Here is a 72,089-nt window from a genome sequence, read left to right on the forward strand (position 1 = left end):
TCTTTCGGCGCAGGCTTGAGCCAAGAACAGTGTGTCACTTGCTCTGCCCTGGGGACTTGTTGACTCCAGCTCGGGGCTGGATTGTAGTTCATCATCTGCATCTACAGTGCGGTGAGGAGAGCAGATGAGAATGTATCATTTGCCTGCACTGCACCAAGAGTTGCTGGTTCTCCTATGCACATGCTGACTTTGCTGTTTGCCCAAAGAGCAGCGGATGGACTCAGGTTTCTGGTCTTTCTCCATGCTTTCCACCCGCCCCAGAGTAGGCAGCGATAGGGCACAAAGCTCCATTTTCTCATATAAAGTGCAAGATGCAGCTTGCCTGGTTAGACCTGCAAGATTTTTCTCCAAACACATAGTTCAAGTCTCAAACTGACCATGCATGGTCCTTTTGGCTATAGCTACTCTGCACTCTGGCCTGTTTTATTCAAGGAGGTTGCTACCTCCTTGTTAGCCTGTAATTCAGATCATTCCAAGTCCAGAATATAGTTATCCATTGCTGAACTAAACTGTACATATGTAATATATATTATCAATCCATTATAGTTGTAAATCCAATGTAAAGTTTATAGTGTTTATAGTGGAAAAAACCTTGCTTTTCTTTCCTTTCTTTCCTTTCCTTTTTTCTTTTTTTTTCTTTTCCCCAAACTGGAGATGCTTGTGTTATTTAAATGAACTCAGACAGCCCAAGTCAGTCCTTTGACAACCTAAGCCCTTCGGTAGTCGGGTCTGACTGGCACGCAGCCACTCACTTCTGCACTTGCCCATAATGAAATCCATTCAAACATATCAGCTCCCTGAGAATGATGTGCCTCAATCTAAGATTACCATGAAGGAACCTACAAAACAGGCAGCTACAAAGCGAGGACTATTTATATGCATCATTTTATTTGCATTGTAAAAGGCTTTTCCAACACACAATGAGATCCAAGTTGTCTGCGATAAGTTTCAGGCTGGCTACTGGAGTGCATTGTACATTTTGTATATGTATTTATATGTAGATATATGTGTATATACTGTTAGAAGGATATTAGCTCAGCAACTTCAGACTCATATCAGGCTATGCGAGGAAGTCAGTGTGTTTATACAGACACTGAGTAGTATGTTAAAGGGTTTGTTTTTTAGAAATAAAAGCTTAATTTCATTATCATAATGATGGTAACATACAGCTTTGAATGGTATTAGTTCCTGTTTACATTACTCATGGTGTTGGTCTAAGCTGCATTTGCCATCTAGACATAATTACTATTTTATTATTATTTTTTTCACAGTTAAGTGGAGCATTTTAGCACAGCTGAATTGCTGCAAGCCTTGGTGGAACAAATCTATTAGTGGTATGGCTTGAAACAATACACAAAAGAGCCCTGTGTGTGGTCTGCTCTACATGCTTTTCACTTCCTTATGTTAAACAATAAATCTCTGAGTCAGCTAGAACTCAGAGACTAACATCCAACGAGAGCCGCATTTTATCTTTTATTCATTGGCAGGAACATAGCTGTAGGAGGTATTCAAATCACACTTTTATTTAAACAAACACAGCTGGATCACAGCCTCTTAATATAGCAATTCTCTAATGAAAAATAACAACATAGTATTTATCTCTTTTCTTTTGTGCAGCTCTCAATTTGCTAAAATTAGGCAGACTTCAATCCCATACAAAATTGGCATGTTTTCATGACCAGAGCTCATAGCAACTAACTGCAAAATTATAATGGAAATGTAATTATAGTAGGGCATGTGAAATACACATCCTTTTGCTGCTGTAAGCTATATGGGGTTATACAATTATGCTGTAATAACATCATTTATCTTAAAGAAGTCAGACAGCTGATTTCATTTATTTAACTTGAGTTCTCCAGTTATATGCTGTGTCAGGTTAACATTAATGTATTGCACGAAGTAATACGGTGCAAGAAGTCAGGGCTTCCCCAAGATGCATTGTTCCCTTGTTTGCACAAGTTTATTTTCTTCTTTATCCCTGTGAGTGTTCGGAGACAACCAGCTTGAGTTTCTAGCTCTTTGGGAGCCTTGTAAAACATGTTTTTCTACCTTTGTGGCTGCGCTGCTTGTTTCTTTCTGTGGTTGTGATTTGGGGCCAACAATTTGTAATCAACTGCAGAAGGATGTAACTAAATAAAATAGCTGAATCACCTGGCCACATGCTGAGTGAGAGTTTGAAAATAATCACCTTACCATTTATGTGGTGTAATAATATTGGCCAAATTCTGCACTCACCTTAGGCAAAGCAATCGCATTGAAATCAACAGGACTTTTGTAAGTCAGTCCAATCTTTTATCTCCTCAGGATTAAGCAGAGTACCCAGAGTACCATATTTCTAGGAGAGATTCAGTATTTAGTGATCATTTTTAAGATTATTCCAGCCAGTTATAATACACTGAGAGTAGTGGCTTGGAGAGACTTGCTTTGCAGAAATGGGACAGGGACGTGTGACACGAGAAAGATACTAATAAATGGTCAGGGAGGGCTGCGAGGTGCTGTATTCCTGCTTGGATATCCTGGGAAGTTGTGTGACTCTCAGCACAGAAAGGATGTATGGGGTAGGGAGACTGTCATCTGGGAAAAGCCTCTTCTTTGGGAGACAGACTTTGATCGGATATCAGGTATTGCTGTTAGCTATTTGTGTTTTATTATAATAAGTAACTTTAGTAATTATTATTGCTGTTCAATGGGACAATGCAGGCACAAGCCATAATGAAGTTCACATCTCTGGAAGTATTTTACCGAGCACTGGGATGTGTATTCCTTTCAAGTCCTGTTCTGTAGCTTGGGACTGCAACACCATCCTAACACGATGTTTCCCTTTGCTTCTTCCTACTCAAGCATTTTTAATAGACAGGCCACACAGTGAAAACTTCTAATTTCAGTCTGAACTCTCCATGTTCTTAGTGTATTAAATATGCCTTTTGTGGCCTGACAAAATATGCTGTTATTGATGAAGGTAGCAAGTTTGGCTTTCCTCAGCAGCCACCAGTTCACTATATACATGTAACTCCTGATGTAGATGGGGCTAAACAAACTCTCTGTTCATTTCAGAAGGCTGGTGTTTAGCACACTTTCTATAATGGATTTTGAAAAGAGTTCAGCCAGTTTAAAACAACAGCCATATGGTTTTCAATAGTGGAGGGCTGGCCAGAATGTAAATGGACATGACACACGTTGTCAATAAAAAGTAATTTTACCACTAAACACACATCTGTAAATTTAAGGACAGTTTTGGGTCCAAGTTCACATTTGTTCAAATGTATGGGGCATGGATATCTCATGTGGGGCTGAATTTTGACATTGTTATGTTGGATTACAATCTCCATTTCCCAGTAAAAATATCAAGGGTTTTTTTGATCAAATTTGTATCAAACATCTTGGTTTTTTGAACAAGATCTTTAGTATTTGTACCTAACTTCTTGTGTTGCCTACCTTTATTTTTTGAGGTTTTCTTCTTCTGCCACTGTAGATATATCTATGATATAATACCTGAACTATGCTATCCTCCAGAAGTTATTGGTCAATCTTCATTAAGTCCTATGAGTGTGAGTGAGGACTGGAAGGCCAAAAAATCCCCCAAACACTGACTGGTCTCTAATTGCCAAACTGCAGCCCCAGAAAACAGAGTTTTACTAACAGGGACCTTTGCTTTTTACTTTTTGCCATGAAATGCACAGTGTGTTCACAGTGCAGTCAATGTTTCTACAACCTAATTTCCCTTAAATAAGTGTGGCTTTATAATATGCACTTTTCTTCTCTGTTTTGGAAATAGGTTGTTGGAGCTGAGGTTATTCATCATGGTGTTACTGAGAGCCAAAAATTTCGGTGTAAATGGTTCTTTAAGAAAGGCTTGTTTCCCAAGGAACAGTTGCAGCTGGCTATTATATGTCCATGAACACATCTTTGAACCTTGGAAGCTAAAGCAAAAATATAGTGAAGAGTTACTTACAAAAATACAGTGAAGAGTTCTTGAAACCTCAGGTGAGACAGAATTTGATCGTAGAACAGGCTATAAATTACAATATGGGACCTCAAGATTGTATCAAATAGAAAGCTTAGAAAGACCCTGAAAGATGAGGGGACCTCAGGAAATTTCACCAATACCTTGTGCAGACTCTCAAACAGCGAGCTCTCATCTCACATTACAAACGAAGCCATGGAGAAAGGCTAAATATTTTGCCTTTATCCCAGAGAGCAGTTCTTGAAGGGAGAGAAGACTTTCCTCTTCGGTCAATGTGTGATTCCGCTTTCCAAAGAAAATGAGGCTCTATTGTTTTTAGTGTTTAATTTTCTTTTTTGTTTCCCATCTCTACAGTTATCATGTGTCTCTAACATGGTGTCTACCATTTATTGGTATCTTTCTGGTGTCACACGTCACTGACATTTAGCTATCCCAGTTTTCACTATTACAAATCCTGGAAAATTCAGCCAGGAGCCACTTGAGCGGAGTGAAACCTTGAGAAAAACTGAGCTTATGAACGCAGCCTACGTTCCTGGAGACGTTTGGGAAGGTGTGGAATAGAAGAGCAGTCGGTAGGCAAATACTCCCAGGAACACATTTGGCAAACACTACTACTCTTCCAGGGACTGTCCACCCCCAACTGAAAGTGAAAAACAAATAAATTAACCTTGGCGTTGTCCTTGAGGAACGAAGCTCAGTCAAAATGATTTCTTTTTATGGATGCCTTGCAGATCATCGTAATGACAAGTAACTTGTCTGGGCACTGTGACAATTTGTGGATTTTGTCTCTGGATGTGAAGTTTCACTGAACACAGCACTCATGAATGCAGATAAATTCCTTTTGGATCTAATTCCACTATGGTCCACTCCACTATTAGAGATGGGTGTCAAACGTTAAGATGGGATAAAGCACTCAGCTGTTCCAGATATTTATTCAAACTCATTTGAATAAACTAAGCTGAGGTAGAGCAGCCTCAGGAGAACGAGCTCTCTCATGAGATGTTTGATACTTCCTGTTTCTGATTTTACAAAAAATAAATATTTCTAAATACTGTTTCAGCTTTTGTGCTTCTATTCCTGATTAAAACCAGGAAATGTGGCATTACACTGGGGAGGTAAATGAAAGCAAGGGAGGGAAATCAAGCCACTCCTTGATACTTCACAAGCATCCTGGTTCAGGTTCTTGGAGAAGTGAGTGGTTCTCTCATTCCCAATATGCAGAGCTGGAGAAAAAACACAGCACTACCAATTCACGGGTTTGGCAGCATAAGCCAGAGTGACAGAACCGAAAGAATATTCATTCCCCAAAATGAAGTGTGGGTATAGACTTATAAAGTCAGCATGACTGTGTATAGTGGCAGTATGTTAGTGGTTCTTTCATTATTCTGCATAAGGCACCAAAACAAGCAGGACTTCAAACGTAAATGTAAGCAAAATTAACAGGGAACCAGTGCTGGTTTCTAAGCACTGGCCTTCTGTGCAGCCGCTGCATTTTCAGCGATCATCAGGAATGCCAGCACTGGAGCCTGCTGATGTCATTTCACCAGTAAGGTGCAAAGCTCTGGATGTCCCTAGGAGAGAGACATTTTTGTCTGTGCTTATGAGAGAGTACACAGAGTTTGCACTAAATGCAGACTGGAAAAAGCACAACTTTGGCCATTTAGAAGCCTGTCCAAATGTGCATCCCGTGTATCCTTTCTTGTAGGGAGCTCTAGCCTGTCCATTCAGTTTTATGGTGAAATTAGGAAAGGGTGTCTTGCATGTTTTCCTTAATGACATGGTGCAGGGAGGCCTTTTCTTTGCTCTTATGGATGAACATAGAGTTCACCAGCCTGTACATCATCAGCAAACACAGCCTCACTCTGTCTGTGTTCCAGTTTGTCCAAATTCCATGTGGCTGTGTCAACACAGCACCAAGCCCAAGTTAATATATTCAGTCAGTGGCAGGGCTTTCCCATTCCGTCTTGGCATGATGTTAACCACAAGGCTTTGACCACCTTGGAAAGTGGACAGATTGAGCTTGTATCTGTTCACAGTATGTCATATGAGTCCCTGGAACCACTGGAGTACTGGGGCCACTTCTACATTGAACACCTTTTTCATATACTTACTTGCTAATTTTCTTAATGCATGGTATTCAGCTGTCTTCCCCCCTCCTTCCTTTTAGCAGCATCAGCACAAGGCTAATTTTGATATAAAGCCTGGGGCAACTTGTCAAAAAGTTTAAAATCAGATTTTTGATGTATTATATCATTATGCAGAAGACATCAAATAAATTTTATCAGATGCTTTTGCTGAATTGTTAAACTATTAGCTGTATTTTCCCTCCGAAACTGGGTGGAACAGACTACTTGTGTTAATGACTCATGTGAGTACCTACAACAACATGGTACTTTTGTTTATGGCTTACACTTCTATTGAGTAGTGGTACCTAAGGCAGGGAATATTGTAATGGTAGGCAAAGTTTTGAACATGGAGTGCCAAGCAAGTATCCCTTTAGAAGTAGCCACAGATCTGGTTCAAGGTGTAGATTAAGTGATCAGCCCTTTTACATGGTTGCAGAATGCCTGAGCTGGTTGCTCCTGAGCAGAGGTAGAAGGTTTTTTCTAGCCTCTGTTGATAATTTCTGCTCCACCTTTCGCTGTCAAAAGCAGTAGTTAGAGTACCTTGTCCTGTTCCCATCCTTTTTCCCACCTGGCTTTGTCCCTAACCCCACATTAGGAAGAGGAATGAAGAAAGGATCTGAGTTCTGGGAAGCGGTGAGTATGTAGGTTATGTATCCCTGGTTAGTTGCAGCCACAGTACAAATAGGAAAACTGAGTAAATACTAATTTAAAAAATACTTTTAGATGCTTCTGCTTTAAATCACTTAAATCTCACTTTTGAAGACTTCTCTCTATAACCTTATTCATCTTTCACAAACAGCAAAAGTCCATAAAGCCCCACGTGGGGCGGAGAGCTTTTTATTTTAATAAACCTTCTTGAATTGATTTCTCCTATGGGGCACGAGGCCAGGAGTGTGTGCAAAGCAAGGAGAGAAAAAGACAGCAAAGCAAGACATTGGTCAGCCAGACGCGCAGCACACACATACTGCTTAGTTCTCTCCCACAGTACAGCACGCAGGAGCCTTTGCCTGCAAACACATGTTGAGTGCTGCCCTATAGATCCAAACAGGCTGGAGCTCCATGGACTTCCCTTTGAGGGAAAGATATAAAGAAAAAGTGGGGAAAGGAGCTGCTTCTTTCCTTCCTTCCTGTTTATCCTAGACCTCATTTAGCAAAATAAAAATTAAACAAAGAGAACTATGGAGACAAAATACTTGCTTTGTTTTCCAAAGACTGCTAATCTTTACATTTTACCTTGGATAAAGGAAAATGTTTGTTCAGAATACTGCCTTTTCACCCAGCCACTTCACTGCCTCATTTACTGACAATAAATAAGATTAAGAATGTGTATTGTTTCTACTTTCCAGTTAGATGTGCCGAACTACACACCTATGGAAAAGGAGCTCGGGGTTCAATTCCAGAAGGCACTTCATTAACAAAAATGACATATAACCCCCACACACACTTGGCAGCAACCTGAAAAGGGTTAATGAAGGACCTATTTGCCTCCCCCATCTGTGAAAAAGTGCCAATCAAAAAACAGCTGCTATAAAAGGCTGCAGCCCAGCAGGAATAGGAGTAGTAGGTGGAGAGGTGTTGGAGAAGCAAGCTGTAGGAGGCTAGGCTGCCAAGGAGGGCTGATGGATGGAGCTGGGAGGGGTAGGAAGGCTTGGTCCTTTGCTTGTTCAATGCTGGCTTGGAAGCTGGAGGAGAAGGTGGGTGTGGGGTCCCTGGTTTCCAGTGGGAAGGGGACTGAACTTTCAGATTTGGGAGCCCTGTATGTTTGGCCTGATGCTGGATGTGTCATCTTCCAGGTTTTGGGGAGTGATTCTGATGTTGACTGCTATCACGTGGGGTGGGAAAGTTGAATGGGCTTGAAAGAGCTTTCCCAAATATCTTCCTGCCCTCGGTGAAAAGAAAACAGAATAAAAGCTGTTGAATACCACCCCCCCAGCATCAAAAGATAAGTTTCATTCACCCCCCCCCCATGTGATACTTGTATCACTCTATGCTCTTATCACAGAACTTGTACTTGCTTCTCAATAATCCTGTTTTCACTACTATATTTTGTGTATATTTGTGCTGTTGCTTGCTATGAATGTGCTGCAAATGACTTAGAAAAAAGAGGTGTTCACTGGTTTAGGTTTCAAGCTCAGTAACTTTCCCCTTCTGTCCACCCCCAGATGTGCCAGAGAGACAAAATACAAACAGGGAGCTAGAACTTGCTGGATGCTACTGGAGAGGAGAAAGGAGTGGGGTATACGTACAGTTTTATGCTTCCTGTAAGACTTCTTTCCTCTGCAAGATTCCTTAGTTACTTCAGCCTTTACAATCTGTCTAGGGGGGACTGTACTCCTGTGGGTGTTGGTAAGTACAGGTATAATCCTGGGATCTCATTAAATTTAAAAAGCAGGTCTAGGGGGAAAAAGGGTCATTTAAATTAATATTAGCACAAAAGTGTGCACTGGAGCTGGGAATGGAAAGGCTTAAGGGAGTTGGAAAATGCCTTCAGCAAAATAAGATGTGATAGAAACGATGTGTCAGCTATCAAAGACATTGACTAGGAGCTGAAAATGGCAGTAGGAATACATTAATAAAACTTGAAAACAACAGCTTAAGGTGCTTGGTAGCTTGTTCCCTTCGTATCTGTTGAAGAGATGGAAAGATGATATGAGAGAATAGGGAATATTCCCCAAACTTGCTCATGTCACTCTCCAACAAATCTGGTGTGGACTTTGTCAGTGATATGTTTCTCAAGTGCTTAATTTTGTACTCATTAGCTTTACCTGTAAAATAGAAAGTGCAAGAAAGAGCACGAGCCAAATGGCAGATCCCTAGATACGTTCATCAGTAAACTTCACTTGTGTAATTACAATTAAGCTTCCTGCATGTGACAGCAGTGGGCTGGCTATTGTAGCTGTCTGCTAACCCAGTAAAAACCAGGTAGCTCCCCTGCTTGTATGAAGGATGAACCTGTTGAGATTGGAATGGGGAAAGGGCTCCCTCGTGCTTCTTGCTGTTGTCCAAAGCCTTTTTCTACTGGGAGTTGTGCTTGTTATATTTGAGATGGGACTACTAGAAATGTTATTGTTGGTGTAGAGTCTTTAATTTCATCTGTCCTGCATTGTTTTGATGTCTCTTTGGTATTGTGAAGTGAGTCTGCTGCCTTGTGTGGGGCCCTTGTCTGCGACAACCATCCCCGTGCCAGGCTTGCCTGAGGTACTTGGTGGGCTCCAAGGTCTGTGCTCAGCATCTTGGAGTGCCAGCAACCTGCCTTTGTTAGTGTGCCTCTGTGGGAAGAGAAACTTGCTGGAGGTTGTGATCCTGGAAGAAATGGGCCATCCTGGGCAAAGCAAGGATTTATTATTGAAGAAGACTGACTCCATCCTAGACTTCAAATCAGGGTTCTTGATTCTTACTAAAGCCATGTTTCTCTCTGGTGCTCAAAAGACAGGTTAGAGACAGGTTTGCTAATGAAGATGCAGTAGCAACCCTTGCTGTAGGAATATCTGCTTCTGGTATGCAAAGTCATCTCTGCTGTGCTGAATTCCCCTGGGCTCTGTTACATGTGAAGGCTTTCCTTGGCTCCTCTCTTTCCAGTCAGCTCAGTACATGTTAGTACCCTTTCACAGGTCTGCAATATTTCACATTATTGAACATGGAGTATTAATGACACATGTATTTATTCTGTTAGGAATATGGCAAAGACCATAGGCTTAGCTTTTTGTGAAGACTGCACAGATGTATTAACAGTGACGGCAGCTGGCAAACTGCTTTGTCTGAACTCCTGCTTCTGTTCTCACCCTGCCATTTTGCCAGGTCAGGGACTCCAACTATCACATCTCCTCTACTCTTTTCAGTATTCCATGCATCCTTTCCCCATATTTGTTCATAACTCTGCTTAACCACTTGCTCTGATCTCCCTGCGGCCTCCCTTGCTTCACGATCCTGCCAGGAGAGGAGAACGGATCATGCAATGTTGAGCAGGGATTTAAGAGTGGGAGTGGGCTTGGGATGCAGGACTTCTGCTGTGTGCCCCGTGGGTGCAGCCCTTGTATTCAGCCTGGCCTTGTGCTGGCCATTCAGCTCTCTGGAGAAGAGGCAGCTTCCCCTAATGAAGAGTTTGGTGGTAAAATAAGTTAGCCTGGATTTCAAAAGCCACTCTTCATCAGTTTCTGCTGTTCCGTAATGTATGGAATGACAGTTCATTTAATCTAGTTAGTATTATTGAAGAAAGCTAATCTGTCTGCACCATGCACAGCTTAAAACTGAACCTTGTGTGTCATGTTTAACAATATTGGTGGTCCTTTGTAGAGCGTGACATGCTACTCAGACACTTAATCTGTATACTGAAATTGGGAGCCTTGTACATCCTGTAGCACAAGCCCAGTGTTGTTGATATGCATACTCGGATAAGTAGATTGGTCCCAGTGTGCGTGTGGTGCTGGCGGCTTCCCTGTTGGGATGCTAGGATGCTAATGCCACTTGGCTCTGTAAGGTTTTAGATCTTAGGTTGTCCCCCACTTACAATAGCTTTACAATGCTACCTGTGTGGGGTGTCATGTTCTTGCAGTGACAAGGCCTAGAAATTTTTTAAGTGGAAGCTAAGATAAATGTGACTGTAGAAGCAGGGGGTGAATATGCGATAGAAATAGTGCCTATGACTTAATGAATGCTGAGTTACTCCATCTGGGACCACCACGGTGTTGGCTTCCTATGAATGAGAGTCCCGAGGGTTATTGCTGGCTGCTGCCCCAGCAATTCTAAGAAGCTGCTCTAGAAAGTAGCTTCCTTATTCTGTGTTTGTCATGTCTGCACCTCCATCTCTTCAGCTGCTTGGGAAATATTCTTGGACAAGACATGCTTGACAGGTGGGGAAAAAACCAAGCAAAGCAAAATGCTGGCCTCTTCCAAAGACGGAAGTGTTACCATGTTGGCTGGGGCTCTAATGTTGCCATGATAGCCATATAGAAAAATGGCGTGGAAAGGAAAGCTTGAGTGTAGTCGGGAGTTCTCACAGTCCTGTTGTTGTGTTATTTGTGTTTGCGACAGTATCAGCTTTTTCCACATAAATACCCGGAAGGCAAAATTTCATTTTTTTTCTGCAGAAGCTCCAATAAACAATCGCTTGGTGCCTGCTCTGCAAACTGACCCTCTTCCTGAGATAGAAATGTGAGGGCTTTGCTTGTTGTCAATGAGCCTGTCATGGTTTTCAACATGTTACTTTGCAAGAAATTCATTTCCAGTGATCAGCTTATAAACCTGCCATAAGGAAGTGTGTTTTCACACTAGTCTAGTGTACTTCTTGTTTTCAAACTCTCAGGGATGTAGAAATACACCAGATTTTTGGCAGCACATGGTTTAAAAATCAGCACCAACGTATCTATTGAACATCTCAAATGGGTAAAGGAAAGGGCAGGTTTCATCAGGGGTCAGTAAACAACGAACATCTGCCTTGCCAATCTTTTCTTTTACTACAGTTTTGTGCAGTCCCAAAAATCCTTCAGACATATGTTGAACAGAGTTTCAAAGCACCCAAGCCTCCTGCTTCTGCTGATATTTTGGCCAGTGCTTAACCCTATGTAGTCAGGATTTTTTTCTGACTGCCACTGAATCGGATTGGGTGGATTTGGCTAGTGCTTCAGTCTGGGAAACTGAGGTTTCTGATTTCCCGTGGGTTAGATGTAGTATGGGCAGAAGCTCTCTAAGCCTCTTGTGCAGTTACCCAGGAAAAACAGATGAGTGAAGTATTAACTGATGTTCTTCACCCCTCTTTGTCAGATCTTGGCATGTGACACTTAGCGTTAACGTGCTTATAATAGTATGTCCCTGCCCAGTGCAATCTGCCCCAATTGGCCATAATAAATAGTTCCACAATGGTCTTCAGCCAAGTAAGTGTTTGACCTAATAATGCATCTTACGCTCTGCCTTGGAGCTCAGCAATGCTGCACTGTGTAGGACACAACAGTGCTCTCTGAAGGTTGAGCTAAGCTAGTCTGCCAGCAAGGAATAGCCATCTGGTGAGCGCTCGCTTAAAGCATCAGCCTTCCTTCCATAAGCGTGCAGCCGGTGGATTGCCAGCAGATGCATTTAATTCTGAGCCTGGGCATTGCAATGGTGCACGGGGAGAGAAGTGATCCATAATGAAGCTCTGCTCCGGCCCATGTGAGGCTTTATTGATAGACTGATGCCCAGCAGCAAACAGCAGGTCAGCTCGCAGATCACGAGGAGTGAACTTGCTCATGCTGCTCCACTCTGTCAAAAAATTGACAAACTGAAGCTTGTGAGTAATCTTCAGAGAGTCACAAGCAGAATCAGTTGCAGCTGCCCAATGTGGATATCCTTTGCTTTTAGTCTCTAAAACCCAGAAGGCTACCATGCTCTGACCCAAGTTCACAGGCAGAAAATGAAAGGGGCCAAAAGCAGTATTGGAGACTTAAAGCAATTGAGACTTAAGCACTGTCCCAAGAGCATTTTTTGGTAGTGTGGAGGTGTATGCCATTCTGTTCAATCCTTGCTTAATTTGCCTGAAATGTTAAGTAGTGCAAATAGTGATGCTGATCTTGGACAGAGGTGTCCACTAAGGACTAAGCAGAAATTCATTGTCCTGTTTAACTTCATTAGATCTTCTGTGCCTTGAAGTATTAGTTTGACCGTGTCTGAATTGAAAGCTGGGTCTCTGGCTTAAATGAAAGGAAAAAAGAAAACAAAAAAAATTAGAAATCCCTTTGTCCATTTTTAATTGGGGTCTGAATCAGGTGGGAGAGAGTGTGCTTTCGTCCTCTACTGAGTAACTTGTCCAAAATACTGTAGGCATATAACTACACTGTGCTGGTGATGTTTCTCACCTACTCTGCATGTTTTTAGGGAGCTGCATGTTGTAGTAGGGCCACAGGCTTAGTCTTTTTAGACCTATATGTTGCTCCAAATCCTACTGGAAAAAGCATTTCCGATCCATGTCTTTGAAACAGAAAGAGAATTAGAAATGTTACAGATGTAGTCAAGTAGGATGGCTGAGCAGATACCATTGGGGCGGGGAGCCACATGTAGCTGAATTCTTGGATTATTTTTCTCTAGAAAATGCTATTCTGTCAGAACTGAAAAATTCCTGAAAGCAAGGTTGATTTTAGGGAAATTTCACTCATTTGTATATTCCCTTTCACGAAGGAATATTCTAGCAATGTCAATGTTCCACTTGGACACTTAATTTTAAGCATTTTAATTTTCAAAGGGCTTCTTAATCCATTTCTTATACAATGAACCTTAAGTCAAAATGCAAACGGAACAATCTCTTGGCATATTTTGATCTATTTTTGAAAGCACTTTTCTTGGAGAACACAAATTTTGTGGCTTAGCTTTTTACTCTGAATAAATGAAACAAATAATGAAATCCTTCATGAAGCATAATACCTCCCTTTGTGGCTCTTCTGATAATAAAGTGTTGTTCAGAGTTTCTCTTTAAGACAGAACAGGTCTTGTAATGATTTAAGTCTGGTGAAAAAGATTACATTTTCTTTATTGTTTGAGATGTATTTGCTTACATTTAACTTCTATCACGCACACATTTTCAGCTTTCATAAAGAAGCCTTTCTGATGTGTAGTGAACTATCTCCACAGCAGTCACAAGGCTAAATATGTAATAACTGACAATGTCTAGGAGATTTTTGCCTCTGCTTGCTTGCTAACAGAAATTTCTTACGAACTAGACACAGAATCACATACCCTTTGAGCAGAAAATAATTGAATTTATTCAGCAAACAAGTCAGTAAAAAAAATGCAAAGAGATTGACCTACTTATAACCTGAGTTTTGATAACCTTATTGTGATCAGAAACTAAAATAGCATTTCTTACTCCTGTGTTCTGGTCCAAAGTAGTTGTCCTCCAACAGTAGCTGGTTATGTCTGAGTGGAAAATGTTCAAAGTCTTGCATGAAAGCAAGTGTTAGGTGCTCAAAATGAGTCCAAGCTCCTTGAATCTTCTTAAGCCTCAGTACTACATGAACATGGATTCAGGACCTAAGTAAGAGTCAAAAAAGATGGTAAAATGTGGATTTTTCTTGCATACCAATGCCTCTCTCTGAATAAAGGACTCTCCTTGGCCACACACAAGTGCAAGTTTCTTTCAGATGCCATCATGCAGCAGTGGTGCGCACAGTCATTGCCGGTCCCAAGTTCCCATCCTCTGGTATTGATTACCCCTTGATGTCTGCCTGCAGGGTTAGAGACTTTATGTATTTTGATTAATGCTGGTACTCTGGGACAGTGAACAGGGCTGTAGGAGGCCATTTCTCCATATGTGTGAATGGGGCAGCTTTTCTTCCTTGGTTGTTCGCAATGCAGAGGCAAGACCAGAGGTAGACAGGCCAATAACACAATGTTTTTAGCAGGTCTGTAATACAGCCTTCACCACAAACAAGATCCAGCTGAACTTTGTGTCAGCAGAAAGCCAGACAGACTTATTCAGGAATAGCCACCTCCTCCTGGGGACATTGTGTGGTACCACCCACAGCCCTTGAGTTGCAGGACGTGAGTACAGCGTCCTTATGTTGTGCTCTTGTTGGATGATCATGCAAGGACGTGATGCTGCTGAGCAGAATGATCCTTTCACAGCTGTCTTGCTCCGTACCAAGGCTTTGTTATTACTGATTGCAAGGAATCAGCTTGTACTTACAGAGTCAAAGGTTTAAGTATCCACTGTATAGTTCTTGTAGTACTGTAGTGAGGCAGGCTTGTATTAATACCGCCTCATCTTGGAAGCCTTCAAAGCCTGTCAGTATGTCTGATAGTGTTTGGCACTTAGATATGACAGTGAATGGTAATTTGCAAGTGCCTCAAATGGACAGAAAATAGTTTTCATTATTTTTACTCCATTTGGAGTAGTGTCAAGCACCCTGTAAGAGCTCAGATATTACTCGGGCTGTGGTGTTCCCTAACAGGTGGCTGTGAGCGGTACAGCACGTCCCATCCTTGGTGCAGGTTTTGAGAGGTTGGGTTCAATTCCTGGATTCAGCACTGATCTTCTGGGCAGAGGAAGCAGCTTGTTTACTGCCTTTTGCAAAATGCTTTGAGAGTTACAGATGGAAATGCTATACAGAGGGAAGGCATGACTGTTGTGTTGATGGGTGTTGGGGAAACATGGGTTACAAAAGAACAAGTGGGTGTAACAAACAAGGAAGAGGAGCAGGAAAGTGGTGGAGAAGGTAGCAAGGTGTAGTCGCTCTTCTCCGCTGCTCTGGGACCTGGGTGAGGATGTCTGGGTGCCAACGTACTCATGCCCTTGGCACCAGGACTTCTGACAGATCAGCCAGTCTACTCTCACGTTGGCTTTCGCTGCTTCTCTCTGCAGACCGAATGATGTACTTTTCCTTTGAAGAAGCTGTAATTACAGAAGAGCCCAGCAGCACTTTCCTGTGGTGGTAATGGATATATCAGCATTTCCACAAAGTCCCTTGTGAGGGATTTACAGCTCTGCCATTAATATTAGACACACAGTGGGTGTATGAGCTGCGTGCCCAAAAGTATTAAAAAAATAGCTTAAAACAGCGTAGAAAATCTTAGTAGGCCTTGTCTAGAAGCAAACTTGCACTGGTTTGATAAAGAGTGATTTTTAACCTAGTTTGGTTACAGTATTGCTTATTTGTATGTACTTGCTCATTTCTGGCTTAAGGGTGACTTATTTCAGCCTATTCTGACTTGAACAAACTAGACGCTATGCGGAAATCCTGTAATGATTCTCTCTTTGTGCATAGCGTCCCCTGTGCTGAACACATCTGGTAGGTACTGGGTTAAGTAAAACAAGCCTTTCATCATACAAATGAGGGGCAGTACACAGAACCAGCAAGTATTTAGTCAAACTGGTTTTGAACATCACTGCAGCTAAAATGCTATAGATTGTGCACAGCCACAGCCGAAAACTGAAGGTAGGAGAAATACTGAGACTCCAGCTTTGTTATTACTATCACAGTGTTAAAACTGAGAGGAAATATAGTATCATAGAATGGTTTGGGTTGGACGGGACCTTAAAGATCATTCAGTTCCACCCTCCTGCCATGGGGAGGGACACCTTCCACTAGACCAGGTTGCTCAAAGCCCCATCCAACCTGGTCTTGAACACTTCCAGGGATGGGGCATCCACAACTTCTCTGGGTAACCCGTTCCAGTGCCTCACCACCCTCAGAGTGAGGAATTTCTTCCTTATCTCTAATCTGAATCTACCCTCTTTCAGGGGTTTAAAGCCATTACCCCTTGTCCTATCACTACACGCTCTTGTAAAAAGTCCCTCTGCAGCTTTCTTGTAGGCCTCCTTGAGGTACTGGAAGGCTGCTATAAATAAGGTCTCCCTGGAGCCTTCTCTTCTCCAGGCTGAACAACCCCAACTGTCTCAGCCTGTCTTCATAGGAGAGGTGCTCCAGCCCTCGGATCATCTTTATGGCCTCCTCTGGATTCCCTCCAACAGGTCCATGCCCTTATGTTGGGGCTCCCAGAGCTGGGCACAGTACTCTGGGCAGGGTCTCACCAAAGCGGAGTAGAGGGGGAGAATCACTTCCTTCGACCTGCTGGTCATGCTTCTTCTGATGCAGCAGAGGATATGGTTGGCTTTCTGGGCTGCAAGCACACATTGTCAGGTCATGTTGAGCTTCTCATCAGTGAACACCCCGAAGTCCTTCTCTTCAGGGCTGCTCTCAATCCATTCTCCATCCAGCCTGTATTTGTGCTTGGCATTGCCCTGACCTGTGTGTAGGACCTTGCACTTGGCCCTGTTGAACTTCATGAGGTTCGCACAGGCCCACCTCTCAAGCCTGTCAAGGTCCTTCTGGATGGCATCCCTTTCCTCCAGTGTGTCAACCACACCACGCAGCTTGGTGTCATCGGCAAACTTGCTGAGGGTGCACTCAATCCCACTGTCCATGTCGCAAATGAAGATGTTAAACAGTGCTGGTCCCAATACCGACCCCTGAGGAATGCCACTCCTCACTGTTCTCCACTTGGACATCGAGCCGTTGATCACAACTCTTTGAGGGCAACCATCCAGCCAATTCCTTATCCACTGTGGTCCATCCATCAAATCCATGTCTCTCCAGTTTAGAGACAAGGATGTTGTGCAGGACAGTGTCAAATGCTTTGTACAAGTCCAGGTGCAGAACCTCTTGGTTCAGTTTAACACAGAACAGCACAAATATGCTTTTATCCTCTCCCATCTACTTCATTACATTGGGTAGGCATAAGAAAACATTTGTCTTCTATTTCTGTGAGTTAAAAATTACATGCACGCTTACTGAAATAAACAAAAGCTTTGGATGTCAGAGGTAAAGCTGAAGGCTTTTTCCCATGGATGATCTTCAATATCAGGAATTCATGGTTCAAAAGGCACTTTCCTCTGGTAATGGAGTCTGAGGCTTTTCCCATTCTGAGAAAATACTTCTGGCAGGCAGAAGGGGGAAAGGAGGAAGGAGGAGGATACTACTTTAGTGTGGCGATTTCCCTACAAGTAAGGAATATGAAGCAATACAGGAGGCCTTGTACTCTCATCAAAGCAAGACTCCTTAAAAATTAACTCAGATCCTGGGATGTCCACAGAATGGTGGGCTGGGCACTTTACCAGTTTTATTTTTGCTTTATATGCTTTGCAATCCCTTTGTTTAGTTGTGGCTTTGGAGTGGAAGTCCATCTGCACAAGAACTGTCTCTTCTCTGCTTCTGTAGCACACAGTGCAATGGGTTCTACTGGTGACTTTGCTCACCGATAATATTAATGTTTATTACTGGAGCTACTGCCATCACTTAATAAGTTGATTATAAAATGGAGAAGAACATTCTAAGAGAGCCTACCGGAGCCTCTTGATCAGCTCTTAATCAAGACCCAACCTGATTTGTCATTTTTTTCCTTCTGTTTTCTGTTTCTGAAGATGATTGAAGTCAGGAATTTAAGAAAACCGAGAACAGACAGCTGTATGTCTAGGAACCTCTTTTGTGGGATATGCGTTTATGTTGAAAACTGGAGTGCATGAATCCACACTTAACAATTTTTTAGCCTATAAAGGTGTGTTCTCCTCCTGGATGTACAGATTTTTCTTAGTTTAAGAGCAAAAATATTGAAGGATGGTGAATGTCCTTAAGAATTCTTGTACCTCCATGAGCTGTAGCTGTAGCTTCTCCTCCCAAGAAGCTCCTCGTGGTGATAAGCAATGGTGTTAATGAACAGCTGGAAGAATGTTTTCCTGATTTTCTCTTTAACACAGCAGAAACATTGCAATCAAAAGTGAAATGGCACTTAGATACAGAATTTGAAGTGGCTTGATGCTACAACTTCAGAATTTCATAGCACTGCTGCTCACACTACCGTTACAATAAATATTGGCAGGTTTCAAAGTGCTGTAAAATATAATAATGCTAACATCTACATGAGTCAGTGCATGGGAGGTAGTAACTTCCTGAAGGGAGATTGCTGAATAAGGTAACTAAATAGCAGAAATAATTGCATGTGTGAGCCCCCAAAGGTGGTCTGAAGGACTAGAGAGGAGAAACTTTATCCTCCTGCTACCAGATCATAGCGAAAAAGATGGGGGATGTGTTGAACCCTTGTGATGACATTCTGGCCATCTGACTACATCAGTCTTCAAAGGAAGATGTCAATTTGCCCAGGAGGCAGCAGCCAGTGCATAGCAAGCTTCCAAAAAGAGAAGCTTCTATGAATTTTATGTGCGTCTTGTGCTCTGTGTGTGGAAGCCCTTTCCACGCCCGTGAAAATAATCCTGGCACTTCAGCTTCATCCTGTCAGGCAAAGTGGTGGAGGTCCCCACGGAGTTTGTTTCTGTAAGACTAGGGCTGGGGGTGCTGCTTGATTGAGTTCACACACTTAATATACAGGAGGATGTTTCTGAAAATTCAGTCAGTCTAACATTTTAGTTATAATTGAATAATATTGCAGACTTGTTAGACACTCAACTCATTCCATATTTAATACTTTCAGAATTAATAACTGATTCAGCCTGGGACATGATGAATGTCCATGTCAAAGTCTAATCATATCTGGCTTTTGTTCCAGCATATTCCAGAGACAAAACATTCTTTTATGACTCTCCTGGTCTATGCATTTTTTAAAACACAGAATAAAAAGTCTTGGCAGCAGTCCAGTCACTAGAATGATATTCATTCCAGGAATATTTTTAAGGCCACTGCTTGCTGTTCATCCTCCTGGTATTCTTCAGTTGCTTGTTCTTCTCTTTACAATTGAGACATCCTTTTTTTTTTTTTCATTTAAAAAATTATATGTGGTTTCGGCTTGCTCTAGTAAGAAGACCTAAATTCTAATGATAAAAGCTGTTTACCTGTATTTATTCACAAGTCATCACAGTTCTTTAAACTTCACAAAGCAAGTGTGAAGTAGGCTGTAACATCAGAGTATGATTATGTATTTCAATCCTCATACCTTATGAAATACTCAGATGAGCTACTACTACTTGCATTTCTACAGAGAAAAACTTTATCATGTGGAGAGCTCTAAAAATGGCAAAGAACCACATTTTTCTGATGGTTACTGAAGCTTGAGTAACCAGACATTTGCCTACCCTGCCTGTGCTTGGAGATGTAACACCAAGCTATTAGAGCAACCGCAGCATAAGGTACCCTGAAACGTCTCAGAAGTAACTTCAAAGGTGGTATGTGCACTCATGCTAGACATACCCAGTATTCATGACTTGGAGAACCTGGCCTGTGGCAAAAGAGGCATCCGCAAGAATCCATCTACTCTGAAGATATTAGGATTTACAAAAATAAACCCATGCAGTTCCTTTCAGTCATAAAACTAATGACATTTGAATAACAATGCTTGGAAAAAAGAGAGTTTGGTCTTCACAAAATGTGCACTCCTTGAAGTTGTTTCAATTATCGATTGCTGGATTATGGCATTTGCAATAGCTCAGAAATCTTGAAATGTTTTAAAGTAGCCTTTTCATTTTCATACAGAGATTGCAGAGGTGCTTGTTCAGCAGGATGTGAAGATGAAATCTGCATCCAAATATATAAATAACTGACTAGGCTTTTAGTTTTTCCATCATAACAGTTGCTTCAATCGCCACCTTTCTACGGGAAAAAGTATTTTGACTTTTGGTTTTATAAAGACAAAAATCCCTTGGAGATCATCAGTGTTTGGAATGACTTTCTGTAAGAAAGAAATCTTAATATTAAGGCTATCATATGCAAACTGGCAGGGATCAAATACTTGCACCCATTCTGACATTGAATAGCACTTTGTTAAAGGAATAGTTCCAAGGTGACAGCTTGTAAACTTGTGGGTTATTTTAGGGCAGAAAGGGTCAATATGATCATCTAGCCCGGCTTTGTGGCTCATAGAAATATACCCGTTCCTTTTGGATGTAAGCCCAAAGACCAAGTCTGTCTGACATTTTGGTGCTCTTATTCTCGTCAAGTGATTTTTCTTCTTATTAAAAATAATAGCTTTTTGCTTCAGGACTACTGCATCATTTTACAATTATGTCCAGTCCAAAGACAATTCCGATTTTGTAATCGATGCATTCGAATGTGGAAAAAATAGGAAGTACAGTGACTAATTTTGATCTCTGAACAGCTTATCTAGGAAAGGAATAGATTTTCTCATCACTTGTAGGATTCAAGTCAAGGTTTGATATTTTAGCTCAGTAAGAAGGCATGAGTGCAGACAGTGGACTAACATAGGGAAATTCTGTGGCACGGGTTATGGAGGAGGATCTGACTAGATGCACAAATGATCCCTCCTGGCCTTCAGACTGCTGAATTACTTCATGCGTGTTCACCATAGTTTACAGTAAATGTGTGCAGTGGAAGTTACCAACATAATGAAACAGGCTGTAACACTTTGCTGTATTTCTCTTTATTTTTCCACATGTGAACAAAATGTCAAAAGAACTATGTAACAAGATAACACGTTACAAATGATATTACCTATGCTCTTCTAAGACAACTTTCCCTGTATATCTAACTGCGAGGGGAAAAAGTGGATATTCTTGTAACGGCTGGTGCCTTAAGGGTTAAGGTATGCGATTGGTATGAGAGGAGTGTTGATACTGGTGCACTTCTGTGCAAAAATGATGGGTTCCCCTTCCAACTCCCACCTATTGCTAGCTGGCTAGCTAAAACAAATAACACTGCATGCTAAATATAAGTGGCTAGATCCTACTGTGGATCCATCTGCAAACATACCACGTGCCAGTTGCTCTAGGTAGGGTATCTTGGCATGGGCATCTGTTTACAGGGAAAGCCTTTTTTTGTTTTGCTGCCCTAATTGTTTCCATGTATCTCAGACGTGGGTTTCTCCCATTTCATGGACATGAGAGCAATTAGCCAAGAACTTACAAGCTCAGCAGAGTTAGGGGAGTAGTTTATAAACAAATCAAGATTGCTCACAAACCATGTTTTCTCAGATCCGGTGAAATGGTAAATACAGTCATCTCTCAATTAGTCTGACCAGCGAGGGAGAGATGGGATAACCTGGATAAAGAAAACACAGATACTACAAAACACATGTAAATGAGTCAATAAGATTGTATGATAAAGGCATAAAAGGGAAAAGGTTTATGATGCTTTTGGCTTAGATTCATGGGTGCTAATGAGCTCCTGAGCTGGGAAGGCTACACACTGCGCTGCTATATACCTTAGCCCAAGTCTACCACGTATGGTATAAACATTTCCCTGGTTCCACAGCCCTAAGAAACCCCGTTTCTCAGTGGGGACTTTGTGTTCATGCACAGGGCCGTGAGCAAGAGCAATGCCGCTCCTGAGGTGGGTCTGGCTTGCCCGGCCTCTGGACTGACATTGCCAGGGCTTCTGGTTATAGGGTTGGTGCGGGCGCAACCCCCTCTGCGGTTATAGCATAGCTGATCTGCACAGGCACCCTGCCCCATGGGTGGCAGAGCTCACTACGTGCAAGGCTTTCCTGGGATCTAGTTTATGAGTAGATATTCTTCTATCTGCTCTCTGTATTGTTGTTGCTCGCCCATACTTCTTTAATTAAACAGTTTCTCTCTGCTGTTCCAATATTATCTACTTGCCAATACTTAAACTGACATTTTCATACACTTCTCTAAACACACTGTGTCAAAATTCAGCCGGACTTACTCATGGGCTTTTCTGAGCACTGAGAAAAACATGGTGGAGAGTGTCTTACAAAAAGTTAACTTGTAAAGCATAACATAACCAGACATACTGTACTATGCAGTGTCTTAAAAACTGCTGACCTGTGGTCATGCTGCGCACTAGTAAATTGAAGCATACCAGTATACTAAATGTCTAAAACCATAGTGCGTGTGTATATAGCAAAAACAGATGAGAATACCCTTTAAGGAGTAGTGTTGTATAGAAAAGTACTCTGTAGCACTTGCTTTCAGAATTAGTATTTATTAGCACATCAGATTTGGAACATGTAAGTACGGTTAACTATTCCTGAACACTTAAATATCCACTCTGAGTTCAAATTCTGTGTTGCTACATATTTCATTCTTTCGGTGCAACTTGTGTCCTCAGCTGTCTAAACCTACACAAGGTTGATGCAGTTAAGTACGCTTGATTTTTTAGAATGGACCCTCAAGAGTTTAAAGCCCTCTATTCTGACTGGGTAATAATATCTCAAGGTATTTTTTCAAAGCCCAAGGGCTTATCTTGGACAAGATTTTCTCTTTCTGCTGATGTTCCTCCTAATGGATACCAGTTGGCCAAGTGATGTTGGGCGTGATGGTAAAGACACATATGTAGGTGTTGCACACAGTTGTAAAGCAATGAGGACCTTCATGGTTCCCAGGCTGTTACGGATGGGAGTCTATCTCTAGGTCTGGTTACGCGGCAGGGCTCCTATCCAGCATCCCCATCCTGAGCAGCAGCAATGGTTACGCAGGTAACTCCACTGAAGCCCACTGGGCTCCCGGGATGTGTAACTTGTGAGGAAGGGTTGGAGAATGAGGCCTTGAATATGCAATAGGCAAATGGCTATGACTACCTGCTCTCTTGGTAAAGTTAAGTTTTCTGCACTGATGCCCAAAGTTTTAGGAATCAAGCCCTTGTCTATTTTGTCACTGTCAAGCCTGGGGAGGACAATGCTGATACACATCTACTTTGTAAATGTCTAAGGAGTTGGTTTTTTAAGAAGAGCCAGGTACATGTATACTAGTTGTCTCCTTAGCACAGAGCCTCTCCAGCACTCTAACCCTATACTTTAGTCGCTACTGACAGGTAGAGGGCAAATTTGCATAATGAACTGTTTAAATATTCAGTTTTATCAAGGCTTCAAGGCACTATTTGTCCTCCGCATCTTCAATAGCTAGTGACCCTATCTAAATCAACATCATTTGTCAAATCAAATTAGGCTTGTTGTTAATTTCAGACAGTGATGTTCATCTTTTTGATGCTTTCAAACAACTCTGAGGTAAATCCCTGTGACATAATGCTGCTTAGATATGCTAAATGAGTCACTTGTTCAATGCTGCAATTGTCAGAAAAATATGAAACTTAGCTCTAAGGTAAATATTGTTGGGTCACTTGAAATGTATGCAAATTTGACATTTCTCTGCTGATTAGCATATCTACACATCAAAGTTTTCTATATATCACATCAGATATTTTTGATTCAGGAGAGTTAAGGTCAGTGGCACTTGGCATACTCTTTACTTTGCATCAGACAAGATGAGAAATGAAAATCTTCTTAGGGAAACTTTCCAGCTCAAACCTTACTTTGCTGAAACAAGAACATTGCAGTGGAGCAGGGGAAAATAGCGGAGGTTCCTGTTTTTCAGTATAAAACTAATAAAGGAACATAAAGAGATTATTCACTTAACTAATGAATTTCAAAGGGAAAAAAGGAATAGAGTAGGTATTTGGGTGCAGAGAGAGTAAAATGCTTCTCAATCTCTGCAATGAATTTGCCTATACAAAGTATACATCCACTATAGATATGTATGTTTGCTTTTGAAACAAGTCTTTTTTTAAATTAAAAAAAAAAAAGGAGGTATGTCCTGTTCTTTAAAAAGTTGCATTTTGCTTTGTGGCTCAACTGCGTCAGTGGGAGTTTTGCACTGTCCTTCCACAAATCTATCTGCACGTGATGGAGTGGTGCAGTTCCTAAGTTCATTAGCTCAGTGATTGCTTCCATAGATGCTAATATAACTGGTCACAAGACTTAATTGTTCACACATTTTGCAGATCAGGCCTTTCGAGATCATCAATACATTGTCACTGGATTCAGGTCTCCAAAACTCTCTGTGAAAATCCATTATGTTCAACGACAGACAGGGCTTGGTTTGCATGGTCCTAGGCTGCCGCGTACATCATCACGGGAAGGATAATTCACGTAGCCTCTTTGAAGTGCTGATACCTGAACAGGTCTGTGTCAATGAGGGTAAGGAAGTACACAGCAAGCAGAGAGCAGGCATTAAAAATCCCAAAAAGCATCTTGCTGGAGAATAAACTCAGTGCACAAGTACGGTGACTTTCTGTTCTGCTGCAGTGGAGTAACTCGGTCGCGTAGGGGTTTTTTTCTTTCAAAAAGAGTGAAAGTATCTTAACTGCAGCATTCAGTGAATGCCAGCAAAATTTTGTTTTAAAAATAAAACAAACATTTTTTAAATTATTGGAGCAGAAAGATGTGTCAGACACCACTAACATATGTTTATTTTTCTTTTTCTCTCCTGTAACTGAAACATGGCCAAACTCTGTTTCTTTCTCCTTTACATTGTGTGAGTATGTGTGCGTATGTGTATACGGATATAAATTTTATACTTACTCTGCATGCAGACCTTACATCCTACATTCTAGAAATGACTGAATGGACTTATGAGACTCCAGAAAATAAGGCATAGAAATGCTGGTTGATCCATTATTACTGCAGGGCATATAGCACCACTCAACCACATTAGTAGTTGATGTTTGATGATAAATCAATAATAGCTTTTATCTTCTAAGTAAAAGATATTTTATTCTCTTCCGCCTTTCCCGTGATGGGTGATATAAAACCAGGCACTACACTTTTATTCTTAAGGCAAGATTTAAAAACTATTTTGGTGTAAGATTCGCATTTGCAAGCTGCCCATGCTTCCCATATTGGCAATGATTTTGACAAATGTAAAAAAGTCACTAATATTTTGACACTTTCACTGCCCAGCTATGATACCAGCTGGCTGTGAATTCAGTTATTCATTGTTCTGCTGTATTTTAAAGACTGGTCCAGAGCCAATGTACTGGACCAGCTCCATTCATTCATTTTCAAGATTGAAGTTTCAGCTAACTGTAGTGGCCATTTTTCAAATAGATCTGGAAAACTCTTCCAATTTAACAGGATCATACACAACAGAAAAAGTCAAGTGTGCACATAGATTTAAAGCTCTTCTCTTCAAGGGAAAGAATATATACATTTTGGCATGAATCAACCTAGTCTTCACAGGATATCTGACTGCTCTCATTTTTTTTAAGACAAGAGCAGTGTTTTCTTCACAGTAAAGCAAGCAAAAAATAAAATCTTTATAATTATTAGATGGATTTAAAATAAAATTGAACTAAAGGATAACTGTTCTGAATTCTTAAAATGAGAAATCACTACGCTGGACTCATGCTGCCTGAGATTTATAGCAACTCAATCATGACTTTTAAAGAAACTAAAAGGAAACTTACACATTTTTGGCTCCAGGTAGGCAAACACAACTTTAAAATGGACTGAGATGGAGCTCTCGGAAGTCCTTAGTGCACCTGCAGTGCAGACCAGAAGTACAGGACCCTTTGTAGGGCCCATCTTTTCCAATCTGAGCATGCTGGAGAGCAGATATACATCTAAGTTAGCAGGTCCTTTTGAAGTGCCCTTCTTTAACAAATATAATAAAAATGTGCTTACTTAGTAAGTCTTCTTTATTGTGCCTGCTAACGTTTTACACTATTTTCCAAAGCCCGTAACAATATTCATCCCTCTGGCTTGTAACTCACTGATTAAAAAACAGATTGCCAGCAGTCATCTGCTATTGTCTGGCTTCTTAAATTCTGTTTCTGGTTTAATTTACTTGATTGTTCCATGCACTATTCATGAGTTCTATAATATTCCAAACTTTAATTTCAACAGATTAATTCTTACTAATTATTCAACATATGAACCTGCACATGAGAATTGTACTGTATGCACCATCCTCAGGCACAGAATGCAATGTCGAATCGTTTTCTGATTTCAAGTGGAAAACAAACTAATTATGTGGAAATATGATAATATATTGTGCTGCAGGGACCAGCCCTTTGTCTGTTCAGAAATGTTTACTTATGATCGGCTCCCTGTGTTATTTCTTCCAGGAGGAGCTGCCCTTTCTTAATGCATAAACATTATTGACTGGTCCATGATTCTTTACTTCAAGAAAGCTGATTTACATAATTTTATATTACTTCCGTCTGGTGGAAACAAACAAGACATCCCAGGAAAGTAATAATTGAGCTAGCTGTAGCAATCTTCTGGAAAGATAAGACACGGAAGTCCTTAGAAATGAAGGATCACTTATTTCTCTTTCATTTCTCCTACTTTTTTTTTTTTTTTTTAAGCTGTCATGCAGCTTTACCTCTGCGCTGTTTGATTTGATGCGTATCAGCATCCAGCACTTCAGCACAGCATGGGGTGCAAATCAACCATCAAAAAATCCAAGTTAGAACACGCTTTCTCAGTTTTCTGTCAATGTATGCCAGTTGAGGCTAATTGGGTAACGTTGGTACTGTGAAATATCGGGATACTGGATCATTCGTTGTTTGGGAGAAGCGCGGTGAAGTCCTGCCGTGGTCGGTGAAGCTCTCAGCAGTCTGGCCTGTGGTCTCAGCCTTACCAGGCTAGAAATTGTAGCAACACAGCAAAACCTCACTGTAATGCTGCTCGGCTGAAAAAGAAGTGATTTAATCAAATACAAGAAGTCAGGAGGAGGGGAAGTAAGAACCTGCCCCCAAAGTAATCCATTTTTGCTTCCCATGCCATGTGAAATGCATCATGTGCTACAAACTGAATGGTTGAAATACGTTTTCAGAAATTAATCACCAGTGAAAACTATAAAAATAAAATAAAATAATCAAGTTTCTTAAGGGACCCTGATCAGTAGTGGCATTACGTAGCAAGCCAAGGCTCTACGAAAACGTACACCAGCAACGACGGAGGAAGATAAAATCTGGTCTCTAGAACCACATTTTAATAGACCTTGGGTGATACAACACGGTTTAGCATATATCGTAATACTTTCATCCCCCTATAAAGCCAGCTCTTAAATAACAGGGGGAGTACTTGATTTTTCATCCTTCCATCTTCCCCAATAATTTGTAGTTTATGAACTTTACAGTATCTAAGCATTCCACTATTTACCCCATTTACTTTTTGCTTTATGATGGCAAAATGGTTTGCAGATAGTCTGCTTTCTGGTTCATCTGTATTTTTGCTATTATTTTTACTGTGCCTTGCTTAAAGACCCTAAGGGGCGATCAGAAGTACACGTAACTGCTGCAAACAAAATCCCTGTCCTAAAAGTTCCTATTCTAGGATCCAGTTTCTAGGATCCAAATTTCAAGATGCCTAACGTTCGTTTAGCCGTTTTTCTTTAATAACTCTAATAGAAGTTTGCAATTACGTTATCCCCGTCCTAAAGTGGAAAAACTGAGTCAGTGCTGTGACCTGAAGTTATTTCACTCCTCTCTGAAAGAATGTCTTCTCTCCTTTGTGCTGCGTTAGTATCTAACTGAATATTGAGTTAAAAGTCCCTTATGCTCTGCATCTGCCTGTCCCAACCCTGCTGCTCGTTACTGGTTGAGAGGAGGGATGGGAAGCAGAACCAACCTAGGGATGAATCCCTTCATTTGTTCCAGCCACTGATTTTCCAAAGATCTTCCCTGTCACAACGAAAAACGGAGGAATCTATTTTTCACAATGAAAATGTTCCCAGCGAGACCAGGACAGCTCAGGAAGGATATGCAAATTTGAAGAGGCAGCACAGAGGGGAATTTTTAATATTAATTTTAGATATTGCATTCAGGTTTGACATGAATCTAAAAAGTACTGTCTTAAAAGACTCTGGTATGAGTTTCCTGCTATCAGTTAAAGGTGGGTTTGTTCACACTTAATGAAGTGATCAGGGAATGAGGAGAAAGATGGGGCTACATGGATGTGATGGTTATTTTTCTCATTTGGGCTCAGACTTGAAAAGTAACTTGCTCCTTTGCTCAGAAATAAGGACCATGAAAAAATTCCTTGGGAAATGGCTGTAGAGCATCTCTTAATGGTATTTAAATAACTGAAATGTAAATATCATTGTAACCCAGCAGACTCTGGTTTTGCTCTGCCATAGCAGTGCTTAGCATGTTGGAAAGGCAACGCAAGGAAACAGGGGAGAAAGGAGGACGTTTCCCCAGTCCCAGGGAGCAGTACGGATCCTGCTGCAGCTTGCAGCTGTACCACTGGCTCTAGGCTGTGATCTTGTCCGATCTCCAGCTCAGCCATGTCAGGTCAAGTCAGTCCTTGGCTGAGAGATGTTCCTGGAAAAAAAAATTGGAGATGTTTCCAGAAACGAGAGGTGACTGATGGTAGTTGGCTGGGGCTGGATCAGTCCCCCCTGGCCAGGGAAGAGACCTTTCTGCCACCCCTAGCTCCACGCCTGCAACCAAACCAGCAATGCTTGCTGGTGGGCTCTGGGCTCAATGATGCCAACCGTGCAGCACCATGAAGTGCTACCCCTTAGAAGTGCTGTTGCTCCACTTCACAGGTTGGGAGTGATGTGATGAAATATCTTGATCAGGACCAGGTAAGAACATTTATAGCAGCGCAGGGCCATGAAACTGTATCTTCCATGTCCTGAGCTACTGGTCTGAAAAGGGTGGTTTTTTGATCTATGTGTTTTTAGTCCCTTCAATTCAGCTTTCATAAATCCTGCGCATCTTTTTGCAAGAAGGCAAGATTTAAAATTTTTTTTTCAGCACTATGACTGTATATGAGTGTAAAATGAAAAAGGGAGGATTTTCTCACCCTTGCCTGGAGAGCTGGGAGTGCTCTGGGCTGGCTGATGCGGTCGCCTGGGCAGTGTTAATGTAGGAGATGCAGGACTTATTAGAGGTGGGAGGATTGTTGCAAAGCCTGAAGGCTGTGCCTGACTCAGGGTACCACCGTCTCCTTCCCCCCCTTAGCATGGTTTAAGCCCCGAGCTGAGAGCAGCTGGCAGAGCAGTGCCGCTTGCCCATACGGGTCCATCACAGCAACCCACCGAGGTCTCTTGGACGATGGGGTGTGGGGTGCTAATACATCTGCCGTCGGTTAATACCTCTGCACCAGCACGGAGCAACTTGTTAATTCCTGGCATCTCTGAGCACGTGGCTGAGCTGATTAAGTTTTGATGCCTTCTGCGGGGGCCGTTGAAGGCATCAGGAAAGTTTGCTCTCTGCTGCTCTGGCCTAGCTTGAGCCTCGGATGTTCCCTGTTTCAGACACGAGCGTTTTGGCTGGGATTTGTGATGGTTGTTAGGTGGTTTTGCTCAAAGAAGCAGTGGGGCAAGAAGCATCCTTGTTTCTGGATAAAGGGAGCTTTTTCAATCCTTCCCTCTAGTTACGTTCAGACTCTCCCTTTTTTTCCTTCCTTCCTATATGCGTGTCTCTTCATGGAAGGACAAGTTCCCCCTCTCAGCCCATTTCTCCCAGGTGGTCCCCAGCAGATTTACCTTCCATCTCCTTGACTTGTGCTCCGCTCCTTTCACTGCATCAGCTCATCTCTGCCAGCAGGACAAGGCTCGCAGGACATTTTCTATAAAGGACAGGCTCCTGCTTAGCTGTGGTTTGTCATTATTAATCCATAGAAACCCTGAGGAAGCTAAAAAAATGGTAAGTCCTCAGCCAGGTCATCTGAACGGGGCCATGTCTTGCACCCGTGCTGCTTCTGGTGCACACACCAGCTCCTGCAGGCTGGTGCTTTTGTAACCAGTCCACACCCTTTGGCCAGTATTTATGGACGTTGGTTAGCCTGGCTGCTCTATCTCTATCAGAAATTGCCATAAATAAGGTGCTGGGCATGCTCAGATTTACCACATACATTTTTTGCGGTGCCTCTGCAATGGGTTAGCTGGTGCCACCCATACTGGATTTCACTGGAAAGAAGCCTGCCGTGGTTAATAACTTAAATGATATACGCTGAGAGACTTTTGTTGAGGGATTGACTGATCCAAAGCCTGTTGAAATAAAGGCAAAGAATAGCCTTGTCTCCAGCGGGCTTTGGATCAAGCCCAGATTCATGATCATAATATACTGTCTTTTTTCATAATTTTGTGAGAATGCCTTTTTCTTTTGTGCAACAAACCGTAGCTAAGGGGAGTGGGGAAGAAAGGAAGGCAAAGAGAACCACAGAAACTGTGTTGAAGGAATTTAAAATGAAAAATGCATTAAAAATTTAGTATGTGAGCAAAAACAGACTACTTTGCTCTGGAAGGGTGAAAGGGAGGAAAAATTATTATTTTAATATGTACTAAGCAAGGACGAGTACAAATCTGACCACGTCTGAGAACAGCAGAGAGCCACAGCCTTGGCTTACATTTAAAAGTTCTGGCAAATATCTCTGTTTAAAAGAAGGAGTGAGAGAAGGAAAGAGCCAGATCCGCCACATAAGCTCCTAGAAGTTTGCGTGAAGCTATACCACAGTTAGCTTTTGAGACTTTTTGCCTGATTTCAATGCATGCGTTTGATAATAGGGAATGCCATATTTATATTTGCTCCTTACATTACTCAGGGGTCTTTTAAAGAGTTATGGAATTAGTACAAACAGTTCTGCAAGTTTCTGTGTCGTTCTTGCCAAGGCAACCTGGTCATTAAGGGTTGCACTTTGTAAGTAAATTAAATCTAACGGCACTGGGAGCTCATGTGGCTGGCAGGTAACTGAGATCTTTAGTGGGGAAAGACAATTTTCACACGTGAGCAGAGCGAGTTTGGGTTGGCTCCATCTGCAGGGACTCTTGGCCATGCAAGGACTCCCAGTGAGATCTGTTGTGTCCCACCTGGCCATGCTAGTCCACCCGTGGGCATCACCTTGCAAACTGAGACCTTAAATACTGGTGGCCAGACATCCTCCCAGTGTTTCCATACGCTTTGAGTTTTTCTAGTGGGCTACACTTGAATTGCCTATGATTTTTTAATTTTTTTTTTTCCCTGGGGAAAAGTTGTCTTCTAGGGGCTAAGAGACAAATCAAGAGAAAATCTGGTTGTGCCTTTCAGGACTCTCCGTATTGAGTTAGTTTCTTTATGAAACTGGATGTGCATGTCAACAGCGTCTGTATGGATACTTCCAGAAAGAGCATTATCGTGGAGTCTCTTAGAGAAAACAGTTCTTCTTTGGGTGATTTTTCCTTCTAAAAGCCGCTGGGCAATCAAGAAGGAGATACATACGTGAAAGCGGGAAGATGCAAATATGCAAGTCTAGGCCATCCACATTAAACGCCCAAGGGGGGGAAACAAACCCCCTCATTTTCCTGCAGGAGAAGACATGAGTAAGAGATGTCAGTGCAGCTATGACATCTGTTTACATGGGGATTTTATGCACCTGTTCACTAGGCAATAACAAATGCTTACCATGGTGGTAGCTGTATCACACGGTACATATGCTGCTTCTGACATACATAACACCTCTTTAAGGAAACACATGGCCCCATATGTCATGAGAACTTGTTTACATTCTACAATACAGTAATGGAAAATATGTTTCATAATAAATGTTTTCATCATTTTTGTGTTTAAGGAAAGAATGGGAGTTTTACGCCCTAGCTGTCAAGCTGAGTGTCCTCCCTCATTGTTCTCATTGAGAGATGGGTGGCTGCGGACTAAACTTCCTACAAGCTTTCAAAGTTCAGAGAAGTTGGGGTCTCAACTGGTCAGTTTTAAGGGCCAATGCCCATGAAAAAGGTAAAAGGAAAAAAAATAAGATTGGAACATATATTTGGATGCAAATCAGAGTATTTATTTATTTGGCTTGCTATCAAATGACCAATTTCTGGTCACTTTGACAAGAGCGAATGTCACGTATTGCCTGTGTAGAGCTCTTGAGATACTGAAGCCACCTCAGGAAGAGTATCCCAATGGCTTTGCAGCCCCATCTTTTAGTTCAGTCACCCTGGAACAAGGAAAAGGAATCGTATTACATCATATCCACAAAATGAAGCAGGTTCCTGCTTGAAGGTTGTCTAGTCCAACCTCCTGACAAATTAAGTTGAATAGGTTTTAGCTTTGATATGGTTTGGTTGAGATTATTCAGATTTATCCTGCCGTTTTAAGGCTTTTCCCTTCTAGTAGTTCTTCTGTTTTCAATTGTCACGGTTTCCACCACGAAGACTGCTCATACACAGGAGTCTGTCCTCCATTCACTCCTCGCTGCTGAGGCAAGATTTTGTCCTACAATTAAACTAACAGTACTGTAAGAACTCAAAAGAAGAAGATGTTATTTCCTATGGAAGACAGGTCCAAGAGTTATTAATTCTTATTATGGGGAATTTTTTTCTTGATATTTACCCTAACTGTCACTTTCTGGGATTTATTTTTGTGGAGTTAGCTAACAAGAGTGAAAATCCCCCCCTACTTTGTTAGGGCAATCCACTTATTTACAGACAGAACTGAAGTATGAATGTTAAAGATATGTGGACAAAAACGTTTTATTATTTTGATGTAAGGAATAGTACGTTGATATACTATTCAAATACATCTTTTCTCTGTTTAGTCCTTCTGCAAAGCAGTATTCACCACTATTTCAGCAGTTCACTTGATATAAAAGAATGGATGAATTGATAATTTATTCCAAAATGTAATAGCCAAAGCTTGTCTCTTTGTGCGTAGATTTAGTGTTGTTTAACAACAAAGAATTTTCATGAGTTTCATAGCATGTCCACCCCAAGTGCTTTTTATTACCTTTTATCACCTCTATCTCATCTATCACGTTTATTAAAAAAAAAAAGCTTTTTATTTTCTTTCTTTTAAACTAGCTGCTTGATAACGTCTTTAGGTGCCTTTAGCTGCAGTCTTGTGAGAAATGCAAGCAGTGTTTGGCTATTTCTTCTTTTTTGCATTGGTTTAGATTTTACGCAGTGCACTATTTATTCCTCTCTCCCAGCCTCCTTCCCGGACTGGAAAGTCCTTGTCTGTTTTGGCCAAGCTTGGACAAGTGATGTAACTCTATGTGATCTGACAAACAGGGGCTGCTGAGCACTTCAAAACCTTCTTATGAAATGTGTCAATGGTAAAATGATAATAAAACTATAAAAATAGATTAAACTGCACTTTTAGTGACATTTTCTGGCTTATACTTTCTCAGCGTTAGTTTCTGAGTTTCTTGGGGCTTGTGCAATATGTTAGGGCATGAAGGTACTCTTGCCCATATGTATTTGAGGACAAAGATACATATTTTGAGTACTCTCTGAGCTGAGCACGTGTTTTTGTGTTTTCTGTTTCAAACATCCTGCTCCAGTGTACTACCACATGAAAATACTAGTGCTTAAGTAACTTATTTTGCAGAAAGTCTGACGTTCCCCGTATAGAACGGAGCAGCTCTGGCCTTCAGCATCTGCAGGGCAAAATTTAATCCTACTCTTGACTCTGACACTTACAATGTCATTGCAAAAAGTTAAAACGAAACACCTCCCAGACTGTCTGGTCCCGGCAGTTTGCATAATAGAGAGAAACATGATATATTCTTTTAATACCTCGAGAAGCCTAAGGCCCTAATTCAACAAAGCATCTAAGTCTCACTGACTTCAAGGATGCTTAAAGTTAACCATGTGCTTCATTGCCTTGTTGAATTGGGGCCATAGACACAGTGATAATACATACCCTATTAAAAACTGACCTGGCTAAAAGCATGGGCTTACCAGGCTTTAATAGCGCTCAGTTTCATTTATAAGTAATTCCACTTTCTTAAAAGTATCCCTTTAACGCACAAAAACATAAGGTTTTTTTGTCCCTAGGATAAATTCTCAGCTGATGGAATCATACATAAGATTCTGTTTCTCCCCATACTGAAGCTTGGTTTTCATCCCACAGATAGATATATATTTATATTTATATTTATAATATATGTATATTTGTAGGTTATTTCCACAATTAGGCCCAAGACTCCTTTTGAATTTATAATTGTACATGAAATAGAGGGGATAGCAAATCTTGTTAGACACGGAATTCTTGGTAGTAATTTCTTACTTTTGAATACATTTCCCCCATTTTTTCATTTTATTCATTACGACTACATAAATAGAGCAATTTTGAAAATATTTGGGACACATTTAAGTGTTGCATCTTAATCCATCTATTTATTTTTGATGTCCTTTAGAAGAGGATGATGTTTTCAACTCCAACTGTGTTAGAGTACACAAGTACCTTTTAAAACAGTGATTGTAATTCTGTTTTCAGGCTTTTGTACATTAAATAAGCTACTGAAATTTGCAGTGAAATCTTACCTATTAATTTCTCCTATAAACTTTACTGAACTGGACTATTGCTCATGTACTTAGGTGTCTTGTTTACAGCAGAGTGCTGACAAGCTTTATGAATGGGAGAATGGCATCATTTAAAAAAGAAAGTAACCTGAAATCCCTAAGGAAGAACAGTTTCCCAGCATTTTAAGGCAGCATACAATGTTCCATCAGTCTGAAGCCAACCTTTTCTTGACTTATTTTCAAGTCAAGAAACAATATGATAACAACCTACAGAAACTTGGCAGGATAATTAAATAATCATTTTTTTTTTCCAATGTCTGATCAAGCCATAAAGAGAAAAATCACAAAGATGAGACAAATTTTATTTTGCTATCATATGCGGTGAGCAGTTTCTGAGAACTATCGTTTCCTCACTACAGGGAACCAGCGCTCACTAATAGCAGAGCCAAGCAAAATTTCTGAAAATTGTTATTGTAATGTTTACATAATGAGATCATATTTTTTCCCTTATGAAGTACAGGTGCAAAATCTAAACACTCTGCTCCCAGAAGTGCAACTTTCCAGCCATTTCTTTCTTAAGCAGTCCTTGCAAACTTAACCAGCCAACTATTAACGGGCTATCGACAACTTTGGCAAATACCTTTTTTTTTTTCTCTTGCAGCCCTAGCAGTGCAAAAAAAAAAATCAACTCCAAATCTTTCTGCTCATAAATTTTCTTTCTCTCTTTCTTTTTTTTTTTTTTCTTCTCATATCTTATTTTTTGAGGACCAGTCAACCTACAGAAGAGCATCTGCTGGACCCTGAGTGAGGAAGCAGACATGCGGAAGCCTTGCAAATGTAAAAGCCAGGAGTGGATCAGACCCCAGATGGTGAGTGTTTGCTCTTAACAAGGAGGCTCTTTCTCCTTCAAAAGAAGGGAGGTAGCACCCTCTAGCACTGAGCCTTTGCTACCACTCCAATGCCAGGCACTGCCAAACATAAATCAGAGTGATAACAGCCTCTGCTGGGGATTCAGACCCACATTTTCCTGCATGGAAGATAAAATCTTTTCTGGTTCTTAATTCAATCACATACCCAACTGGCAATCTTGCATATCAAAATGGGAATCCTGGGAGGCTGCTGGAATATGCAGATCAACAGAAGCTAATTAGCATTTACTTGCAGCCATCCTTAACTGATTGGCAGCACAGCTGTGGGGACCAAGCAGAACATGCTGAGTTGCATATTTGTATGGCCACCTGCCATTTGGTGGGATCCAAAATAGTGTAAACTACCACTTCACAATAACTCAGTGACCTTAGTTTGGAAGTAATATTGAACAGACATATTTGGCTAAGTGTATAATTAGTGCTTATTTCACCTGACATGCAGTTCAACAATAGGCTGTGCCGCAGTACCTTCTTAATTTGACATGTTGATGTCTTAATTGAGATTGACAACTTGTTAGAGAGGTACTATATTTCCAACGCAGGCTGAGATCTACCCATCATCACCGTCTTTCCTAAGCATATGAAACAATGTGCTTTTATGCCTTAAAACATATTCCAGCTATTCAGAACTGAACAATCGAACATGAGTAGAGCTCACTGATGAAAGCAACGGGTCCATTTCTTGCAGGGCTTTTTTGTAAGTACTTTTATTGCTTTACTCAAAATATGCAGTGGAGTGGGGTGTGACCCAGCAAATAAAAATGTCAGGGAGCATAACAAAGAAAACGAAGGGAGAAAGCATGTTTAGGCAGAAGGAATGTCAGCATTGTAGGCCAATTCACACAATGGTGATGAAGTGAAAATGAATGAAAGCTGTATCAATGACTTACTGTAAGCTGTGGAGAAGAGAGTGGTGCCTCTCGCGGTTAAGCAAGCAAAGGTCTGTAGCCTGATGGCCTCATCATCCTAATCTGGAAATCTGGGTTACCTGGATGTCGGGATACCTCTGCTTACAGGCAAAAATAACTGAAACAGATGAAATTTGCGTATCCATGACAAACTATATGTAAACGACCTCTGTGAATTGGCATGTTTTCGTAGAGTGGTTGGACTGGCTTGTAGCAACAAGGAATTTGGTCCTGTTTCCGACTGCATGCTAGAGAATTGAAAAAGTATATATATGGGTCTGATAAGTGATAGGAAGGGTACATCTAGGATTGCTCATCTATGTGAAACATAATGAAATATATAGGCAGTGCTATAATACTCAGTAGAAGATGTAGTAGCGTAGTGAGAGATAAGAATGGAGTTCTCGTTTGTGTGTTTCCAAAAGGGGACCATAGCCTGTGGAAAAATAAGTCCCTTCACTCAAAACTATATCCTCATTATTCCTGTGTCACATATGGACAGAAGCAAGACCTGGAGTTCATCTGCTATTTTTTACCTGAGGAAGTACTATAAAAAAGGTCTGCTATGCCTTAACCATTACCTCCTTTTCTTGGTGTCCTTGGGATAAGTATGTTCAGAGATATTTTGGAGGGACATGACCATAAGGCATTTCATCTTTATTAAAGCACACACAGATAAAACACATTCCTGATAATGCAAAGGAATAGGTGGCCAAGTTAACAAAAACCCTTCCCTGTGCCCCCATGAACTGTGTGAGCTACAGAAGGAAAGAGCCTACCAGGCCATTTAGTCTAGGTGACCTGCCTCTGCAGAAGTCATTCCAGTCATTTCTTGATGTTTGTTCTTTGCTACATTCTCCATCATTTTGTCAGTGCTCTTCAAGCAGAGACAGCTGTTGAACGTTACAGCAGGGGGAGAGCAACTCTGTTCTTGAGCCCTGGTATGAAGGCTTTGCACACATGGCCCCAGAATTGCCTTGGCTCTTTCTGTAGCCACACTGAATCAAACCATCTGCCTCATTCAGCTACTGGAGGAGAAAAATCTCAACTTGACTACTAAGAAATCCTGCCAGATAAGTAAATACTTCTGAGCTAAGGCTTCATAGACAATTTATCACTATTGCAATCAATTCTGCAATATGCAGTAATTACTGCAAGGTGGTGTAGATATAGCCGGCTGGCCCGAAGGCAGCTGAAGGTAACAGGAATTCTCCCATAGTCTTGGATGCGCTTTGGATCACATCCACAATTATCACAAAATTGTGTAGTTCTGTTTCTGGACATAAACAGGGATACCCTCAGGTTAGGGAGGTCATATGTGTCAAGAGCCTTGCTCCTGCCCAGACAGATGTTGATTTCCTAGAAAGTTACTTGGACACGTTGTTTTGTGAGGATCTGAGCAGGCTTGGTATCTGGTTGAATGTAGAGTGGAGGAGTCATAGGAGTCTAAGCTGATGGGCAACTTGACAGCATGTCGGGCAGATTGCTGCAGCTCTGGACTTTATGTACGTATGGGAAGCCACGAGCCTAGGGGCATTGGCTCCTGAGCCCCGAGACTCCCATTCTTCTGGGATTTCCAAGTTCCTGTCTCCGTATTATGTAGCCAAGTGGAATTTTAATTAGAAACTTATCCAAATTATTTGATAATTTTTCAAACCTTCTAGATTTCCTTCTTTTCCTTCCAAATCAGAATGAAAACAAACTTTGGAATATTAAAATAATTCCTGTGCCAGAACTACATATCTTCATCCAACTCTACTTCTAAATTTGTGTCACAATAGGGTTTATGACTGAGCTATGTCATGTTGCATCATGCTGTGTGAATGACAGCCTGACATTATAAGTGCTCATCACAGAGCCGTATAAGTATAAAGATGTTCTAAGTTCTGCCAACAAACAGACATGGTTGTTTGGGAAAATGTATATTTGCTAAACTGCAGAAGCAGTAGTAGGGGCAAGGCAGTGAATTCATTCTCCATCAGCCTACTATTGTTGTGGTGCTTGTAAGAGCTAAAATCTGATGGTGCTCACGGTGTATTTTTACTTAGAGGGCTGGTATGCGTGATCCACACAAACATCTTCCTAAAGACATCTGAGCTGGCAGGTGCTATCAGCTCCACACTGGGCATCTCTGACCTAGTGGCTGATGAAATGGGCTGCTAAAGAGCTTCTGATTACCTTTGACCATGAGTTTGCAGCAAATGGCAAAAAGGCAGCATCATTTGAAATTAAGGCAGGCATTGCAAGACTCTGTGGTGAGCTGCATGAACATCTCTGGGTGTTCCTGGGGAATGTATTGACCATGCGTTGCATACCCCAGGCAGTGCTGCATACTGTTTCATGAGACTTTCACGCTTTGGCCAGAGCATGGCATTCGCACCATGACTGCTCTGTTGCCTTTCTGATGAAATGGGCTCTCCCTTAGGAGGCTCAAGAGACTAAAGAGGCCTAAATACGACAAAAAGCTACTGGACGCTGTAGAATGATTGCTGGGAAATACTTTATGCCGTCCCTGAGGTTGGAGAGGATGATCCTGCTAGCATTAAAACAAATTATATGCATCTCAGCTTTCTGCTAGCAAAGAAAGCCGCTCTACCTGTTTAGGACCACATTCTGGAATTTAACTTAGTGGAAGTGTCCATCTCTCACATCCAGGTGAGATCCCGTAAGCAGCAGGACAGTTCATCCATCAGGCAGGCTCTGGGACACCCCTTCGTCAGGATCTGTCCTGATCCGTGGTGATGCTTTAATAGTTAATTGGACAACTCCATTTTGAAAGCCTGTGCTGCAAGCTGAAGTGAGATGCAGTCCTCGCTAAAGACTTTTGCTTCTTTTCCACTATGCAAAATAACAAAAAAGACTAATCTTAAAACTGCTCTTAATGAGTATAACCAAAATATTAACAGTAGTAAACAAGAATACATTTGCTCATAACTTGTCATATCAGTGTAATAAATTAAGCCAGAAACACATTAACATTTGACAGCTTAAACAATGCAGGAAAAAATACAAACCTCACAGGGACTATGTGAAGCATGTTGGCAGTTTAACAGACATTTTGAGATGTAGATACATATATCAACCTTTCTGAATTTAGTCTTGATAACTCCTTTTCCTCTGTGTGCCAAAACGCTGCCGTGTGAAGACTAATGAGTTCCAGATTTGTTTATCTTTGGTGGCTAAGGCAGATTCATGAGCCCCTTGAACCTATTTTACAGCGGCCATGTGATACCAGCGTGCAACACCAGAGGCAGAAACGTCTCTTTTATGCTGATGGATATACGGCGTGTTAAAAGATCTTACAAGAAAGATGTGCTTGGCCATCTGATACAAGGGACCATGTCAAATCTGTTTTGGATGATCTATATGAGTGAATTGTCCTGCCTGCTAGCTTTCATATGTGTTTTATGTTTACGTTCAGTGGTGTAATAACAAATGCTCGGAATAAATCTCACACATGAAATAGGGATTATTATGTCTAACAGCAAGACTTCGTGTCGTGCACTCACCAGATTTTTATATGGGTGATTATTTTTTCCAAACTTTTTTTCATGTTGTATGAGCTCTCAAATAAACATCGTAGCTCAGGAAGACGCTGGGCCACCTAAGTGAAACTTCGTCCTTTTGCTTGTCCCCTATTCGAGCTCTGCTTTCTTATTTGGCTCTTTAGTATTTTGCTTTTCCATTAATTGGGATTTTTTTTGTGTTTTAATGTTTGCCTTTGTTAAGATCTGTGGCTGCTCCTGGTGCAAGGAGGCGTTATGAATATGCATCTTTATTGAAGATAACATACCACAAAGGCTTCATGTGGACTTTTGTGAGAGCAAAGCAGTTTCCTGCTGGAGGTCCTAGCTGGTGATTTCTTTGTGGACTAATCCCCTCACCCCCATGACTGTTTTTTATCTCTCGATAGGACCAAGTTGGTGCGAAGGCACCTTAAATAACAAAGCAGAGAATACTACATGAGAGTCCTGTACGGCTGGTCGCGGTGGTGGGCCTGCCTCTCCTGCCATGGCACCAGAGCTCTGGCCAGGGACAGGAAGGGCAGCCAAGGCACATGCCCAGCGATAGCTGCAGGTAACAGAGAGTAAGTTTAAACAGCTCTGATGAACCCTTGCCTTTCTGCCTTCAGATTTCTTACTCACTATTAGCAGTGTAACGGAGGCTCTAATGTACCCTTTCCTTAGTTACGGTCCTTAGTTAGACTTTTTTTCCTTGAATTTAAATGTTGTGTACATGTCTAAGTAACTTTGTGGGGTTTTTTTCATGTTTTAGCAGATGCATTTGGGCTAAGTACTTCTGCAGAGTAATTCCTTCCTTAGCAGAGACTGCTCTGTATCCTCCTGTTTCTTGTAAGTAATACTTTTTCATATTTTTTGACTGGTGGGGCCAGGTCATATCTTTCAAATAAGCAATAAGAAAAGTCAATAATGAATCCTCCCTCCCCTTAATTCTGATTTGAGAATAATAAAATCCAAATGCAGCCAGAATCACACCAGTCTTTCTGTAGAAGTATGATGGTACGTGACTGTGTCCCCTGCAGAAGGAGATGCAATGCGTGTGTATCTTGTAGAGTGTGATTTGGGAAGGAAGAGGAAGAGTAAAGAAAGGATTGTTAGAAAAACTAACTTATGTATAGGGAATATTTTTGGGGTTATTTGTAAGAAAAGCTTACTTGCTGTTTGAATATTTAATAAGTAGTCTAACACCTGGACTCTGGTTTTCTAGGAACTGGCCTTTGGCTCTGTCTGATAGCGATACTAAACCAAGGTCAGAATTTATTGCATAGTAAAGAGAGGTAACAAATGCTTTTGGGTTTCACTGCTCATGGATGTCTCTGTTGTTTACTGTGTGCAGCACACTCCCACGACAGCCCAATCAAGCCTGGAGTCCCCACGTGCTATGCATTGTATGAACACATGGTGAGAGACAGTTCCTGGCCTGAAACGTTTACAATCCAAATAGACGTGGCAGGTGAGAAGTGCGTAGCGGGGAATTTTCTTTTATCATAAATGGACATATGAATTGGTGAGAGGGGGAAGGGATTCGGCTGTAGGCAGGAATTTTGCCCACTCTGGGTGGTCGCTGAGCCTCCACTCACAGGTCCTGCTGCTCTCTCCAGCTCTCTATTTCATGGCTGTAAAAGCAACCGCTTAAGTATGATGTTCTGAACAGAAGAAAAATGTAAAAAGCAAAAAAAAAAGCCATCTCACGTAAGAATGGTAGTCCATTTCTGTACCACGAGCGATGACTGTTCTTGTTCCAGTAAAAGCCAGACCTCCTCATAACATACCTTATAACCTGTTAATTATAATTTCCTTCTCTAACACTTGGATCACACTACTAAATATTTTTAAATATCTATATATGTGTTTTTTAAGCTGCTGGGTTTGGGTTACACCTTTTCCATATGCCCAACCCACACAATCCCATCAACGCTTTCACACACCAGTCAAACACTCTATATTTGTGTGAAACTCACTGAAGGAAAAAAATTCCTATTACTACTACTACTAATACAAATTCATTTCTCACAACTATTAGTATTTTCCTGGATGCCGCTGAATGAATTTACTGCAATCGAATGTCTAACTTTGTTGTGTTGATTCAGTGAAGATTTTTGATTTATGTTCATAATTACTCCAGTCCCATCACCACTTGCCTTATTTTTTCCTTTTTGCTCGACAAAGCTCCCTTTGCAAAACTTAATCACTTTCTGTATAAGCAATCCACTAATACATTTTATATTCTGTTGTTACTGCGAGTGATGTTCTGAAAGTTGATATACATTGCAACAGCAGGTGTTAAGACAGGCAAGGAGGGAACAAAAGCTCCTAGTGCATGAAAAAGTCTAATAATAGACAATTTGTTCACCTGGCACTGGCTGCATAAGCATTTGAGATGAGCTCATTGTTATTTGGCGATGAGCTTTCTGCTGGTTGCACGGATGAAAATATGGAAAATCCAGGTTGTGGAAACAAAGGTTTGCTAATATTAGAACAGCATTAAATGGTGCATGATAGAGCTGGGAAGGTTGCAGGGTGAGCTGCGGGGTTTAAAGCAGTGAAACACTTCCATAACTAGGAAAGCAATCAATAAAGACACAGTTGTGTATATTCTTGCAGTAAAATTACATGTGTAAACATTTTCAATAACTCTACAACTGGGCAAGCTGTTCAGAGCAGGTTTGCACTCAGAAGTGTAGTTCAAGCTTTTTCCAGGCTCGTTGAAAACGTGGCCATTAGTTAGGGAAGCTCACCATGAAAAGCAGAGTTAAGCAATCTGGTCAAAATTGAATCATCAATCTGTAAAAGCAGTTCTCCGCGGTGGTCCTGCCGGGGCTGCCTGAGCCACGGGGCAGTGCTGGGAGCACCGCTGGAGTTACATCCCGCTGGAGTCCCAGGCACGAGGTACGCAGGGGTATGTGTCCAGACCCAGAGCAGTCGGTGCGAGGAAGCGGACGCTGATTCCTGGGAGCACATTGCACGCCTCCCTGCGTGTTGTTGGTGTTGCAAGCATTTGGGGAGCTTTCTCTTCGAGGAGAGGAGCATTCCTAGTGTGGGGGAGCCTGCGGGAGGGGAAAGATGGAGTCTGTGTTTGGCTGTTGTTCCCATCCATCCCCGGGAAGATACAGTGGAAGCAGTGCTTCAATTAAAAAGGGCAACGGCACAGCTGAGTGTCCCTAGGCCACCTTCTCCTTAGCGTGTACCCTGCCCCTAGAAAGAGGGCCATATGTGCTCCCCCCAGAACAGACAGCAAAATGGGGATCCTTAACCCCCAGGTGCATTTTCGTGTCCTAGTCTTCTGAAGTTGAGGAAATTGCATTAATTATAACATACCATTGGTTGTCATGTTTTTGCTTTTGGAGAGCAAAAATCCCTCCAATGTTTTTGATTTTATTTCCGTAGGAAATGCCGCAGGACCCTGTTCCTATTTACTCCTTTGAGCCGTGCACACAGTTGTTTGCCTGGATCCCAGGGACACTGAGGATGAGGAGACTATAAATGCCATTGGGTCTCTTTCCTTAGGCAGACTGTGGAGATGAACCCTGTGCCAGCGGTCACAACCGGTGAGCTCCCTCTTGGCTTCGGTTGTACTAAACTTCACGTTTGCTTCACCAAGTCAGGTTGACCTTCTAGTTCAGTTGTTAATCAAAAGTCTCAGTTCCTCGAGATTATGGGTGCAGCTTCCAGAAAATGGTAAACTGTGGTCTTTAGAATTGCCATGTGTTAATCAGCTCCTACCACCATGCAGTGCATTGGGCTCACTTTCCAAACCATGACTATTAGGGAATATTTTGGGCCAAAAGCCTCCCCATTAAGTGTAAACTATAACGGATTGACAGCTGTATCGCTTTCAAGCAGGGCTTATTTCACGCTACTGCTTTTCATCAACATCAGATTTGGTATTACAAACATTTATGACAAAGTTAAGCTCATGCAGGAAGAGGTCAACACAATCCTATACCACCCCCAAAAAACCTCAGTTAGAATACTAGATACTGATGACTTTAACAAATACTTCACAAGTAGGCAATGATTTAAAAAATAATGTAAGTGCCTGGTACCTCACACTTCAAATAGTGAATATGCTGGAGAAGTTTAGAATCATTTAGCAATCGGTTCATGCATTGCTTGACCAGAGCAGTTGTGCAGTGATGGCCTTTGTGCCAGCGCGCAGGCCTGTTTGGCCCATATACGTATCATTGAAAAGTTGAGGACCAAAGAGTTAGTTTCTTCATATCAGTTGGTTTTGTTCTCCATTCATTTTTTTTTTCTTTTAATATGTCAGCTGGAATTTAGCGTGTAAGTGTTTAGGTATCTAAAGGGAGGCCACAACACTGAGCACAGATCAGATTGCTTTTCCTTGCAAAACTCCCCCCTTTGCATTCCAGCCTGACTAAGTTTTGTTGCAGTTACTCAGTACATAGATAACTAAATGCTTTAAATACTAATTAAAATAGATGATGTTTAACTGTTGGCCTATGCCATTTGTTTAAGATGGAAGACAGCAGCGAAGCAGAATCATCTATTATCATTATCAGCAGAGTGTTTCTTTTCTTCTCCTCTTCTTATCCAAGCAATACATATGTCCAGGCGCTGACTTGGTTCTTGTAAACAGCCTTGTTTCCAACAGAATCTCTTCCTCCACCTTTCCACTGTCTTATCTTTCAGTTCACCCTAAATCTACCTTAAAATAATACATTCCAAGTTCCCTGGTTTTTTTATACTTGAAACCTTATATTGGAATTGTTTCAGGCCAGAATGCTTGCAGCCCCATTCTCTGTATGCAGAAGTGCGTTCCCATTAATCAAAGGAAAAGCTGAGTAAAGTGGTACAATCCACATTCTCATTTTGGAAAATTAAAAGGCAGTACCGTTATTAAAAGGCAGTTCTGCTAAATGTTTTCTGATGGAGGGAGAATTGGGACACACTACATTGTCCAGTGACTTTGCCAAAAATATGACACCAAGAGACACGATAAATGAATGTATAAATAGTAATTGTTCTGAAAGGGGTAGTCATAAATCACAAAGTGAGTTGCAGGACATTTCTTTCTCGGTGATACTTGAAATGTGATCTACCTTGAATTAAAAGAAAATCAGATTTTCTCGTTTGGTTGCATTGAAATGACATAGAAACTGAAAACCCAATTTCCCTGAAGCAGAATCCTATGCAAAATATGAAGCTCTGCAGTAAACATTAGACCAAGTTTTGCAAAGAGGAGGAGTTTGCTGAAGAGTGCAAACCAGCAATTCGTTGGAGTAAGAGGTTATTAATCATACAACACTTAGGGTTAGCCAAGTTCTGGCCCTGAATCAGTGACGCACTACAACAAATTGAATCACTCCAATAAGAACAGATAAGTTGCTCTGTGAAGCTCTGCAACAGATCTCAAAAGACCTTTTCCCTCGCAAAACAGCCTGTGTTGTGATGAAAAACAATCCTATTATTTGTTGTGATCATTAATCAGCAGAATTTGACATGCCTCATGCTGTCTGTGTAGATATTCTTCCCAGGGTTCATCTACCATGCTTTTGGGTGGAGAAAATACCTGCAGACCACCTCTTCCCTTTTTTTTTTTTCCTGAACAGCATCTGCATTAGTATGTGCACAACCCGGGAAGCAGAACTGCTGAAAAGCTGGGATCTGAAGAGTTTGTAGGATGGCTGAGCACTGGACCTTGTCAAAAGAAGGGTCTTTCCTCCTAACATCTGGGGTCCTGTGGACATGACCCTGCAGACCTAATCCAACTCTATTTTAGTTAGTAGACCAGATACAGGATTCATAGGGCACTTTAAAGCCCGGGTCCTCTGTGTTCCCAGAAATCCAATAGCCACCTCCCTCTTCTCTCCACGACCAAGTTTCTGCTATGCCTATAAGCAGTGGTGTGTAGGTTGGCATCACTAGCTATAATTCGCTGTAATTACATTTGAAAGTAGACCCTTGATAAGATTTGGAAACAGGGACCAGCTCAATTATGCAGCTATGTGATCTTATTTTATTTGCTTTGGTTTCACAGTCTGCCTCTTGTCCTGCTTGTTGTTTGTCACACTCCCTTGTGCTCTGGTTTAGATCAAATGAGCTCTTCTATGCTTTCTGTTCATATAGCTTAGGATATAGGGAGAGGACAGGAGAAAAGCCTGGGGCCTCAAAACCCACAAATTTGCTTGAAGAAAGCCAGTTTTGGAAAGGCAGGGGATGAAGAGACTTGGCAGTCACGAGGGGGCTAGAGTGAAGGGGATGTAACCGGGACTTGATGCACCTCACCAGCCCTTTCATCGGGTCGCAAGGAAAAACCCACGTGTTTCTGAGCAGGAACATTTGCCATCAGCTGCAAGCCCACCTGGGGCTATTCAAAGACTACTGTAATTTTGGTATTCCTATAAATTTGAAGTGGTCAGATGATTATTACTCTGTTTTCAAGTATTATTCTGGAATAGCAGACGTGTGTCTTTTCTTCACTGGGTACCTGAACCCCAGCTACGTGGTGTAGGCAGTTGAGATGCTCAGGCAGCTTTGACGTTCATACGCTATTGATGCACTTTCTGATTTCATAACTCATTCTCATCCGACGCAGTGATTTCTTCAGCAGCAGCAAAGAAGCTAATCCGGTTGCCAGACTGACCGATGCAAGGCTGAGATTTCTGGAGCTCAGTAGCAGGAGTCAAAACACGTGGTAATTTAGGAGTTAGGTGAGTATGTTTCTTTCTCTAGTATAGCCTGCAGGTCAGCCATTACCTGCTAGTAAATAGGTAATAAATAACCACTAACAGTGTCAGCTTCCTCCTATTTATTCTCTCATACTATATTCTGAGTCTATTTGTGCCACAGGAAAAATTACCTGCTCGGAAAGGCGCAAGCCACAGCCAGCTCTCCCTGCTGACGCCTGTACAAGTTTGTGTGGAATTGGTGCCTCGGGCTGTCCTCGATACCTGCAGGACTGCAGGTAAATCACTGCTGCTGTAAGGGAACTTCCAGCCAGCATTGCTGTGTCTCTTGTCTCATGCATATCTGTGTGGCTGACCTGGTCCCCAGCCAGGGATCATTCTCCAGCTGAGAATTTGGCTTTCCAGTAGCAGTCTGGTCTTTTTACAAGAGCAAGTAGTCAGGCACAATTGCCTCTTACTCATTCTTTCTCCTGTATTTCGTATGGTTTACCCACCTTGCTAAAACTGGCTAAAAGGTATGTCAGAAGATTGATGCAATAAATTTCATGCTATATCTCCGGTAAGTGAAGTATTTTCTGCCCATTATTCATCCAGCTCCTGGAGTTGGACAGATAGTTTGTATTAATAAAATATACACTAATATCAAAACATTTTTCAAGCCAAATCTACTAATTACTTTTTCCATTATCTGCCTGGCTCTACACATGAATAAATGAAAAGAAGCAGAGAAGACGGAGACGTGACATGATCTGTTATGTAAATCATCCTGTACATCCCAAACCATCTTCTGGGGCAGTGCTAACTAATTTATGACAGGTCACTGAATAGTTATTAATAAGTTATTAAATTGATATAAAATTAATCCAGTAATATTTCTTGAATTAACAATGCCTGACTCATGACTTGAATCAGCCTGTTTATTTTTGGCAAAAGGGGACAAAAATCATGGCCAGTTTCAAGCTCCATGCTCAGAAAATTGCATCTTCCCTGCACGTGGGTGGATGTTGATTTGCTCCTTAATTGTCGGGAAAGACTCAGCATAGCATTGCTTGGCTGCGCAGCCCGTTTCCTCACCTAAAGGGATGAGTTGCTCTGTGCCATCCCACTGCGCCTGCAGAAGGTATCGTAGATCCCAGTTTGCTCTGGGACATCCTGGTGACATTAAACCCTCCTACATTTCCCAGCTTCAGAATTTGACCAGCTGCTTCTATCTGACTGTGGGTACACTGAGCTTTGGGAGGCATGACTGCAAATTTGGAAAGCACGCTAATGTTATGGGTGCTTGATAAAGATGCATGTAATTATTAAAATGCATTTCCCCTTCGCCAGTGGAGGATGGCTGCATAGATGTATGTTCTCGATGCATCTTAGGTCCAGAATATGTTCTCTCGGTATCCTCCGAAGCCTTCATGTTTCCTCCTCATTACGTTAATGGGGGGCCATGCGCTGTGTACTCTGCTTGCCTCTGCTTGAATTTTGCATTGAGCTTTCAATTAGCAGGATTCGAACTGATTATTCTGGCAGCATTTTCCCCTCCAGAAATCCAACTCTTATTGCACATCAATTTTTAAAAAGGTGTTATTGATACTTCAGGAGTTGTCAGGGATCTGCTCTGGTGTGCCTAAGGACAAGGGAAGAAACTTGCCTGGCATTAGGATAAAACTGCTTCCCATAACCATCGAGTTGCGTGCACAGGGGATGGCAGGGGATGGCAGGCTCCTGCTGGAAGACCTATCTTTGCAGCCCCTAACCAGAAAACTGGGAATTTGAGGAGAGAGACTGGTAGCATAAGACTCGGTTCAAGCACAGGGGATTTTGGTGACAATTTTTTAAAAAAATGCATGAATATTGGATGGGCTCTCAGATCTCCAACTTTGAATCATTTGAAGTTTGCCAGCCCTCATGTCTTTCATTAGTCAGGGATATTTACTTCATTTTCCATCCATTTTTCTTCCTTTTGTCACTTCAGCTTTGCTGCCTTCAAGGAAACAATATATGGTAAAGAGGCTGCTTTGCCTTAGGAAGCGTATGGCAGGTTATTTAGCTCTGATGCTGTTCTACTTCTCCTGACGATGTAGCCTGAAACTCAGCCACTACCTATCTGTAATCCAACCTATTTTTCCTAAGCAAAGTTAACCCTTTATTTGTTAAGGAAATTACCTTCCTTTATTTGTTAAGGAAATGTCTTCCTCTGAGTCCCAGTGTGCAGATACCAGCCTGCTGCCTCGGTGGTGCGGCACACCGTCAATTCAGCCCTAGTTTCTCCTGAAAGGAGTTCAGCTAAGCCTTCTGACCACAATTATCTAAAAATGTTTTGGAGCCTTTTTGTTCACTATACATAATTTTGATTAATGTCATCATTATTCTAAGCTGTTACTGTATATGTATGTATTGTTTTTTGCAGTGGTTAAGCTATTAGTGTTGTGTTACTGATACAGCAATATTGCAAATGCTGGCATTATTCATAGAAATGCAGTTGTCTTGTGCTGTTTTTTGCAGACCAAACTTTATCTGGTGCGAATATTCACAGGGAGTGAAGTGTAACTGGCTTCGGCACTCAGGGAAATATTAATATGCAAAATTTTGTTTTTCCATTTCAGATATACCTGAGAAATAATTAGGTAAAGTTAAACCAGCTTAAAGATGGCTAAAGAGGTACTGAAGTTGGACGACTGTGTGGGGTTGTGGGTGCACGCTCGTGCCTCTCCAGCTTTTACGAAGCTGCTTTCCGTCACTTTGAGTGAGCTGCAAGTGCCTACATCGCAGTGTGGTGCTGCAGGACTGGGCTTACTCCAGCTAAAAGACCCTTACTGCAGAAGGGCGAGAGCTGCTAACGGCACATTTTGCAGACGCCCGCTGGCTCTGGAGCCTGTCCCCAGCCCTGTCGGTGTGAAACAGCCCAAATATTACTGACCCTTCTGGGCATGATGTAAAAAACCATCTGTATGCAACAGCTTTGGAGGAGGCCTGATGGCATGGGATTTGGGGCTGGGTGGAAGGGGCTATATTCTGCCACTTGATTTATTGGCTGGTCTGATTAATTTGCTTTGTTGTGCAGGAGGATCATTATGTTGCCAGGTGTTTCTTCCAACTGGATTGTGAATCTAGCTAATTGCCAGGGCACCTAGAGCGTGTGAATAACCTTTTATGAAAACAAAACAAAAACTTAATCTAAATGTACAAAACAACACAAAGCATCTTGCAAAACAACCCTCTTTAGCTCTTGATTGGAAGGCGCAAAGTGGAACAAGAATTTAGCACTGGCTGGGGTTGTGGACGCAGAAGCATGTGCCGAAGCAGAGCTTTTTCCCTCGATGCGTAGGTAGGACTCGTCTGAGGGCTGTATCCAGAGAGGATGCTCATCTCCAGTATTCTTGTGTCTGCATGAGTAGACAGCAGCCCAAGTCCAGGGAACCCCCTCCTCTTCCTCCGCTTCCCAGAGCGGGGGACGGCAGAGCAGTTCAGTAATGTACCTGGCAGGGAGGGGAGCGGAGCAGAGCCAGGAGCAGCTGGAGGGACGGGGTCACTCCTCAGGTCCTGCTGCCCATCCAGCATTAGCACAAGCCCTGTGCAACCCAGGGGGTAGGGCCCAGGGCTGGGGTGCTGGGGTCCCAGATTTTGTTATCAGCTCTTCCAACACCCGGTCTGCCTGGCCTTCTTGTTCAGCATCTCCTCCTTCTCTGCCTGCTCTCCTGGGGATGAGCCGTGTGGGGTGGGGACCACTTCTGAAGCCCAGCACAAGAAGGCTTTGCATCACCTGGTGCACCATCAACCTGGGAACCTACTCATACACTCATTTGAAGCACACTATGGCAGGACTTATACTTCTATTTATTATTCTTACAGGTTACAGGTGGTGCCTTTTTTTCTTCCCACGTTGCTAGTGCAATTGTTAAACGTTTGAAAGCTGCTGGGCATGTCTGAGGCATATGTCCTACTCTGTCTCTTAGGAAGTGATAACTTTCCTCCAGCTTTTTAGCAATGATGCAATAAATTATTACCCCGCCATAGAATTTAATTGCACATTTAAATACATCATTTACAAGGCTTTTAGCATGCCCTGCTAAATTCCTTGGTTTTTCATCTAATCTCTGTAGGCCGCCGTTACATTTTCAGAGACCTGTATGGGTTTCATTCCTGTTAAACGTATCGGTAAATCACAGCAGGAAAAAAAACCTGACACATTTCCCTAGAAATTTTCACTGCAGCCGGAGCTCCTAACCTCGCGGCTTCGCGTTCAGTAGGTCAGCCGAGACGCCATTTGTCATTGCTCTTTAATTAGCGTGGAACCTCTAATCCAGGCCACAAATTCCTCCCTGCCCATACTTCTTTTTACTTCAGAATGCGTATCTAATAGCAACCAAGGACTTTTCCTATTTTCTCACTTGGAATCTGTTTTGGGAGCTTGGAATTGCTATCTAACTGAATCAGTAACATCTGTGACTGCGGGGCAGCTTCAGTGGGAATAGTTAGAGGGTTAGACAGATTTCCTGCATTTTAAGGCTCTTTTCCTCTGAAGAGACTGCTTTGGGACAATGCAATTGCATTTAACGCTGCTTCTTTCCTTTTTCTTTTATTTTTTGTTGTTTAACCCCATCTTTTCTCCCCCTTTCTTCCTCTCCCCCTTCCCTCTAAGGTGTTTAGGTTTAAGAAGTAAAAATGATTTTAAGGAACCACGCCAGCATTTTGAAAAGTTTCAAACACATGAAAACGAAAAGTCTGAAGGGATTCCTAGAACTGTATTGCAGCTTGCAGGTATGGCTTTGATTTTCCTTTTGGCAGGCTTTCGCCATTCGCTCTTTCATTGCCCTTCCAAGAAACACTGCTGGGTGCCTCAAGACTGGGATGCTTCTTACACTTGGCAGGAGAAGATAACAGTAATGCTACAGTTTGTGCTTTGAAAGATTAAAAGCAACATTTATTCCTTACAGTACTTTCAAACTTCCTCAAGTTAATTTAAAATCCATTTTAGAGGATGTTTATCTACTAATACTGGAATCTTTTTTTTTTTTTAAATTCTGCACACACTGTACCTGTTATTTAAACCAAATAACAGGTAGATTAAAGTCAGCGCAATTCTTTAAAGTGCATTAACTGCTTTGAGCAGTTTTTTCCCTCCCTTGGAAGGAATACCCTGTGCCTCCATGGCTGGTCTCTTTATGATACCTCTGTAAAGGCTCTGGCAAGAAATGACCATACCTTGAGAGCAAATTTCCATTTTTCAGAAACTTTTTGCTCCTCCCTCCCCTTTTTGGTGGTAACCGACCTCATTGCTAGTCAAGTAGGCAACAAAAGTGTCCCTTCCCCGCCTTGTGGGGTGGCTGATAAATTATTCATACGACTAATGAGGATTTTGAATTTTCAGGCAAACTGTGATGGCATTTTTAAAGGCTTGCATCACTTTGACAACATTTCTCCCACACCTGCACGCTTCAGGCAATCAGGTGTTTAAAATTACCGAGGCAGAGCTTTGCCCCTTCTCCTCCTGAAAGCACTTTGCTCAACAAGGGAGTCCTGTGGCTATTTTGTCTGTTTGTCTGCGTGAGGTTTTTCCTGTGCTAATTAGTGTGAGGGGAAAGGGGAATCCAAGAGGGCTGTGTTAATTAGCAAAAGGGATCATATACCTTGCCTTATATTAATTTTGAAATGACAAGACACAGGTGCACTTTTAGTGGCGTTTGAATGTATGTTAGCATTTAAGGTCCTTTCATATTTTTTTTTCCTTCCTATGGATTGATCTTACTTTAGTGGGAGCGTACCAGAAAAAACAATCTCAAAGTAAGGAAGCTCCTGCTGAAGCAAAGAGCTACATGATGTGAAAGGGCTGATTATGTTTATATTACATGTTCTCCTGTGAAAAAACCAAGCCCCCCAGCTAGTAGGGGAAGAAAGGTCACTGGAACTGAAGAAACAACTGACTCAGTGTCTTAATTCTGAAGGAAATGAGCCCTTTGGAGATGAGATGGATTTTCTGATCTGGTTCAGTGAAAGGCATGCAACTATGAAAATAAGCTGTTCCTGTTATGTTGGAGAATAAAGCAGCAAATCAGAAGGACTGGGGACTGAAAGACAAAAAAAAATATTTTACATTTAGTTTTGTTTTTACCTTTATATGTTCCACAGGTGATTGGCAATGCTGTATCATTCTCCCAAGATTATCATCCACAGTGTCCTTAAGAAAAATTAGAGAATGAAAGATTAACAATAAATGAAATCCTTCTTTTATGTGGTAGCCAGACTTCCGTGGCTGGGATGTAAAGAGCCTTACCATCACTGGTCTACCTGATGGCACTGGGTCCTGAGGTTCTCATATCTCCTTTCGTACCCACCGCACATGAACATTTGAATGGGAAGGAGATGGTAGAAGGCCTACTGTCTGAAAAGCCCTGTACAGGGAATTTGGTACATATGTATTGCTCTTTGAATATGGAGCCTATATTTGAGCCCAAACTTGCCTTCAGTCCACACTTTGTAGAGCTGAGTTTGCAGTGGCTTTTGCTGAATGTGAAAATTAGAGCTTGTGTCACTGCTGATCCATACCCTGGGGAACATCCTAGATGGGCTGGCCCACTTCACCTTCCTAGGACACTTCTGTCTGTCCTGCTTGCCCTGACAGGTATGTCTCAAGAGTGCAAAATCCTTCCCATATATCAGTCACCACAAGGCAAAGTATGACCTATGCAATGAAGAAATCCAACTGTGTGGATTTCTACAGCTAAGGTATAGATGACAAATTGAGTTTGGCTATAAACAGCAAAAAATGATCTTAAACTTAGCTTGTTCCCTTACTTGGCATCATAGGGTTACTGTGGACATAGTCTTTGTGGTCATGGATAGGTACACAGGAATGCATGTGTGGTGGTAGCCAGTTTTTATCATAGGCTGTTTTGGTGAAGACCGTGATAGCTCTGTGGGGCTGCCGAGGGCTTAGAAATATGCTGAGGAGTCTAAATCCTCATATAAACTGCAACGGCGTTGTGAAGTATGAGCACTGTAAATTACTTACACATTATTGGTCACTTGAAACATATAGACTTGAGAGCTGTGGTGCATATGCCAGTCATTCAGTCATTCTTGGACAATAGTTTTGCTCTGAAATAAAGCCAATTGACTAACTACAGCTACTTCACACCATAGCAGTAGGCACAGAGCATGCTTAGTGCTATGCTTACAACAAAAGTGACCATTTTGAAAAAGCAGATCACCGTGGAAGTTGATCAGAAATGCAACAGAGGGTTGTTTTTAATGGCTTTTGGGGGAATATTAAGATTTATTCCTGTAAAGACTTACTCAGCATGGTGCACAAACTCCTTTTAGCGCGCTAATAAGTCAATGTGTTACCAAATGCTTAGCCATTATAATTACAGCCACATGTTGTCCTTTTTACAAATAGGTCTGGCTTAATTGCATCATTTTTCAGCAGGATTTATGTGGTCCTGTTTAATCTAAAATTAGTACATGCACAAATGAAGTGCAAACTATTTTCCATCACTGAACTGTGAAATGTTCTCCAGAATAGAGATATACCAACATGTTCCTAAAAAGATGCAATAAGCAGTCAGGCAACTTTGTGATTTGTGTGTGTGTCTGCACCTATGCAATCTTGCTAAAAGTAAGAAAAAATATACTAAAATATACATTAACTGCAAAATGAACAAAAAAGTCAGTTAAATGATCTAAATCAAGGAGTCTTTTTTTGATTATCACCGGTAAAACAAAGGATGGGGGAAATCATAAATCTATCTTGATATTGCTAGCTTTCAGCATTTATTAAATACAGTAAGAGCTAATGCGTTTTATATATTACATCAATCTATCAGATGTAAATATATCACATTTTTAAGATGCTCTATGGGCCAAGATTGTGCGGGCCTAAATTCTAAGTTACTGTGGCTAATATTCCATATTACCTACATAGCCCTGAAGGCCTAAGGATATGCATAGGACATAGTAGGCATAAGAGTTTGGGTTATCTGAACCTAGGTCAGATATAGCATTTGCAATACCTACATATTGATCTGAAGTTTGGAGCATGTGTGATTTCCAAGAGTGCTGGAACTTAGACATGAAAATATAAATGCATGACCAAATCCCAACTAGACCCAAAAGCCTAATGCTGGAAGCAGATGAAATCCTCATTCAATTTGTATCTAACAGGGAAAAGTTACTTTGACTTCAGCAGAGCGGAGATCTTGCCAGCCGGAATGGAGATTTACTTACTGCTGTGAGGAAATCTGCAGATTTTTAGTGGGTAAATCAGAAAGCCAAGAAAGGTCCTCATATTGCTTAAGCACTACTATGGAAGTGCTAAGGCTTGTTCTGCCTCTAAGCATGGGGGTTCCTCTGTCAATTTTTTTTTTTTGCTGGTGCCACCTTGGTGAAAATATGTGTAGCTGCAATGTAGATAAATGCAGTTTTTGAAAGCTACTCAGTTTTGTGTGATATATGATTTGGGTAGAAAGTAGGAGAAAGGCTCTATTAGTCAAAAAATATGAATATTGAAAATGGCCCTTGGTTTAAATTCAATGTTCCTGATTTTTACGGCTTGAAAGTATTTTTCTTTGTATGTCTCAATGGGCCAAAATTTCAAAGACTTACTTAAAGCAGGGCGCCTAGTGACCTGTACAGTATGATTTTAGCCATGAGAAATGCTCATTGCTGTGGGTATGAATGGGTTAACATACTTACAAACAGTAGCTTGCAGGTCACTGCCATTTCTCTCTGCTTCAGCATGTCAGCACAGTAATTCACACTCTGAAACCTTAAGGCTATATCTGGTAACGTGCTGCAAACAGAAGCTTCAGCTGAGCTGTCTCTTAAATAGCGCCGGTCCTGAATGAGCAGAGTGATCCTTGGTGGCCCTTACCTTCCACGAGATACCTGTCTGTTTCTTTGTTTGGCTTAAAATTATGTTTATGGTGTGTGTTATCCCAAAGCTGAAAGATCTGATAAACCAATGGTGGTCCGCTGGACTCATTGTTCCTGGCAGCCCTTTAATCTGGATCCTTTGAGATGACAATGGAGATGCGCCCAAAACAGGGCCCATGGTTTCTCCAGTGGTCCATGATTGTACTGATGTTTGAACCAGGGTACCAACCTTGACCACCTCCCTGCCTTATTCTGCACATTCACAACTTCTGCTTTCCCTAAGAACATTTATTTTGTAAATTAAAGGCAAGTGCCCAGGCTGAGGCGTTTGCTACCATTTGTAAATCAGGAGCTGAGTATTTACCAGGTACTTCTCACATAGGCTCTCCCAAATGTACTTTTATGAATGTGTAGAAGCACCATTAGCTTCACTTGGTAAGAGCAAAGCATGATGCAGGAGTAAGATGCAGGCATCGCAATCACACTTGGAATAATCATATGTGGAAAAGGAGGCACTGCTGAATTTTAGAGAACATTTTCCTAAGGAGGCATGACATCCTCCGTGGATGTGGCACCACTCTCAGTAAATCGGGCTTAGTGTAAAGTCCTTTCTGGTGCAAAGGAGATCTGGACCACTTTGGCCTCTTGTGCTGCATGTACGAATATTGCTCAGAGCAGGAAATTGTCCTTGGAGCATGGAGCTTGGGTCTTCCAAAATAATGGTGCTACTAAACAAAAGTGAGGGAAGAAGGATGCTCTGCCATCTACTATGTAAGTTAATAATTTACTAATTAGTAATTTTCAGTGCTGTATGCATGGTTTTGAACATCTTCAAGTAAACAGTTGAGGACTGTTGTATCATTTCTCTGTAGCACGTTCCTCTCCATACAGAGCAACCTTAGCCTGTCTGCATGCCAGGGGAGTGATCTCCATCTGTTGAACACTTGTCAGATGAACTACTGACCTACACTGATCTAACTCCCTGCAACACCTGCGAGCTGCTCAACCATGGCCACCGGACCACTGAGCGACATGGAGCAAGAAGTGCCCGCAACAGCTTGGAAGAGACCGGGTCACTTTTCTATAGGCTTTAAAATAAAATATGAATCAAAATTCCTTCTGATGATAGCAGTAAAGCTGGAAGCAATTTCAAGCCTTTCTTAAGCAGAAAGGCTGCTCTTGACTGTTAATTCCCAGAAATGAACACCAAAACATTAGCCTGTCATGCACTGAACACTTTAATGACGTTAAAGGAGGCACCTGGACTCGAAAGATCGAAGCTCTGCTCGATTTTCTCAAGTTGGATATTCTGGTATTTCTGGTGCATCTTGAATATGTAGAAGCAGCAAAACTTGTGTCAGGGAATAGAGGCATCAGCACGGAAAGGGGACAGATGGTGTATGTTACTGGGACCAAACTATGGTTCAATGTTCCCAAAGAGAGCGGTTCCCGCAAGGTAGGAGCGGTTTTAAATGAGCCGGTGACACAGAAAGTTGGAAAACTAATGCCTTAGGTATGGATGCCGTGAGGACAAGGTGGTCCTCTGCCCTGCCAAACTGCCAAGGGCAGCACCTTGGGCGTGGGAAACCGGTGTGGGGAGAGCTGTTCTCCAGAGGGCTCAGCTCCAGTGGACTCGAGAGGAGCTGGTGGAGAGGTCATCGCCTGCTTGGAAGACTTAATAAGTCATTTTAAACAGAAGTGCAAGTGTTGGCTGGTTTAGGTAAGTTCCACGTTTTTCACAGGGAAGGTTTTTTCCCAACCTGCCCTGCTAGCAGATGACATTGCCTGAATCGTGAGAGTTCATAAACATTTCAGAAATCTTCTGTTTGATTTTCAGGCTTTAATATGGTACATCAAGATGTTTTAATTGCCACGTAATTGTTCCTAGTGTAATTGTTTTTGCAATTGGAAAAGAATATAGATTAAATGATAGTTACAGTTTGAGTTTACCAGGTTGCAGAAGATTTTAATTTCTATTTTTCCTTTAAATTTTGTGATTTAAAATATTTTCTTTAAAACCCAGAATCTAGGGGGAGTGTTTCTTTATCACGGATTCTTGTAGGCTGTGTGCAGCTAGTCTTGGCTGAGGATGAGCTTGAAAAGGATGCTTATATGCTCCTGGAATATAAATTAATCCCTAACTTCTCCAAGTCTAATTCATGATACCCTTTTTTTTTATCTTTTCAGAACAAGGGAAGACATCAGTTAAATTGTCACAAATGAACCCTAAACTGTTGTGAAACAGCATCTGATTTCCTAGATTAATCTGAAAGGTATGCTTTCAGATTTCAAAACCCTCTCCTTAACCTCCCTTCCACAAATAGCTTTATGCTGAGATGAAGTGTAGACAAATACACAATAGAACCTAAATATCACTTTCTAATAGGAACTGCTGAGGGGTGTGAGCTATATCCTCTCATAGCAACCATAGGCCACATCTCAGATTTGGAGGCTGAATGGATCCTATGCAATGGTTTCCATGGTTGCACAGGGTTTCGTGTACCCAATAACATTAATATTCCAGTCCTTAGTAGAATAACTTGTACAAAGGCAATTTTTCCCTCTTTATTTCCTATCTTAAATTATTACTGTGTAAATGACAGAATAAAGTTATAACATGAAAGTTATTATATTAAAACCTAAAGTGTTGTTGAGATTGTTTTAGCGTGAGCTCAAGCCTACAGTACTTATGTAAGCAAAATTTCAGGTGCCTCCTGAGTCAACACTGTAGGATTTGGCTGGTAAAATAATGATGATTTTTCTTTACCAGCCTGTTAGTACCATTTATCTTAACAAAAGTTTGATTGCCACTTCTTGTCTGGCAAAGTTAAATATACTGACAATGACTGACCGTTTTTGGAAGAAGGCACTGTGAGGCTGAGAACTTACAGGTGGGATCTCAGTTGTGAGAATGTGACTTACATTTTAAACCCAGTAAGTTATGTTGGATCAATGAAAAATCATTTTTAAGGAAATGCTTCCTTTTGTGTTTTAATACTGAGTTGGAGGTGATTATCGTCCTTGCCGTTGTTGTTACCTAGGGTTTTCAAAGGCTTGCCTCTGTTGGAAGTTGTCCACTACCTCATTTTTCATGTCCTTCTGAAAAATCTCAGCTGTTAATTGCGGTAGCTATTATGAGAAGAGCACTCCAGAACTACACCTTAGCCAACAGTCAAAGAAAACTCCTCAATAAATGTTGATGTGCTTGGGTAGCTCCAGTTGACTGGGACTTTCATACAACTTAAAGCCACAAGTGCTTAGGCTGTATGAATGATTCCTTTCAAAGTGCCAATAAGTTGCAGGTGCCGTCCTAGTTCTGGGACAAGCCATGGCTGAATGAAGGGTAGGATCATGGGCAAACCTTGCTGTGGGGAAGCGGCATTGTGTAGCTGTTTATTTGATTTACAGGAGAAAGAAATGTTCTGGCAGTCCTATTTGATGTTTCAAGCCTCAGTGGGTATATCCAGCCCTACTCAAGCATGGGGCGTAAGTATTCATCCCAGTACCACAGAATAAAATATGCAGAGGTCTTAAAAGAGCTCTTCAGAAATACAACAGCTTAAAGAAATTGTCCAAATGTGTGTGACTTTGATATTTATAATGGTTAGTTGCTACTGAGATATAATCAGCGCTGACTTCTGGCCTCTCCTCTATAACCAAAAGCCTGTGCGAGTGCATAGAGCTCCTTAAACCTTCCAGTGATCTATCTAAAGTGTTTATTATCTGGCTCACAGATATGTATTAAAGTACTGTTTACAAAAAAGAGCTCAATGTGCAAAAAGGTTAAATTCTTAGCTTGTGTAAACTGTTGTTTTCCCACTGAAGTCAACAAAGTTGCCTTGTGACATACCCCAGCAGAGGATCTGGTCTCTAACGACCGTTCGATGTATTGTTCTTGGCTGCGTCCATGAATATTTCAGAGTGTGCCGAAGATGGGCTCTGAATGCATTCATTCATAGACCACTGTATAAATGATCAAAGGAGAGGCTTCTTGATCTTGTATGTAATAAATCCTCTGCTTTCAGATTTACTGAACTGGAGACTATCGTAGAAAAACTTTTTCCTCACGTACAGATCAGGAAGCTGGAGTCAAGTATTACTCACGTTGGACAAATGCCTCTGGAAGTCCATGAATTGCTTGGCACATCTGGCAGAGCTGACAGAAGCATCTCAGCCTTCGTTTACAGCGGAGCTGAGCGAGGTATGGTCTGCCCGCATGGATCATGTCTTGGGAGACATTGCTCACTGCTTTAGGTCAAATAGTGGCAGAGGAGAAGGGGCATTTACCTGAATTATCTGAAAAATGCAAGCAGAAGGAAAGGTGACTGATTTGAAAATAACCAGTATGTGTTGGGATAAACTTATTTTTGGATTTCAAACAGTTTGTTATAGAAACATTGCCTAGATTTTTAACAAGGGTTTATCTTAGTTTGCAATTCATCTAGTTTTGTTTTGCATCTTGCAGGTTTCTTTACAGAACGGTGGTAAATCCTTAGAGCAAAACTGATATGAAAGGGTTTTTTGGATCATGAAAAACATACAGAATTCTCCCTAGACAGAAGAGTCTTTTGCCAGCCATCCAAGTAGTTATACTCACATAAGAATTGTTTAAAAGCAACATTTTCTAAGGTTGCTGACAACCTGAAGATGTTAGAGAAATCTGTACAAGACAGACAACAAACAGTGAAAGTAAAGATCAGAACTTTTTCACTCTTTCTAGGTTTCTTAAGGGGATGTTAATTCTTTCTTCAATGTATGGCACTGATTCATGGGATTGGCAGTGCTCAAATCTAATCTCAGTCAAAATGAACACTGTAAAATATTGTAGCAGGGGGATTTGCTTATCTCATGTACATCACTGTGGATGTCCCCCATGGTATGCTGGCTGAAATTTTTCAAATCAAAACCATCTTCACCAAGGACTCCCATGATGCGTATCTTCCTTGCAAAGGGCAGAGAAACAGTGACAGGTGGAAAATACAGCCTTGTGAGGCAATATTTCCTAAGAGAAATACTTTTCTTTCAGGATAAAATATTTTAACTTCAAGTATTAACTTCTTTCAAATTCTATTTTTTTCCTGTAAGATTGCTCCCCTTGTACTGATAATGGTACGGTTTGCCAGAAACCCTAAGCATGTGCCTGAAGGTACACACCCACCCATTTCCAAAGACTTTCTGTAGGACACTGATGCATAAACTTATTCTCATACTTCAGTTTGTATTTAGACATATATTGCCTCTCCTCCTCCTTATATTAGGGAGGGTTATCCAGAACTGCCAATTGTCTAAACAAGAGGCTGATAACAGAGCGGTCCATCACAAGATGCTTTAGCAGTAGCTGAGATGTAACTTCTTCAAATGTGAAATAAAGCCTTTTGTGAATTGTTTCCTTTAGTTAGCCAAACCAAACTACACTGCCCTAGTAACAGGGCCTGCCATCCAGGGTCAAAAGAAACACGTAATATAAAGACTAACAGTGAAGATTTCCTGGGTATGGGTCTGCGATACCAGTACCAAAGCCCCCCATCACCTAAAACGGATGATAACCCCATTAGACATCACAGGTGAGAGCAGATATTGACTGTTTGACATGTATTTAATGATTCTCTAGAAAAGTAGTAAGTCTTGCCAGCTCTGCACCTAAGCTGTACTGATTTATTGGCCGGTGTTGCGCTGCTGGGCATGAGTTGGGATGTTGTGGCTTCCTGGTACCTGGACTCATCACATCTTTTTATGATCAGCAGTCTGAAGTGCTTTCCCATGACTAAATCACATAAAAAGGAAACAGTGGTCTGTCACAATCACTGTCCATTATTAGCTATACAAAGTACCTGAGATTGCCTGCCTGAATTGGATTTATGTTATTTATAAAAAGTAGAGGGGGGTAGCTTGCTAACATTTTTTTTTTGCCTGCTAGCTGGATCTTGATCGGAAGTAGCTATGGCCACTTTGTAGACAAACAAGATCACTTTTGTGAATTTTGAAAACCCTGTGGGTTGTCACCCCTGTGGAGAGTGTATGCATCTCTCCCATTCAGAATTCAAGTTCTCTGGATGAATGAGCACAAGCTGGGCTTTTGAAGTTTTCAAGGGCATATCATTCATGCCATGTCTTCCTACACTCAACTGACACAACTAATAAAAAGCAAGTGCCAAAATCTGGCAAATTAGTGGTTGGATTGCTCTGTGCATCTATGCTAACCTATGTGTGACCCTTCTTTGTGCAGTTGTTCAAGAGGTTAACGGAGAATCCTGCCCTTTTGAATGGGAATTTTGCCAGGAACATCACCTGGGACAAGACTATTGACTGAGGCGAAGCTTAGAAGATAATTGTTGTGTTTAACTGTTAATTCTATAGCATTATCCCAGTAACTTGTTGATGTATCTAAGAGTTGCTTGATGTCTATCTATACACACCCACACATGTGCACACACTTGCCTTTGGGAATTCACATGCGCCTGCTAATATGTATGCAAAAGATTCACTGCATTTTCTTATTCGTAAACAGAAAATGTTTGGACTTATGTCCTCATAAAGGGAGCTATTACAAACACAACATCAAGCTGCATTTATGACTACATTCATCTTAGAAGCTGATCTGTTCATCCTTGCACACTTACAGTCATGGTTCAAGACGCTGAAGATGTAGAAACGCCAAAGGACAAAGTAACGTCGCATGTTGCTAACCCCCCGCTACAGGGGTACTTCACCCATTTGGAGACCCATATGCAGACCATTACATCCTTCACTCGGCAGGATTTGTATGATATGAGAATTGCTACCTGCCACCTGACGGGTCTCGTGCTGGGAGACAGGTCTATGAAGTAATGGAGCCTGGCTGTCTGCAGTCAGGACTGCTGTACTACATCCAAAGCAAGCTTGCCAGTCAGCAAATGCTGCATTAATCTTTCGAGGAGTGTTTGTTTTGCTTGTTTTCCTAGGCTGAGTTTCAAACAACTGATACTGTGTCCGTGATCAGTACTCCTGTCGCAGTCCATTTTTCAAAGAAAGAGAAGTGTGAAGACCGATGCTCCTAAGGTTGGGTGGAACATGGGTGTGAAGGGTTATATATGATCTTGCTTCAATGTGTGAGCTTACAGTGCTTTCAAGTGCATGTTAATATATCTCTGCAGGTACGTTTGGGACAGTGGAGGTGTGGCTCTTTGAAGTCTGATGAGTGTTTTTAAAAATATACCTTGGATATGGTCCTTCTCTGTTGGCGCTAATTCTGCTAGTGGAGTTACCTCACTGCAAATGAGATGTACGTTTGTTTGCTTAGTAATAGTGAAACCTTCAAACTGATGAAGGATAAACTCTGAAGGCTTCTGAGGATTAGATAAGATAAATACTTTATTGCTCACAGTTTTTTAAGTATTGAAATGCCTGGAATTTCAGGAGGTAAATGACAGTGTGTCTGGCTTGTTCCTACTTGTACCGGCAGTGTGGCTGCTCTATCCAGCTGCATCATTGTGCTTACAGTTCTCACAGGCACTTAAAGCCATGTCCTTCAAAGTACTTTGGCATTTAGTTCCTCCAAGCAAGAAGGAATTTAGATACTCAAGTACTTTTTAGGCTGTGGAAAATTCAAGTGTGATTCTGGAGCCTCCCAGGTGTGTGGGACCTCTAAATAGGAGGCATTTTTCTGGACTTTTGTTGTTTTGAAGACACTCAGTGCTATTTGTTGACTTGCAAAATAAAATCTAGCAACATTTCCACAAGTCAGGAGAATTTTAGCATCCAGGGTGAGAACAGCAGGATGCTCTGTGATTTCAGGGTCTTTTAGCCTGCTTATGTAGTCTGAAACAACGTGACTGGGCAGTCAGTCTCTTACAAAATGATGATCTTTTATGGTGTTGGGATAACACAAATCCAGGGGATGTTTCATGTGCACATACTTGCCCTGGAAACTTTTGCTGAGAAGAAATCTTTTACTTAAAATCTATTCCGCTAAGAGTACTCCAAAGGTAGTAGTATACACAGCAGTGTATTTTTTTAAAGTGTATTTTTGATGAAAATGTATACCTTCTGCTTAAATTTAAGGTGGAGGTTTACTTGGAGAAAGTTTGGGGTGGGGAGGGAAGGGGAATAGTTCAGTGCTTTTCTGTTTTCTGGCTTGTAATTTTTTTAAAATTTTCCTCTCCTTTACCATTACCCTAATCTTGCACTTTTTCCTAGTCACAACAGGGATGATTAAAAAGGCAGAAATGAAAAAAATACATGTTTTGAAATCCACCAGTTTGGGGGCTGGTTGCACACATTTTTTTGTTTCTTCCTGGTTTTGCATTATGTTTCTACTCTAAAGGTCAAATCGCCTAGTTAACATATTGGTCTGGAAGGACCCAAGGCTCCTGCAGACCTGGCATGCAGCAAGCAGGCTGGCTAGATGGGGAAAGCTGTCGCTCTTCCTCGCCTGCTGCACACACGAGCACAGTGAGAATTCCCTTGATACAGGAAAGTGTTGTGGTATTAGACTCAACGTTTATTGGCGTGCTAACAGGATAGTTCCTCCAGGCTCAAATAAACATTATAAAACCTCCCTTCCCCAAATCAACTGCTTAAATTGGATGTAAGAGAGGGTTTAGCATCTTGTATTTTGCTGTGTACCTCTTTGTGAAGAGTAATGCAAATCCTTATGAGCGGTTTTCCATTGTAATATATATGTGTGTCATAGGGTTGGACTTTGTAGAAGGATGATCATATCCTGTTATGTAGGATACTCTACAGACTGCTGATAATGAGAACCTGAATGCTTGGTGATGGAAAGTCCCCAACGTGGATGGATCACAGTGCAGGATAATGTTGTGTCAGAGGTGAGTTGAACTATGGGATGCAATGCAATGCCTACAAAATATAAGCATGGTATCTCTTGTAAAACTTATCCTCATAGTTTTCCTAAGTGAGGCTTGATTTTTTGTGCATGTATTCTAGAAAAAATAACATCAATTCTTTGGAAAAACGAAATATTTTCATATCTTTTGCAATTTTTGCAGGGAGAGTATGCAGACTTCAGTCTGGTTACTAAGAACAGCCCAATCTGAGGGTGAAAAAATAATCATGTCACTTCTTTGGAACGTGATCTAAAGTTCACTGAAGTGAATGAAAAGGCCCTGTTGGTTTTAAGTGGATGCAGCCTTTACACAGTGAACAGAAGACGTGTGTCTCATCTGCTTAAATGTGAAAATGCTATTGGTAATTTATGTTGATAGAAAGCGCACATGGTAGCTTTCTTCCTGTATTTATATAACAAGAGGCAAAAGCTTCAAGTGCGCAGTTCAAAAACATCAGGGATGCAGTTGCCTGTTACCAGCATGATGATAGTGACACAACCAAGAATATTTGATTGAAGGCAAAGCATTAGGCACTGGTTTCCCGTGTAGTGGGTGGGTTTCCCATTGCCATCCCACCTAAAGATGACAGCTTACCATTCCTGGTGAGCAGTGTCATCTTCAAGCTTGCAGAAGGGGAGATGGTTCTTACTGAAACACCTATGTTGATGTTTTCTGATTTTTATTCAAGTGATGATTATACTCCTTCTAAAATAACTGAGCCAACAAGTGCCGGAGAGGTTATCAAGGAATGCACTGCAGATGGGCCAGGCGGGGTGTGCAGTCTGTGGAGGTGACAGTCTCCTAATACTGCTCAACAACGGAGCGACTAACATTTGGGCGTGCAGGAGTACATTGTCTACACCAGCTAACAACGCATAACAGCTATTGCTCCCCTGGTATGATGAATGAGGTTACCTTGGGCTGGAATTAATAGAGGACTAATGGGAGAAGAGAAAACCAGCACATGACTACCTAAAATGATCTGTGATGGATCTTGTATTTTTAAGATATCCCTGTGTCAATGTGCTTGCAAAGGGATCTCTTCTACAGCCTTGTTTACCATCATCATTTTGGAGAGGAGATTTTTCAGGACTCACTTGAGTTCTTTTTATCTGATAGTCAAGAACCTCCTATCTTTGATGCTCCACGAAGTATGACCTTTTTTTTTTTTTTTAAAAGATGACATAGCATTCAAAATATTTGAAAGCCATGCAGAAGAATACTGCATAGTAGGAAATTGTGCGGGAATAAGGTGGCTGAAGCTGCTCATCTGTAATAACATGATGCTTCATATGTCCAGTTCCCGTTTTACTTGAATGACTTGGTTAAAATCAACAGAGTTGCTCTGGGTTTTCACCAGTATTAAAACAGGTGAGAGCAAAAGCAAAAAGACCAACTGACTTTTTTTTTTTCTTCTTTTCTTTAGATATGCTGATTCAATTTGTTTGTTTCTTTAGAACGCTTAAACAAATATAGAAAATGAATAGAAATGTCAAGACACTGGAAAAAACAACACTGAAAGAAATTTTTTATGAACTGATGAGATGAGAACTAAGCTGGTAGCAGCAGAGTGGGATCAATCAGTGGTCAGATACCATATGCTGGATCTCCACATTTTTCAGCCACGTTCGACACTGATGCCTCATGTTACACGAACTGTAATGAAGCCTGGAACTACACAACTTGTTGTCAAAGAAACTTGCACCATCACAAGGCATCACCTCCGCTCTCCAGATACCCAGTCTCCAGTCAATTAACTTCTGTGTGCTGTTAGTACTTTGTTTCTCTCGCTACTTATGTGTACGTATGAAACTGTCGAGCTGAATTACACTTTATAAGGTGACAGGGAAAAGATCTAACATCTATTTTTCCCTTTACAGATTTTACAGTGTGGGGAAGCTAATTTTTACATTTGTTTTTAAACCAAACAAAACAAGCCCTACTACTTCTGAACCGACATCTTTCAGGTAAACAAGAAGATCATCTGACATCATCTGCGATCATTATTACCATTTTTTAAAAATCTCTGCTTTCATAAACAGATGTTGGGAGAGGCATAAGAACAAATGATGCCTATTGGAATCTAAGTTTTTTTACATTAAAGTACACCAAACGAGCACAAAAGCAGAAATTTAGGTCTGGGCAGAAGTCTGGCATCACCTTCTCAATCCCACTGCAGACGGTTTTAAGGGGGAGTTGAACATTGTGCAGCCTCACTGCAGAGAACAACGTTCCCCATCAGTGCATATGCTTGAGACCTTCTCTATGATCCTTTCAAAAGGGGGCCAAAATCACAGATTTTCTTGGTGTTTCACTGAAATTTGTCCTGTGTGGACTCCGGTGCTTTCCAGCAATGTAAGCATTTTTCTTTCTGATAATGGCCAAGCTATATATTTCAAAGACCTGCACAAGCTCCTGGGTGCGTGTTCACCATGGCAAGCAGCAACAGTTGTGCTCGCTCCTGACTCTCTGTAGAGTAAGAGATTTGCAGTTTCTGTGCCAAACCAGTCAAACCCCACATCTCACATCATTCACTAGAAAATGAAAATGGTGAGCTGTACATGACACTGTTGTTTCTGTTCCCTGCCAGCACTTTGACACATCTGGCAGGAAAGTTCACTGTATGAAGTGTTTTCTACCTTAGTGAGATCTTTTCATGATGTTGTTGAAAAATCCAGGTTTGCCAATTCCTTTGCTGTGTAATAAGCTATGCAGCTTGTTCAACACACTTATTGCCTGACTTCTTCCTATAGTTTTGAAATGTACTTGCATTGTACCGTTTGGTAAGCAAGTCCCTGCCAAAGTCAGAGCATAAAGCTTGTTCAAGATGCTTGCATTCCTTGAAAGTAGCCAGACAAGCATTTTCTACACAAATGCAAATTATTCATCGAATTTATTCCATCTGGGGTTTGTATGTGTGCATATATTCTTTGCTAAGTGTTTTAGCAAGTTCTAAAATCCCAGGTATGTTAAGGGGATCAGCAAAATTCATGCCAGTATTAAATGAATATTTGTGGAGAGTGAATTTTAAGTACGCTGTGTAAAGCCTATAATGCTTAAGGCTATATTCTTCAGCTAAATGGTTAAAATCTGCCCTAAGACCAATTTGTCCAGAACAGTAGGAAAGTACAAAAGAAGTGAGAGTATACTTGTAGTGAAGAACATACAACCATATGAGAGGATTATTTGGGAAATTATAATAGGCAGTTGAAGCCTTGGAGGCGTTCAAGAGACTTCATTGCTTCCAATAGCAAATTGTTTATGGGGAGAAATAAAGCGAAACCTATTAATTTTTTTCAAGTAGCTCTAGTAACTTGTAAGATTTGTGTCAGACTCCAAGCAGAAAATGATCACCAATTATATTCCAAAGAATAACAATAAAAGCTTGGTGAGGGGAAAGCAATACTGAGGCTTCTTCAGTGAGCTCAGTAGCTATAATTGCTATGCCTTTTTTTGAGGATTTTTTTAAAACTCTGAGCCCATTTTCTCTTCTGTAAAAGTATCGCAATTCATCTACAGTGCTTTTTTGCTTGGTCTTGTTCTTGTCTTTCTCAAACTCACATTTTAGCTGTGTGCCTCTGGCTATTAACCCTGTGGATTTCTTTTAGATATGAGAAAGCTTGTTTCCAGTAATCCATAAGCCTCAAAATCCACCACAGTGGAGTAAGACCCCACTCACCCCCTGCTTTTAACGTCAAAGAGAAAAGCATCTTTGTGCTCTTGTATTGCTGAGAAGTCACAGCAGCTTCATTTCTGACTCAATAGCCTTGGACAGAAGGAGGTAGCCTTTTCCTTGTTGCTTTTTTGTCCATCTTTCAAACCAGGAGGCAGGAATTTCTCCTAAGAAAGAGATAACTTTCTTCATAAGCTTATGCCCTGTGGATAGTCTGTGGTTTCCTAAGGGCCCCACACTATCCTCATTATCTGATAGAGGATGGTAGTACAGGGATGTAGAGGCATAAAACCTTTCTGGGGCAGGCAGGTTAAATAAGCTTTTCATTCCCACTGAAGTTAGAGGCCAAGAGAGATGAACTAAAAAGCATGTTATCTGCTTACAGTTTACTCAATGGAGTGGGCTGTATTTTATCAGTAGTACGATGGGAAGAAATATATCATTAAGCTGGTTTTTCTACTCGCTGCTTTGATTCATGATGGCAGGTCAAAAATGTTATGGCTCACCTGGTAGTTTGAATGATATTTCATCAAATTTTAGTCTTGCAAGTTGGATTCCTCATCCTTTTAAGTACAAGCTTTTCATCAGAGGACTGGAAATGGTTACTTGTGCCAGTTAGACTCCCGGCAGTCCTGTTAAGCTCTAAAATAGGGACTTACAGAGCCTTTGGATCTGCTGACATGCATTTCAAGCTTTCAAATCTGCAGGGCAGAACCTGGGGGAGGAAGGGTCTTCCTGTTCCAAAAGCGCAGGCACACTTGCTTAGCATCAGAGGACCTCTTCTAGCCGCAAACAGCAGGCAGGTTCGCTGGGAGAGTGGTCAGATCCTGGTAGGGTCCCTCTGGCTGCAGCAAAGTAAAACCCTGCTTTGTGCTCCCATGAGGATCTGAAAGTTTTTTCTGATTAAGAAACCTCCTCTGTCTAGGTTCATTGATCTGCATGGACTTGCCATGGTGGAAGGAGCTTTGTTTGCAAGCTTTTAAAACCAGTTGCTGAATTTGGGTTCTTCCTTTAAAAATCTCCATCGCTGATTACTAGCCAGAGTTTCAAAAACAGACACTCTGCTGTGGGATTTGGGGAGAAAGTGAAGCCTGTATCTTATCCATAACTGTGTAATGGTGTCTGATAATTCATATTTTTTAAAAAAACTGTTTTTAAAAGAAGCCTTCTGGTTTTGTGAGGAGGAATCCTAACAGGGCAGAGGGAAGGAGGTGGAGGGGAGGAGGTATCAGGGAAGACTGTGGCATAAGCTTTCCCTTTGTTACCTGCAGGCACATTTAAACCAGCTGTTGCCATATTAAAGAAGGTGGGTTTTTTAACATCTAAGATATATGCATAAAAATATGATACATTTATTCTGTCAATTTAACCAAGTGTTTAGAAACAGCACCCTCTACTTTAAATGCTTCTCAAAGGTAGAAATGGCTGGAGCTTTTTTCTTGCCGTCTCAGCTGGGTGACAACCCACGTGGTAAGAAGACCTGGTTCAGCAGAGCCATTCCTCCTCGTACAGCTGAGGACTTCCCAAGGTTTGGTGTCCTGCCCCACCAGAAGCTTTGGTGTATACTCTTTAGGTTTTTGCTGTCTCCATACCCTCATGTGGATGCTGGTCATGAAGCCACTTCTCTTGCCCACCTCCGTCTGGCAGAATAAAGCTGAGGGAGCAGGTCTCTGTGGTAGGCGTTAGCAAAACACCAGTGAAACCAGTGGGACTGATGGTGCTAAATCCAAAGTCAAGAGCAATATTTTAAGTGGGAGCAGCCAACATGATCAATTGAGAAAGTGGGCAATACTGGACCTCGGTTCTTCCCTTGCGCCCCTCCCCTCATATTTATAGGTTTCTAATTTCCGCTGGATAATGAATATTGCTCTTCATTATAATTATGTTAAAAGGTACCAGCATGATGATTCAGAAACCCTTGAAGATATAGTCATATTTTCAGCAACAGATGGATTTAACACTGCAGATGGAGTGTTAAGAGTGCAGGTAATAACAAACTCAGCAATGTACTGTACTGAAATATAATTGGAAAGTATTAATCATATATTGGTTACTTCAGCTTCACTAAGTAGATGTTTAATTTTCATCAATCTTTTTACCAGATTCCCGGAAAGATTTCTGTGTAGACAGAGTGTGGCTTCTAGGTGAAACGATTGCCGAAGTTATTAATGACTAAGGCCTTGATCTTGCAGGCATGTGCCCATGGCTTACCCAGGCAGGCAGAATAAAAATCATTTGTGTTAATAAGGCTGTCAGATGGGGCCCCATTCATATGGCCTAAGTTTCAGCTGGTGACTAGTCAGTAGTAAAACCGAGACCCTCCTCTGAACTTGGGGGCTGCTGGAAACCTGCCAACAGGAATGACTGGCTGCAGGATTTGGAGCAGAACGCAGGCAATTTGAAAAGCCCCGTTTATAGAGGTGAACCGTGAGTCCAAGTCTTTGCAGGACTGGGAGTCAGCACGTAGACAAAACTGGGAAAGGCTGGGTTTTTTGACATTCCTTATTATTCCTCTAAGTACAGACCTTTTGAAATTATCTGCATACAGAGAAATGTCTGCTGCTATTTCCATAAACCCTGCCATCTTACTGTTTTTTAAATGTACCTCTTCCTAGAGGTTGTATCTGAAGCCTGGGTAATTCAGGGGAGTTTTTGCTCTGAGCAGGCCACACAGGACCAGGGCAATCAGTGATGCCTGGTTGCATATTATGACTCTGATTATTTAATTAATGCTATTTATAACTAGGATTTCATTTGTAGGATCAGAAAGTAGCCTGTGGTCCGGTGTGCCACCTGGGGATGCAGGGAGCACTGTAGGGCACAATTCCAGCTCACGCAGGGACAATCTTCATCTATTTTACAGCAGGAATATAAAACGTGATTTTGGGTGAAAACAGAAACATTTTTCTTTTGAATATGTTTCTGTGGATGGTTTGTGTTCACATTCTTCTCTGTGGGTTCAGGCATCTGGTGAAGCTGCATCTCCATTGATTTCCTTCTGAGCTTTCCTTTCCCTAGTGGGAGTCTATAGCCATGGTGTGCCATGATGACCACAGACTGATCAGGCTTGTAAACAACAACATAAGCATTCAATACCTACATTTTAAGTCCCGTGAAATACTTTGGCTGAATGCTTTAGTCTTTTGCTGAACTATTTAGTTTTCTAGCTATCTGTGGACCCTGAAAATGTAATGAAAAACTGGAATTCTCTCTGGAAAGCTGACTCTCACTCGATGGTACAATATCTTTATCTTGGCTGATGGGAAAAAAAAAGATCAGGTAATAAAATTCAATGTGACTGGAAATAAAATTGAGCATGACTGGAGATCACAGATGAACATGCTTAATAATGCAAAATTAGTGTGCTGCCTACTTTCTGACAGGCATTTGTACCCCAGAGAGATACAAACAGGTACTGATCAATTGACCATGATAATTAAATAAGGGTCTGTGAGTATAAATGACTCTAAATATGGTGTCTCTTTAAGGGTACCAGTCAAGATGACTTGTCTGTAACACAGGTTCCCACATGGCTGTCATGGGGAAGGGGCAGTGTGTTGCTGGAATATGAAGACAAACAGTATTTTTGCTTAATTTACACTTACACTTGGAAATAATCTTTCCCTTATCTTCCCTTCCGATTCTGTCCAGATTATGTGGGTAATCAGTGAGCCCCAGAGCTGCAGCAGGGATTGCAGGCAGGGATGGGTGTCTGGAGGGAGGATCAGTCACCTCTGAGCATCTCCGAGCAACGGATGCTGAAGGTGTTGGCACAGAGCTGACGTACGTGGCTGCCCAGGCTCCAGCACATGGGGTGATACAAAGGATGAGAGTCATGGTGGATCAATTTTCCCAGCTGGATGCAATCTGGAGATCCATCTCCTATGTGCATACCGGTAGGATAAACTTTTCATCTTTCTGGCAATGTTTGAACCTTTCTTCTCTCTTTTTTCTTCTCCTAATTTATGAGAATTAAGTAAATCAAAAGTGATTTAAATTGTCAGGCTTCTTAGTTTTGATTTAAATAATATGTTTTAAAGCTTGTTCTGCATTTGTAGCAGGGAGTTATGTTCCTTAGGAGAGGTTCAGTCTCACTGTTCACCAGCAGGACAGGACATTTGGTACTTGTTCATGAGGAACAGGCAGGTAATATATTGCATATACATGTAAATAATGTAACTTAATACACATTAAGAAGCTGTCTAGGTCTGTAGAGA

The sequence above is a fragment of the Ciconia boyciana genome, chromosome 7 (assembly GCF_034638445.1).
Source record: "Ciconia boyciana chromosome 7, ASM3463844v1, whole genome shotgun sequence".
Lineage (NCBI taxonomy): Eukaryota > Metazoa > Chordata > Aves > Ciconiiformes > Ciconiidae > Ciconia > Ciconia boyciana.